Source organism: Brachyhypopomus gauderio, chromosome 2 (genome assembly GCF_052324685.1).
Source record: "Brachyhypopomus gauderio isolate BG-103 chromosome 2, BGAUD_0.2, whole genome shotgun sequence".
NCBI classification, from domain to species: domain Eukaryota; kingdom Metazoa; phylum Chordata; class Actinopteri; order Gymnotiformes; family Hypopomidae; genus Brachyhypopomus; species Brachyhypopomus gauderio.
In genome coordinates this window covers 18,620,621-18,683,343 of record NC_135212.1, presented here as the reverse complement: position 1 = coordinate 18,683,343, position 62,723 = coordinate 18,620,621, and the positions used below count along the sequence as shown (strand labels likewise).

General features: G+C 40.8%; 2 protein-coding genes and 1 long non-coding RNA gene across 4 annotated transcripts; 2 read left to right on the top strand and 1 right to left on the bottom strand.

The window, feature by feature from the left end:
* The first annotated feature begins 2,213 nt into the window (after nucleotides 1-2,213).
* Nucleotides 2,214-10,460, top strand: chrna3 (cholinergic receptor, nicotinic, alpha 3). The gene is made up of 6 exons (XM_076989505.1): nucleotides 2,214-2,384; nucleotides 3,337-3,476; nucleotides 6,056-6,100; nucleotides 8,255-8,364; nucleotides 8,498-9,656; nucleotides 9,833-10,460. Exons 1-6 carry the CDS (start codon nucleotides 2,324-2,326, stop codon nucleotides 9,959-9,961), a joined length of 1,644 nt encoding a protein of 547 aa, XP_076845620.1. The 5' UTR covers nucleotides 2,214-2,323; the 3' UTR covers nucleotides 9,962-10,460.
* Nucleotides 10,461-10,493: 33 nt separating this feature from the next.
* On the top strand, nucleotides 10,494-17,744 carry LOC143490935 (uncharacterized). 2 transcript variants are annotated; one of them, XM_076989524.1, is made up of 11 exons: nucleotides 10,494-11,418; nucleotides 11,520-11,549; nucleotides 11,658-11,954; nucleotides 14,147-14,458; nucleotides 14,685-14,783; nucleotides 14,929-14,953; nucleotides 15,042-15,091; nucleotides 15,419-15,458; nucleotides 15,586-15,635; nucleotides 15,784-15,812; nucleotides 16,598-17,744. In XM_076989524.1, exons 1-11 carry the CDS (start codon nucleotides 11,394-11,396, stop codon nucleotides 16,613-16,615), a joined length of 975 nt encoding a protein of 324 aa, XP_076845639.1. In that variant the 5' UTR covers nucleotides 10,494-11,393; the 3' UTR covers nucleotides 16,616-17,744. The 2 variants fall into 2 exon arrangements, with proteins under 2 accessions (XP_076845639.1, XP_076845628.1); XM_076989513.1 differs by having other exon boundaries at nucleotides 15,784-17,744.
* Nucleotides 17,745-23,686: 5,942 nt separating this feature from the next.
* LOC143508800 (uncharacterized) lies at nucleotides 23,687-26,274 on the bottom strand. Its single transcript, XR_013129479.1, has 3 exons — nucleotides 26,226-26,274; nucleotides 25,942-26,022; nucleotides 23,687-25,685 (listed from the first exon to the last, which is right to left on the bottom strand). It is a non-coding gene; the product is annotated as an uncharacterized LOC143508800 (long non-coding RNA).
* Between the last annotated feature and the right edge of the window lie 36,449 nt (nucleotides 26,275-62,723).

Here is a 62,723-nt window from a genome sequence, read left to right as displayed (position 1 = left end):
ATGCAACCAAAGGTTGAACAGTGCTGACAGCTTTGAACAAATATTTTTTTAAACATTAAATAGAAACAATCTTGCTGTTGGTCTTCAAAGGATGGTTTTTACCCACTTATCTACTTCTTTATGTCCCATTTCACATACTAAGCTCCTCCATCTCTGTTCTGCTAGTGGTCACAAGGTTCTGTTCTGCTAAATGACCCTAGGTTCTGTTCTGGTAGTTGACCTGAGGTTCTGTTCTGGTAGCTGACCTGAGGTTCTGTTCTGCTAAATGACCCTAGGTTTTGTTCTGCTAAATGACCCTAGGTTCTGTTCTGGTAGTTGACCTGAGGTTCTGTTCTGGTAGCTGACCTGAGGTTCTGTTCTGCTAAATGACCCTAGGTTTTGTTCTGGTAGCTGACCCTAGGTTCTGTTCTGTTAGCTGAGCTGAGGTTCTGTTCTGGTAGCTGACCCGAGGTTCTGTTCTGGTAGCTGACCCTAGGTTCTGTTCTGTTAGCTGACCTGAGGTTCTGTTCTGTTAGTTGACCCTAGGTTCTGTTCTGGTAGCTGACCCTAGGTTCTGTTCTGTTAGCTGACCTGAGGTTCTGTTCTGGTAGCTGACCCGAGGTTCTGTTCTGGTAGCTGACCCTAGTTCCACTATGGGTTGTAGGGACTTTAGTGCTGCAACCTCCACCCTCTTAACTACTTCTTGTTTTGCTTTTTTTTCCCTGGAAATTGTAAAGTTAAGTTGAGTACATGAAAGGTTGCATATAAATCTATTTACAGTAGGTGTGTGTTTGTTAAGGCATCACTTCCCTGAAAATTCCCACTTTGTATTCAGGACCATGGATAGCCACCAACAAACATGTGGCTTTTAACACAAGAATCTTGATATTCTCACATGCATACAAGCTTAACATGCGACACTCCAGTCTGCAGGTCTGACATCTAGGCCACCGCCAGCCCCATGGACACACCCTGGGCACCACTCCACAGGAGATCAGAACGTTTCCATTACCATAGCATGAAGCAAGAGTCCACAAAGCCCAGCTGCAAGAAATTTATGTCAGTTGCATGAAAGTCTTAGGTCACCTTCACCTTCGGTTTCAAATATTTGAACTGTTGCAAATTTCACACTCCCAAAGAGGTAACAAATGTGACATCAAACTATTTGAAAGTGTGTTCAGGAGAGACATCAAGAAAGCGCGTCTTTCTCGTCACTGCTCCTGTTGCATACCCTGTCCTTGGTTCTGAATTGCACAAAACTCATGTACGCGTGTTACACGCAACCATTGGTCGGACTGTTTCTGAGGGTGTGTATAACTGCTTCACTGAAACGTACGGCCAGAGAGAGTACATTAAGTTTATCTTCTATGTCATCTTTCCTATGACGCTTTAAAAAGCCCCCTAAATGCCCAAACAGAGCTGATAGTGATATTCCGAGGGTTGTAGCCGTTAGTTACGATGTCCATTTTTATCCATGAACAGCCTGCATGACAACATCATTTGACAAAAATCAATCTTGTTACGATCACATCCCACCAACTACACCGATTACATTACTTTTTAGGCTTCTGAATCTAACACAACAGAAATTGAAACCATTCATATGTCTCATGAATCATGGATTTATGCGTCACAGCTCGTGTGGAATCTGCATTTTCGCATCTGAAACAGCCCGATGTTCAGGAAAGTAATTTTGTAACGGATTTTCTATGACCAAGAAATGAAATACATATAACTTACAGGAAAGGCTCAATGAACAACAATACGATAGCTGGACATCCGATGGCAGTTGTTGTTATCGTTACTGTATTGTATTGTTATTGTCTTGTAAGTAAGTCCAATAAATAAATATATTAAAAGTGGTTATATCGATTGACCACCCCTCATCCGTTCATCTTCAGGAGTGAAAATTCTCATTGATTATTGGAAGCTTAAATGATCGGATATCATATATGTAGCCTATGTATTAGTCAGGCGCTTTCCTAACATACATTAATATGTAGCCTACTTGATCAACACCAGTACCATTTGTTAGTCTTATAAATCAATGTTTGTCATATCTTTAGGGAAAAGTATTAATTTCGGTTCCCCTAAACGACTGCCAAAAGCGCTATCCCACCCCTCCACCCCTTCCCCTCTCTCTCTCTCTCTCTCTCTCTCTCTCTCTCTCTCTCTCTCTCTCTCTCTCTCTCTTTCTCTCTCTCACTCTTGTCGTTCTCGGTGTGCTACTCGTCTTTCGCGTTCAACATCCCACAGGAGTGCTTACTTTCCGTGCGCTGTAGTTATCTTCGTCTTCGAAACACGATTTATGGATTAATATCTCGAGAATTCTTCAGACTTAACAATGAATGCAACAGTTTCCCGCGCGGTCCTCGCCTGCTACAGCCTTGTTTTATTTTTTCAAGGTAAGTACCTTGAAGGAGATGAATATGGTTTTTAAAAAAGAAGCAACTGGATTTTGTGCTACTTGTTGCTGGTTATAAACATAAACAACAGCTGTTGAAGACATGATAGTCTGCTTAACCTTCACAGTCCATGTGACAACAACTGTCTTGAAAATACAGGGAATATGAAAGCTACATTTTGAATTTTGTATTGCATTTGGCTACAATAATATTCATATTTGTACGATTGAAGTGGAAAAGCTGTAGCATGTATTTTTGACACATGTTCCTCAAATATTGATTTAGATGCAGATGGTCGTTAGTTAAACCGCCGGTCTGCGTGGATGCTATAAATGAGCTCAAGCGGAAACTGATGTGTTACTTAAAGATTGCAAGTGACGGCCTGATATTTAAAATGCTAATTAAGCATGACCTTGTCTCAGCAGCGCAACTGCTGAAAGTAAATGTGATTATATGGTGCGCTACCCTGAACCTGCAAGCCTCAACGTTTGTGGATGCAAGCATGTGCTTTTATTCTCACTCTCTTCCCAACCGGGACAGTTTAACGAGAATTACTCTGATGTTCAGACGGTTTAGCTAAAGGTCACCGAATGGCACTCACGTAGCTTTGACACTAAAGGAAACTGTACTGTCATATTAAGGGAACTACTTTGAAAAACACGAGATTTTGGAGATTTTATTTTCATTGAAATTTGTATGGAATGAGTGAATAATATGTATGCAAGTGGTCATACCTGCGGATGTCAATGTTTCGGTTTTACTATCAACATATTTAATTTATGATAATTATAAATTATATGTGGTTTTCTCAAGGAGAATTCACTCTTAGCATTTTGATGCCAAAAAAATAAGAAATATAAATCAGCATCACTACCTTATGTAACATGTGAAGTTGCAAAGCTCTGCTGAAGGGTTATAAAATAATTTCTTTCATTCACCTGCACTTTTTCAGGAGGAACATGTTCTGAGGCAGAGCACAGGTTGTTTTCCACAATCTTCTTCAAATACAACCAGTACATCAGACCAGTGGAGAATGTTTCGGACCCGGTGATAGTCCAGTTTGAGGTGTCAATGTCCCAGCTGGTTAAAGTGGTAAGTGGTATAACCAACCAGCGGTGTGCTGTGGGCTACTATGGTGGCTTCGTTCACACAGTGGTGCATGTATTAAAGAGGGCTGGACTCTGCCAGGAAGACAAATCACTCAGTGAGCAGCTTGTCTGGCAGCATGCCTCCGTAAAGCTAGATGAAAACACAGTAATTAGCAATAGTGTGTGTGTGTGTGTGTGTGTGTGTGTGTATGTGTGTGTGTGTGTGTGTGTGTGTGTGTGTGTGTGTGTGTGTGTGTGTGTGTGTGTGTGTGTGTGGATGTGTGTGTTTGTAAGACAAAGTAGATATATTTTGTGCACGTTTTACGCATTTTATAACTTTGTGTGCCTCACATTCTGTGAGCTCACACACGTTTTTATCCACAGACTCAAAAAGTGAGAAAAGGGATATAGGCTCCATCTTCAGTAGCACAGCACTCTGTTCAAGCACACGCCAGCCAGTCTGAATCAGCCCTAAAGACAGTGAGCTTAGGGGGAGAGTACCTGGTCCTCTTCCTGCTTCAGATAAGACTCAGTGAATCAGTGGCCATGAATTAATGTATGACTGGCCAGAAGGAGGAAATGTATGTTTCTCATGTCTTGTTTTCGGCCTCACTGTGTCTCTTCCACGTGTAGTCTCACTGTCTCTCTTCCACATGTAGCCTCACTGTCTCTCTTCAGCATGTAGTTCCACTGTCTCACTACAGCATGTAGTCTCACTGTCTAACTTCAGCATGTAGTTCCACTGTCTCACTACAGCATGTAGTCTCACTGTCTCTCTTCAGCATGTAGTCTCACTGTCTCACTTTAGCATCTCATTGTATCTTCAGCAGTATCCATCTTGTAGTGTTGCCAATAAACCATATCACTCTCTTTACCTTCTCCATCGTTACCTGTCTATCTATCTATCTGTCTGTCTGTCTGTCTGTCACTTATTAGATGGTTTTTGGAAGATTTTTGCAGTGTATTGACTGCTCAGTAAATTATAACATACTTATCATTGAGTGTAAGATTCATTTCAGTGAGACAAAAGGCTAGAGAAGAAAAGAAGAGAGTGAACTGGTGTTTTCAAAAAGACTAAGCTCAGGGTCAAATAATGTTATTTAATGACCATAAGAAGAAAAAATTACTGTAATGTGGCAAATGAAATTACATCAATATTCATATATGGGCACAGAAGCCACAAAATCAGATTTTGTGATAGAGTTTGGTGATGTGTGTGGCCCTGCGGTAGCTTATGAACAATACTGCAGTTTTTCCATCAGCTTTAACTGCACAAGATTGTTCTAACAGACTTCAGCCGGAGACACATAGTGTTGTTGAAAACCACGCCAATGTCAGCCTGTCTAATCTTATCAAATGCCACTTTAATATGCCCTTGTCACAGCACCACAATTGCTGAAAGTGAATGTAATTACGTGGATTTATTCTGTAATTATTCTGGAACAACATCTGCAGCTGAAGGCATTAATTTGCTTCTTTCTCATGCTCCCGATCTGTCTGGTTTGGTGTTTAATGATGATTACTCTGATGCTCAATCGGCACTTTGGCCAGAGGAGTGCGGCTATACACAATGTAGCTTTGGGTGAGAATATATGCTGCTTATTGCAATCCAAGATGACTGGAAAAGGGGAACGTGACTCTCCATCAGACAGAAGCTTTGGGAGTTTTGACAGGCCCTTGTCCCAGCCCTACTACGGCAAGTAAACAGTGCTTCATCAACAGCTCTATGTGGCTTTCATTTTACACCACCCCACCGTGTGTGTCTTTGACATGTCTTGTTCTATCCTGATCTAAATGTTTGGATGTTCTCCTCCTATTCATACCTCTCTGATGTTAAAAAACTGTCGTACGGAAAGCAGTAAGCATTCTTTTACAGGCTATGAAATGTTTGTCCTCATTCAGAACTATTAAATCTATTCAGTGCATCATCTTTTAGGTCTGAGCTCTACAGCACCTTTCCTTTAAAAATGAGTCTTTGAAGACCTTTGGTCCTGCTATCTAAATCACGCACATAGGAAACCTTTGGGAGTCTGCGAATGAAGTTAGCGCGCCATCCACTAACTTACGCTGGCGCGATGGGCTTCTTGTCCATCCCTCCTCCGAGGAAGCAGGACGGGTCGATGTGAGATCGACGAGGTCAAGTGCTCGTATCAGTACCAAGCACGACTTGTGTCTGTGTATCAGTGGGAATCCTCGCGTCTTTAGACGTCCCCTCGGCGCGGACGCTCAGATCGCTCCATCTCTTCTGTCGATCTGCGGCATCCCATCAGCGGCTGGTTTAGCACGCGGTCCTGGCAGCCCAGAGGTCCTGCGGTGCAGACTGGCATCGCCTTTAGGCGCCAAGGCTCAGGTGGCCGTTCCACTCCACCGGCGCCCCAGACCTTCTGGGGGGCTGCTCAGGGACGGATCAGGGACACGGCTGCCTTCCTCGGGCCCACACCTGCAGACGGATGGCTTTTGACAGCTACTTTTTTCTGTGCTCTGAAATATTCATTTAGGGCAAGTGTTGTGGTCCCACAATGTCTACCTGTTTACCTCTCTCTACCCCCACCCTCCCCCCTCCCCCGACTCCCTTTTAAACAGGATGAGGTCAACCAGATTATGGAGACCAATCTGTGGCTGCGGCACGTAAGTTTTCATCTCTTTCACCCATGAGAGGAGTTCACAAGGTCATTGCAAGTGCCAAACCATTAGCTCCAACACTGCGGACTGTCACTGCATTATCATATTTTTGCAGAGGGAGGCCAATGGCTGAACACTGTGATGAGCTCTGAAAGAAAATTGCTGAATTAGATGAGATTAATATTTCAGACAACCAATGGTCACTCAGAATAGAAATTACCCAATGAGATTTTTTAAATGTATGTGACAAATACAAATTCAGAATTAATTATTTTGAAAATTTACATATGATTCTCTCTTTGGTGTGCTCATTCTCTCCCTCCCTCACACACCCACACACACACACACACACACACACACACACACACACACACACACACACACACAGGAATTGAATGTGCAGTTTTTACTTCCCTTCTTTAAGTTTAGTTTAAAATGCTAAATAATATATGCACCTATATGTTTAATAGTATATGCACTCTCTTCTAGATTTCAGTCTGGTCATTATCATTGTATATACTAGGTAAACCATCAGTAGGCTACCATCTGTTTAGTGTGAGAGGTCAAAAGGTTAATGCAACCAGATGCTGCCCGTTAAGGTGATTATTGTAAATGTTTTTGATTACATTCTTTTGCACTAGACATAGATATCCATATAAAGGGACTGGAAGGTGCAGAGGCGAAGGTCAATACCAGCAGATACAAACAAACAGGCAAACTGTACAGACAAGGGACAGGCAGAAGAGCAGAAACCAAGTAACCAAGCATAGATATAATATAATCCTCATAGGATTATGGGAAATGTAGTCCACTGGAGGCAGGTTGGAAGCTGCGGGCATGGCATGAAGTAGATAAAGTGGGTAATGTTTTAGTCACAAGGTTTGCGGAAAGGATACGATATGAAAAGGCTAACTTTGTTCTAATGGAGTATAATGTCTAAGGGTTTTTTATTATTATTTTGAAGCCTCTTGTATGTTTTGTGCTAGTTTGGGGTGTCCTTCACAACTGTGCTGTGCAGTACATTTCTTTAAATCATTTCACTTACACTTGCATGTGATGTTGATTTTGTTTGCCTACAAGGAATGACAGTTTACCATGTAAATTGATGGCAGTAACGGTTCCGTTTAGCACCATGAACACGTAACACGCAAAATACTGCAAATACAACTAAACAGATTTATTTGATATTTGATATTTTGTGAAGATGAAGCGGATGAAGCGGAAATGTCTTAAAAAGACACGGAGTTGTTTTATAGACAAACATAGACGTGATTGTGGATGGGCAGTATTAGTAAGTCAGTATAACTGGACTCGTGATATAATTTTGAAGATGCTTCACTACTCGGTCTGTTTAACATATCCATATCATCTATGAAATCTTTTTTTCATTACACTGAGTCGGCTAAAGCCATTATATCCTGTCACGTGTATCTGCTTTGTGTCCTGCTTTGTGAGGCCCTGGGAAATTGGTCCCTGGTCTATCCAAAATGACACGATTCAGCCTACTAATAAAGCAAGTCATCAAGCAAAATGAGACAAGATGAAAAAGGGCATAGATCCAAATGATGCTTTTAAACTGCAGAACGTGTTCAGAGAGAGTTGGATCAAACATGCGAGCTGTCTGTCTTACACTGTCATTCGCCATTTCTGCGACCTGTTCTCTCCTTGATGACGGAGACTGTCTGTCTGCTTTCAGGGCTTTGAGAAGGAATGGTGGTCAGAGTCTTTGATATGCATCAGAATAACATCAGAAGTAAACAGCACAACGCTCTGTCTGATGTCTAAATATTAATTCGTAAATCAGACACTAATGTTGTGTTGTGCTAGCGAAACAGACTTCAGGCCTGTGCACATGTTAAAAAGAATTTCATACTACAAATGTCTAAAAGCTGTCGGGCTAAACAAGCGGGATTTCCTAAAGAAATCCAAATTGTACTTCTAGCTGCTAGAGCAGGCAGGCCAAGGATGTTTTGTCCCACCAAGGTCATGGGTTTGATTCCCAGCAAACGCACCTTCTGTTATACTTATGAATATGCACAAGAAGAGTGTCTGTCAGATGTAAATGAAAGGCCGTGCACACTGAGTGTTGGTTTTATTGCTGTGTAGTTTAGCTATTGAATGTTAATTAGCATTCATATGTAATATTTCCATTTTCCATAGATATGGAATGACTATAAACTCAGATGGGATCCCAAGGCTTATGGAGGGGTGGAATTTATCCGTGTACCTTCCAACAGGATTTGGAAGCCAGACATTGTGCTGTACAACAAGTAATGCAATAAACAACAACTTTTCGTGAATCTTACTGACTCATTTAATGATGCCTAGAATAACTGCTCACAGTGCTCATATATAATGCCTCGTGTCCTTCATTCCTAACCCTTGTTTAATTCTGAACTACAGTGCAGTGGGAGACTTCCAGGTGGATGATAAAACCAAAGCACTTCTTCGCTACAATGGAGATGTGACATGGATCCCACCAGCCATCTTCAAAAGCTCCTGCAAGATCGATGTCACCTACTTTCCCTTCGACTACCAGAACTGCACCATGAAGTTTGGGTCGTGGACTTATGACAAGGCCAAGATTGATCTGGTACTGATCGGTACCACAATCAACCTTAAGGACTTCTGGGAAAGTGGGGAGTGGATGATAATCGATGCTCCAGGTTACAAGCATGACATCAAGTACAACTGCTGTGAGGAGATCTACACCGACATCACCTACTCTCTCTATATCCGTCGCCTGCCTCTGTTCTACACCATCAACATGATCATCCCCTGCCTCCTCATCTCATTCTTGACGGTCTTGGTCTTCTACCTGCCGTCGGACTGCGGCGAGAAAGTGACCCTCTGCATCTCCGTCCTCCTCTCCCTCACCGTCTTCCTCCTGGTCATCACCGAGACCATCCCGTCCACCTCCCTCGTCATCCCTCTGATCGGCGAGTACCTCCTCTTCACCATGATCTTCGTCACCCTCTCCATCGTCATCACGGTCTTCGTGCTCAATGTGCATTACCGGACGCCTAAGACGCACACCATGCCGTGCTGGGTGCGTAGCGTGTTCCTGGGCTTCCTCCCCAGGGTCATGTTCATGACCAGGCCGGAGCGAGACCCAGAGAGGCAACCTGCCTCCGGAGGCCCAGTTCGGGCATGCGCCCTGCACGCTCCTACTTACCTCCCCCAGAATCTCATCAAACAGCAGAGCCTCCCAGGGGGGCTGCCACCACGTTCCCCGTTCTTCCTCAGCACGGAGCTCAACACCCTGGGCGACGGTGCCAAGACAGGCTCGGGGTTTCTGTGCCGAGAGGGGAGGTGTAACTGCTGCTCGAGGCAATGCTCCTACAAACTGCCCACAGATGGATGTGCAGGCGGTTCAGGGGCAGGGGTGGGGAGTCTGGGGGCAGTTGGAGGGACAGGGGGGAAAAACAGCCCTTGTTCAAGCTCGGAGTCTTTGGATGGAGGACTTTTGACACTCTCTGTGCTCTCACCAGAGATCCGGGACGCTATAGAGAGTGTTAAGTATATTGCAGAGAATATGAAGCTACAGAATGAAGCCAAAGAGGTAAGAGAGTTTTTAACAAGTGACAATGTCACCGAATGTAAAATATTTCCTATGGGTAATTTGTTTATGTCAGTGGTGTTCCCGTACTTTTTAAGTGAACTTATTGAGTGACAATACTTTCAACCTGGTGACTTTTTTATACAAACCATGGCACTATTTTGCTTTACCTGTTCAAGGTCCAGGATGATTGGAAATACGTTGCCATGGTGATCGACAGAATCTTTCTGTGGGTTTTTATTCTGGTGTGCATCCTGGGTACAGCTGGGCTCTTCCTGCAGCCCCTCCTTCTGGGGGAGGACATGTGACGCTCACACACACGCAGATACTGTGACTGCTCCACCCACTTTGAACAGCCAGACACACAATGTCTGCACAAATTTTAAGGCAGCAAAAGGAGAATGCTACATGCTCAGAAGTCCATGTCCTTTCTTAAGAAGACTCCAGTGCAACCCACAGTCTTTCAGATGGTGTGTATTATTCAGATTTCCTCCAAATTTCCTAAAGAAACAAAAGTTATTTAAATGTGTCATGCTTATAAAGTTCTTTAAGAATAGCTATAAAGTGACTCATCACTACTGAAATGTCATAGCGTTTTATAGAATTTTGATGTAGTTCCTGAAGATCTGTTATTAAATGCAATGTATGGGTGACCATTTTTTAAAACAAATAAAAACAGCTTCAAGTTTACCAGTCAATCAACTTTTGTCACAACAAAGGTTTATGCGACCCTACATTAAATATTATATAATTGTTTCACTAAATATAATATATAATTTATATATATATTTTTGCCGGAACTTTGAGGACAATGCCCTCCAGTGGATAGAGTAAGCAAGTACCATCCATTTATTCTTTTCACAGTTTCATAATGTACTGTGCTATTATTAGTTGTGTGCCGTGAAAATGACATGGCACTTACAGGACGTGGTTTTTGATCGTCGGTTACAGATCTAACAGTAAAACGGTCGTCTAGCATTTAAACGCATGTTCCCATGTGCATGGTTTGATGCGCACCTTGTTGTAAAAGTAACCACGGACAAGAAGAACAGCATTAGCCTGTCTTGTGGTACACCATGCTGGATCAGAATAAACTCAAGTGCTCGCTTTTACTAGTTGAATAATTAGCAGAGCATAAAAAAGTCTTACCTTTTGGTTTCAGACCTAAGACTGAGAAATTATATTTGAGTATTGAACCGTTTATGAGGTAAAATAATTGTTTAGATCATTTCATTTTATCACTTGAATGGCAACTGAGTGATTACCAGAGGACAAGCAAATCTTGTACTTACAAATTTAATAAGCATACAACACCAATCCATTAGACAAATTAGGTCACTCCTGAAAGAGTGTTTGATGCACTGTGTAGTTCCAAACAAGCAAACTAACACAATAAGAAAATAACAGAGGTATGAAGTAGGCCTATGTGTATATACAACTCAGTAAATGTAAAAATGAACAAATAAAATACAACTACTGTTATGATGAATTTGATGGTATGTAAATGTGGTAATATACAATAAAATTATAAAATGTTTTTAAAGGGACAGTTGGAAAAATATACACATTTAGGAAGATTCTAAACATGTAAAATTGTCACTCATAATGTGACATTTTTACACTGCATGCCTGCGGATGGTAACGGGATGACGAGTTAGCTTTGTGCTAACAGCCTTGTGAGTTCTTTCAGACTTCAGGACAAAGACGAAGACAGCAGACGTCTTTAGTTCAACCTCGAAGATGCTTTGCTTCATGCTTATCTTATGTAAGTGACACTTACATGTCTACATGACGTAAAAATACATGAATGATTGAGCTTGATTAGGAATTCAGAGTGATTGTATGATGTCTGGTTTCATTTAACAGCAATTTGGGTCTGGATAACTCAGGGTCAAGGTAGGGATGAATGAATGGGGTATTAAGGTGCATTTGTATTACAATAAAAGTAAGAAATCACATTACCTGTCTGGAGTCACTGTGGCATTATTATGTTTCCCATCACAGGTGAAAACATGCATCCAGCAAAGATTTATGCTAATAACAACTTCAAAGAAGGAGGCAGGCTGACAATCAAATGTAGCCTTTTTGGTTTAAAGGAACAATCAGGAAAAGCATATTTCTACCTGTGCAAGGACGGCCAAGTCATGCTCATCCAAGAGTCAACCTGTCTAGACGTTATGTTTCATATCGACAGCATCACAAAGAATTACTCAGGCCATTACAGTTGTGTCTACTCAGAACAGAAGTACAATGCCAAAGACGTGAAGGGTCATTCTGCTAATGTTCTTATTACTGTGGACGGTAAGCAGTGTAGCACTTCTTTAAACTAATTGCTCATTTATTTGTTTTTAATTCGCTTTACCAGATCACATAAATTAGGCTAAGCGAGCATTCTAAAATGCAATATAAGATGGCGGATTATACTCTACCAAAGATATTTGGGAAAGTGTTTTAATGACATTCAGGTACCGTTCTTTATAGCATGGTGATTATATTATACAGTATCCACAATGCATTAGAAGTGCAATAATATTGATTCATAAGATGTTTATCATCTATGCTATATTTCACATGTTCAGAACATTATGAATGACTTATCCACTGTTTCAAGTGTTTCTCCAAAGTCCATTTGTAAATTTCTTTGGGCAGTCTGAATGCTGAATATGTCTGAATGCTGAATACCTAATATATTTGTAACTACTGTTTGAAGCTTTTTGCTGTCACCACCATTATAGTAGTATACTTTGTGACAAAAACATCTCGCAGGCCTTTATTTGCTAGTAATATTCTGCGATCATCGTACTATTAATGTTAAAACATATTCTGATTAATCAATATATTGGCATTATTTTATTAGAATCCATTTAAATGTTTTGTTGTTGAAAAGTATATAGGACATATATACAGACTTTGGTGTACAGCTGATCACTTCACAAGGTCTGTAATGACCTTTATATATATATATATATATATATATATATATATATATATATATATATATATATATATATATATATATATATATATATATATATTAGGGGTGGGACGCGATCAAAAAAATTAATCGAATTAATCGGAAGCTTTGTAATTAATTAATCGAAATTAATCGCATTTTAATCGCATTTCAGTATTTAACATGAGAAATATTAATTTAAGTTTGAATGATGAATGAATCAATGAACATAATCATAAACTTCAACATCTTGTTTATTTTTCCACCAGTCTACTACATAGACCAATAGATGAGTGCAAAAAACAGTTCAGAACACTGGAAATTCTGACCAAAAATGTTGTTTAATTTTGGAAGTTTTGCTCAGGATATTGGAAGAATTGAAGTTAATCAGAAGATGTTTTTTAATACCATTTTAGATGGTATATTTTTCTTTAATTTTCCAGGCCTCTGCCACAGGGATCTCCATAGTGCCTATAAGTGGTCTTCTGCATGCTCAAAGCAAATGGTGATCGACAGAATCTTTCTGTGGGTTTTTATTCTGGTGTGCATCCTGGGTACAGCTGGGCTCTTCCTGCAGCCCCTCCTTCTGGGGGAGGACATGTGACGCTCACACACACGCAGATACTGTGACTGCTCCACCCACTTTGAACAGCCAGACACACAATGTCTGCACAAATTTTAAGGCAGCAAAAGGAGAATGCTACATGCTCAGAAGTCCATGTCCTTTCTTAAGAAGACTCCAGTGCAACCCACAGTCTTTCAGATGGTGTGTATTATTCAGATTTCCTCCAAATTTCCTAAAGAAACAAAAGTTATAAACTCACCCCAGGACATTTCCTCACTTAAAAAAAACCCGCGACGCCCGGGACAGGATGTGAAATACGGACATGTCCCGGAAAATACGGACGTTTGTTCACCATATCGTACTAGGAATACAATTAGCAGCTAAGTGGCTAAGTGATCATTACTGACCTGCGCGTTAGCCCCAACATGTTTTGCGTTGGTGTGGTAACGAAGGGTGGAAGTGCTCCCGTGATAAGCGAACTCCTTCCTACATAAAATTTAAATTTCCCATCCACCAGCGTAGCCTCTTCAGTCATCTGCATCATGCTCATCTTATTGTGCGTCCATATACTCTGTATGTCTGGAACTCGTGCACGGGGAAACATTCCACGGTGCAAAAGTGTCTCATGCGTTAAAATGCGTTAATATTTTTAGTGCGTTAATTTTCCTGTAATTAATTAATCGAAATTAACGCGTTAAAGTCCCACCACTAATATATATATATATATAAAATGAGCTTGCAGCACTGTTATAGGATATTTCCACCCAGTGAAAATAAAACACAACATAGCAAGGAGCTGACAGCAGGTGGTAAGGAACCATACAGCAAATCTATAGACATTTGCTATAAACATAAGTATTGGTATTGTCTATAATCGTGCAAAATTGTTTGAGTATGATAAAATGTTATTAAATGTATTATAAGTGCTTAAGGAGACATTAAAAGTGTTGCATGAATGTTTTCACACATGCACAGATTCTTCCGTTCCTGCAAACATATCCTGGCCTAAGGCGAGCATGATGGAGGGAGGTGATGTTGAACTCAGGTGTACATCTTCACTTGTCCTGGACAGCTGGCAGGACATGAGGAATATTTATGCCTATCTATGCAAGAATGGAACTGTTATTCAGGTGAACATTTGGGATACAGAGAAGAAGGAGGCCATTTTTACCCTAAAAAAAGTCAAGATGCATGATGCTGGAACATATATCTGTTTCCTGTCATCTGATATATGGCCTATTCCTGACATGATGCAGGGGAATAATGAAGCTCACCTCCATGTTATTGGTAAGAGCTGGGTCAACACAAAAATGCACAGAGTACGGTACACAGAAATGTGGGCTTTCTGATTTTCGTGAGAGTGTATCATGAGAATCAAACCGAAATACTTTAATCAAACTGACTGTTAGATAATAGCTATCAACAAAGTAAAAGCTAAGATGTTACTTCTTATAGTTTAACAGTAGTGTGGTGTTGCATGAGGTATTAAGGGTATCACTGCTTCAATTGACAGAAGGCTCAAGTGACACAATAAGAATTGTGTTGGTGACCTCTGCTTTGCTGCCGTGTCTCATTTTGTTTCTGGGAATTTGGGCCGTGATTAAAGGTCAAGGTAAGTAAACGTAGACACACACACACACATGATGTAGTGCTAGTATAGTTTTTAATAGTAGCTTTGGGTGTTGGTCATACATTTTACATCTTTAACAATTATTAAAATGTTTGTTTCATTTTATTTTATTGTTTTTCTTCAACAGTCTGCTACAGATGCACAATTGAAAGGTTAGATTTTGTTTGTTTTTGTGTGGTTTGTGATAACCCTTTTTTATTTTTGTGTTTTAAATGGTGCTGACTTGTTTCTCTAAACCAGATCATTGCAACCTGGGAGTGAATCAAGAGGATTTGATATTCAGCATGAAGGTGATGATTGCTTATCTTTGTAGTTACTTATGTTTCGATATATTGCACCTTGAAATGAATAAAAATTAGAGGTGTCAATTCCAGGTTCCGCGATTAAAAGTCCTCACCAGGATTTGGCTCAGGCTTCCTGGATTGTGTTGATTCCACTAATTTTACCTGGATTGCTAATTAGGAAATCTAGCAAGCTTGAGCAAAATCCTGGTGATGACTTAATCGCGGAACCTGGAATTGACACCACTAATAAAAATCTTTTTTTTAAAGTGCAACTGTGTTACTCTAATAGACTTGAGTAATGACTTCAATCTTTTTTTCTAATGATCTTTTTAGAAGAACTTTCCCCTACAGATGAAGTGCAAAATGTGCCAAGGTAAGCTATATTGTAGTGAATCCCCTTGACACAGTTAACCAGCTTTCCAAAGTTAATTAAATTGTAAAAAATACAATTGTCAAATTACAATGTTACATTCTTATTTAATCCAAATTATTATCTGAAGTCTGAACAGTTGCTTAGAGTGGGAAGATTCCTCTGACAGTTATGACGAAAGTAAGTCTGCACTTTTTTCAGAATAACTTTCAATTTAAAAGGCTTTTCTCACAAAATATGTGGCATTGAATTTTGCCTTGAACTCATGTGCAGAGCTACAACTCCCAGTGGCTTTACACATGATATTTTATTGATTTTTTTCTCACAGCTTGTAACTTACAAGATGTTGTTTATCAGGTAAGAAATTATCATTTTATACATCAGGTCAGAAATTATATGAGATAAAAATCATAATATTTTGAGAATAAAATTGTAGCTTTTTAAGTAAGATCTAAATTTTTGAGAAAAGAAAAGGAACCAAAATTTCAACAATAAGATAGCAAACTGCACACGTTCAAATGAAGGACGTTGAGGATTCCACAAAACCCCCAACTCCTGGTACCTTTGCTCCAGACTCTTTAATGTTACAATACTGCACTTATTCAGAATCAAATCTTACTGAAGTACAAATCTCAATCCCTTTCAAAAAGGACTTGTAGTTTCACAGGAGACAGAGTGATAATCTGCGTCTGTCACGTTGAGGACCCCGGCCCCTCCCTTTTGGGCGTGTGTCTACATCGTCTACGTCCTCTAGTCTGCGTCTGTGGATCTCCGTGGGTGCTGTTATGTCTTGCGATAATCTGTCTCACCTGTGGCTCGTCTCGTAATCATGTGGGGCTTATGTGGTTTGTCGTTCGCGCAGTGTCCTGTGCTCGTCGTTGTCTGAGTCTACACGTTGCCGTGTCCGTTAAATGTTACTCGTGCGCTATTGCACAATATCTGTGTACTAAATAAAAGAAGTGACCGTGTGTAAACCAGCGGATCTGTGTCTCGTCCGTCTGCCGCCTCCCACGTCACAATTATGATATACAAAAATAGTAAAACCGTGTTAATATTTAAGTGCACCGTACCTTAATTTTTAAAATATTGCTTATATATTTAAGTAAATTTGCTTGTTTTAACAATGTACCCTTCCTTCACAGGTATGCGAAGATCCATAAAAATGTCTACTACAATAGATATACCGGTATATGCAACGGTTCATAAGAACCTCAAATCATGAGACATATTTATGTTGTCATATTTCATGCCAAAAAAGCCCAATACTTTTTAAATATTACAGCAATGGGTAATTATACCAACAAAAAAAGAAGACTTAAATAGCATGCATTTATAATAGCATGTATAATAAATATAAACATTATACATAAACACACACACACACGGTAGCAAAGTCTTCAAATAGACATCATGACCACTGTTATATAACAAATGCAATGCAGTTCTTAAATATAGCTGTGTCAAAAATAAGACATACCATTCAGCCAGTTCAGGAAACAAAAGACTTTTTGTCTGGGTGATGGCACAAAGTAACTAAAACACAACACGGTATTTATTCCTCTGCAATTATGCTGCCATTGAAATCCTAGTATCTAAGTGTGAAACAGGGCAACTCATTTAGAGGTGATGCTACTAGTTTGGAAAATATAGAAGGAATGTTCAAATTACTTTAGAATTGATCATCAATTGTTTACTTGATTTACAGCTACTATATCACCTTGTGTATTATTTTGATAGAATTGTCAACAAGACACACTCCATACCCTGAATTCTGCATTGTAGCAAATTGACTGGATGCTCACACTGGACAACTTATACCTTATCAGCATTGAATGTTTATTCAGCAAAGCAGTAGGACAGGTGCTCAGGTGCTAAGAGTGTTCATCAATGATGTGTGGGTGGTGCTCCGTGGACAAAAGAGTCAGCAATGAAAACAGTGGTAACAGGCAACACACCCAGAGTGAAAAGGTAGAGTAAAAGGTCCTTTATTGAAAAATGGACCTGCCGTATCAATGCCTACCGGTTTCGGTGACCAATTCACCTTCAACAGGGCAGTAAAGTCATGGCAAGTAACACAATTCACACAGCTTTTAAAGCACAAACAAGATGATGATGTCATCTGTGATGTCCAATCCGAGGGCACCTTCCTCCCGGGACTGAATGTTTATTATCTTCAAAAACCAAAGTAAATATTTGACCTATTTTTTGTGTACTAGTCTATGTAGATTCCATTTTGCACAGTTTACATGACAAAATTAGATTACAATTAATTCTGATAACTGGGTAAAAAAAAAATTTGCATTCATTGACTGACCATTTATTTTGGAATTTTGTTGTTTTTTCTGCTGATTTGTGTTTCAGTGTCTATTGTCATTTAATATTTACATTTATATGTATTCATTTGGCATACACTTTTATCCAAGACAAAAAATAAAAAGGTATAACATAATTTTGTTCAAGATTTTGGAAATTTTTTTTTTTCGTAAACTCGCAATAAGAGAATCGGTATATCATTTTACATTGCTGCAATGAACTTTAAAATATGACATTGTGAAAATTACTAGACCAATAATGTTTGAAAACCATAACAGTCTTATTTCTGCTAGCAGTTCTTTATGAGTGTCACAGTGCACCAGGCACAAAGTTATGACCGACTTTAAATTTTTTCGCGCGGTGCGCAGAGGAGCAGTGGCAGCACAGTGGAATGTTGTGGAGTATTGTGTACAATAAGCTGAGGCAGCGCAGCCTCCACCGCAGCTATCTCGGCAATCGCTCTTTCTCACGCTGTATGCGTGCACAAGAGCATTGTTAGTTTTTTTTATATACTGTATTTATGATCAAAGTGTATCTAAATCTAGGGTCACGCTTAACGACGAAAACTTGGTGGTCTTTTCAGTCTCTAACCCCATCGTTAAGCGGGGACTCGCTGTAATAATAAAAATAGCAATATCACATACAGTTAAAAAAATTATACAAGATATGACACTAATAAAGGAAGTACATGTTTCATAAAGTGAAAATGATACAATAACATCATTAAATGTAAAATACAGCTCTGAGATAACCATTGCCAGGAATTCATATGGCCTAATATACAGTATATATGACATTTTTTCAAATACATTTTTTTCTTTTAAATAATCAGGTTGTAAGGTGTTAGGAATAACACCTGATCTTCCCTTAACCAGCCTCACCTGTCACTCATCACCACGCTCCCTCTCAGTCATACTTATACACCCTCCTACCACTTCCTAGTCGCGAAGTATTGCCAACACATGTCGCATACTGAGCGTTTCTATTGCCTGTTTGATCTCCCGTGTTCTGACCCTAGCTTGCTCCCCAGACCTCGTCTCCTGCCTAGCCCTTCTGTACCTTCTGGACTATGCTTTTCTGTTATGACCCTGGACCGACCCAACTACCCCAAGAAGACACTATTGATACAGACCTTGATATTAGTTGTCTATCGGTCGTATTTTGTGCATGTGATTTGTTTGAATAAAAGCGATATACCTCCACAGTTGGATGCCTCTCCGTCTGATCAATTCGTTACATAACTGATGAGGGAGCGAGAGGGGTGGTGTTTGTTATGAAGTATTTTTTCTCCATGCAAAATGTAAAACACAAACACTGTCACGACCTGAGCAGAACAGCAGTAAGAACAGCAGAAAGAGCTTCTCAAACATCACTGCAGGACAGGCATCTGCAGGACCAGCAGGTCTTAAATGGTGAGGTATGAGAGGGGAAATCAGTGAATAACAGGTGCTAGGGGTTAACTAAGAGAAGTGTGTGTGTCTGTGTGTGTGTGTGTGTGTGTGTGGCAGTGGGAGTGTCCCTTAGTGGCTGGACCAAGACACCGTGACAGTTGGTAACAGTGTGATGAAACATGTTATGATATATATATATATACAGTGCATCTGGAGTCTCCCTGATCCCAGAGCACTGAACCCCCCCATAACGAGGGCCGGAGACGTCCTGGAGTGCTCAGTTGACATCTCCCGATGTTAAACTCCACCAAGACCAGAACTGGGGCTGGTGTCCCCATAGAAACCCCTCTGACCTCCCTCCTTCCTTGTTGCCTACTGTAGAGGGAGGAATCACACCGGGGTCATTGGCATGACCAAGGGTGCTGGGAAGAGCTTGTACTGTGACAGTATGGGGTCTTATAGACAGGTGTGCGCCTTTCTAAATTAAGTCCAATCCACTGGATTTTCCACATATGGACTCCAGTCAAGATGAAAAAAACAACTGAAGGAGTTTCCTGCTACTGCTGAAATGTAAGGAGAGGTCACAAGTGTTACACTAGGTTAATACCTGCAGGCTTTTTCCTGGTGGTGTGGTGTTGTAAAAATTGTGCTAGGTGCTGCACCCAAAAAAAGGATTTCTTGTGCACACAGATGTACAGCACAGCCAGGACAGTGGGGGGTGGGGGAATGGACCGGGGGATGGGCTTGATGCTGTAAAGCAGTGTGTTGACCAGACAGGGCATCAGGCTGAGGAGCCACAATTCTAAACAGGTATTCAGTGGCATATTAACATCAGGCATGCTATGACATTTATACAAACATACCCAGTACCCCATTAAAGTCAAAGTATGCTTCATTCTATATGAAAGATCTAAAACACTGGGGGGGGTGGGGGGTATTATAGGCATAGTTATGTATTGGAAAGTAATTTCACACACATGCACAACACATTATGGCAATTCAGACATACACTGATATTAGAATTAGACAAATACAAGGATTGTGTAGCAGTGTAGGCTACATAGTCATTCAACTTTTCCCAACATCTGTGTGTGTGTATGTGTGTTGGGGGATGGGATGCATTTGCATACACTACCTACTGTGTGGTGGGGGGTGAGGGTGATACCCAGACCCTCCAGAAAGTCGCGATGTTGCGATTTGCAACTGCAACGCAACTTCAAGCAAACCCCGCGAATTCAGGGCGGTGTTGCAACTTCAGCCAATCACCGCAACTTTCCCGCAAATTTGACCAATCACTGATGTCGTCTTGATGTGACGTCGACAAACTCCCGCCTTACTTCCGTATATACGTTCAAGAGGAGCAGACTGAAAGCAGCATGAGCGACGAAAATAACGGCAAAAAGATCGGGAAAAGCAGTATCCCGGTACACTACATGAAAGCGGGGATAAACTGTCCAGATCCGACCCGCGAATTGATTATATATGGCCCGCTGGATGATATTTAATTACTATTAGAACCGGCCCGCAGGCCACAGCCGCCCAATGGTGTTTTGCACGCACAAACACTACATTCTCCACAATGCAACGGTAGCCCGCGAAGTCACTGCAGCTCACGCAAGCGGCGAGGGTCTGAGATAAAGTTTATAAGTTTAAACTTTAAACTGAGATAAAGTTTAAAGTCAGAGATAAAGTTTATTTATCTCTGATCCATATCTACGAGTTACTAGTTCTCTCTGGCGCCAACCACTGGCGATCGATCTCGATATAATACTTAATTTGTGTCCATTTTACAGGCCGCCCGGTAACAACTTACGTTCGCTACCCCCCCCCCCCCCCCCCCTCAACAATTAATGTTCGCCACCCCCTCCAGGTTCAAATCTCACTTCAAGCGATCTTGAAAAGTTGGCAACCCTGAATAAATAGGTAAATAGATCATTAAAATGGACTACTAAATAGAGGAAACCATACAACATTTACTCCCTATTGTAATGTACTCACAAAAAAGCAAAAACACACCGCAAATTCCATCGTAATTTTTTTGAAAAACACCCGCAACATCAAACATTTTAGCCCGCAACAATCACAAAAAAGGCCCGCGCAATCCTGGTGGGACTGGATACCCAGTCTTACCTGCAGTTAAAGTCTGTGTTTTTGTCAAAGCTTCTTTTTGGCATCTGATGACAAATTTGCAGCCTTTCTTGCAAATTATGCAGATGGCAGGAAGAACGGGGCCAGAGCTTGAGATGGACAGGCTTGATCTGGACCGAAGTTTCCAGGTCGGAGTAGTCCCAATCAGAGTTGCCAGGTTCGTGGTTTTCACGCCAAATTGGGCTTGTTTGAAAATCCAGCCGTGGGTAAAAATTCTGGGTTTGCGGGGTGCGGTTTTTTTGGGCTAATTTTGAGTTGGTCTACCGCGGGAGTCACAAGTCAATACTAAGAATCGATCGCGATATAATATCAATAGTTGAAACAGGGATAGCCTGGCTAGTTTGGGGGTACTGTTGGTCATCTCCCCTCTCTGTTTCTCGCACGAGATGCCATTTAGTTCTTTCAATCTCTCGCTTGTCAATAAACCTCCGGTAGCATGTGGGATGAAAAGCCGCATCATCGGGAATTTCTACAAAATCCAATTCAAGACAGTGTTTGAAACTTTCTGCTACGTCTCTGCACTCGCCCCTCAACTCTAGCCACTGCCAAAGACTATTTCGATAAGTATTCCACCTTGTGCTGGTGAAATTCTGTATTTCCTCATGCTTAACAGACGATATATGCATGTAACAAACCTTAAGTTTCGAAGATTTCTTTTTTTTTTTTACACTTTCGGACAAGATTTCCTCTTCTTCGGTACTGCTGGACGAATGCGCTGCTACTACGATGGCTGCTTCTGTTTACTAGCTCAGCTGACATACCAGCTATCCGATTCATCCATTCTGATGACATGTCAACTGTGGCACCTCTCGCGAGCCAAAGTCAGGGTTCCCACACCTCGGTTAACATCAAATTCAAGGACCTTTCAATGACTTTCCAGGACCAACTTCCTCAAATTCAAGGACTGCACCTGGCACCATTTACCTACTGTTACCCCTGAATATGTTGTCAAAAAACAATGTTAATTCAATGCAAATTCAAAAGACGGAATGCCATTTCAAGCCATGCATCCTGAAATGTTCTGTGCACAGTGATGGCTTTATTGATAACGCAACCCTGGTGCGCGCAGGCCCCACCCCCCCAGTGTCACTTAAGGGGCCAGACTCCTTGAGTGGCCAAGTGTCCGTTAGTGAATTCACCGTGAGCAGTAGTAGTCGCTACAGTATCTCCTGACATTACGTTTGTGTAGCTGCGCAGTATTATTTGTACATTTATTTGTAAACGTAATACAAGTGAACTGTTCAGTCAGACAGCTACTTGTGAAACGAAATACCATTACAATTTCAAGCAATTTAAAGTAGGCTACATTAGTCAAAATTCCAGCACTTTTCAAACGTGGAACACAGTGCAACATTAAAATTCGTCAGGTAAATGTTCCTTCCCCTGTTTTTGAGGGGTGTTTCTTTACACTACCACATATCGTTACGGGAGGACACTGCAAAAAATGACTAGTAAAACGTGCTCGCGCTCTCACAGGGTGCAGGTCAGACGCAAAAGTAGAACTGAGCCAAGAAGAAAGCAAATATATATATTTTTACTAGGGAAAATAAAAACAGTAACACAGTTAGGTGGATAAGTAACTTTAATCTGATTACTGCACTGGAAAAAGTAGCGCGTTATATTACTCGTTACCGAAAAAAGTGGTCAGATTAGTTACTTACATTACTAAGTAACGCGTTACTGACATCACTGTCTGTGCATGACGTTAAGCACTGATTAAACGAAAACTTAATTCACACACAACATGTCTGGCAATTAAGCAGTGTACCTGTGAGAAGGTGACATTCACGTAAAGCGGCTACACATACGTTAACTACATACAGGAAACACTAGCTTTCGGTGCTGAAAAAACAAACAAATTTCTCTACAGGAGAATGACCAAACTTTTGCAAAGTAAGTCAGCATAGGCCCTGTAGAATCAATATCATTTTAAATGAACTTGTGCTGACACGTTGACAGTAGACAAATAATAATAACAATAATACACATATGCATATACACATACAGTACATACATAAAACAGAGGAGCAAAGCCATATGAGATTAGATTAGAGAAATTTGGTGTGAGATGATTCTTGCATTTTCCAAGTTTTTTAATCTACTTAATGATTCTTAATTAATTCGATCATAAAGAGAAAAGAAGGCTTTTAACCATTCCACTTACTGTAGTGCAGTGGTTCCCAAACTTTTTCTGCCGTGCCCCCCTTTAGTAGATGAGAATATTTTTGCGCCCCCCCTACACCCCCCCCCCCCCCCCCCCCCCCCCCCCCCCCCCCCCCCCCATATTGACTAGGGATGTGTTGAAAACTTACAAAAACAATAGGTTCACAACTTTGGTCAAACATGAAAAAAATTAACTGCAAGAAACATTTTAAATGGTTCAAGAATTCTAAATGTAATTTAAAATAAATAAGGAGATGAAATAAGAGAAACAGCAATACATATGCGGCTAGTTTGCAAGCGCAGACATCACGCAGAGCACAAAGCATGTAACGGCCAGAAATATGTGTACTGTCTCTTTAAGGGAGCGAGTTGAGCGTGCGTATGGAATATTGTTTTTTTAGCTTTCCGCCGTAGACCGAGTCAGACCACTGCTCTTTAATTTATTTCTGTAAGTAACGCATTAAATGAGCTTTGGACAACTCACCAGTTCATGTATGAACAGTGAAGTATTGCTGGAGCCCAGGTTTATTTTGGTCAACCAGCAAATAAACGGACTAAGTGGAATACCACCAGCGCGAGTATTAGGGTTGAACTAACTCCGAAAAGCAAGCAATACAAGCATATAATTAGAGTGAATAGATCTGTTTTTATGGATCGGTCACATTGTCCCCGATACCCGATCTAGAATTTTTTCAGATATTAATATCGGAATCGGTGCATCCCTAATATTGACACATGTGCACGTTTTACTTTCAAGCTCCGCGCCCCCCCTGCAATAGCTCCGCGCCCCACCTAGGGGGCGCGCCCCCCACTTTGGGAACCACTGCTGTAGTGAATGTGATATTTTGCTAAAAGTACGACTACATTTATGGCATCAGAGAAATCCGAACTTAAGTTTTCCGCATAAAGTAAAATAGTATCAAAAGAAAGAATGTTAAGTTTGAGATTAATTGAGTTTCTAGTGTCCATGCAAAAACTTTGTGAATATTGACATGAAAAAACTAATGCTCCTGGAATTCATCTGACTTACAAAAGGCACATGAATCCACATCAAGTTTAAATCTTCTTTCAAGAAACATGGCTACAGGATATATCTTATTTATTATTTTGAAATGAGTCTCTTTTACTTTAGAAGATATGGGCCATTTGACAAGCCATTGTGGTTTTATAATTTGTATTAGGATGTTTCTTTAAAGAATCTCATTCATTCAACTCTGAATATAAAATTACATTTTTGATTAATTGAATTAATGCTAAAGGAATCACTTTGCAGACTTTCTTAAAATCTTTATAATAACTATCATATCAGATCATATTTTTCAACAAAGGATGAGAAATTTAAAACATTATGACAATCTTTTTCATAGCAATCTTTTGTAAATATTGACTTCCTACCAACTTTGCCCTATTATTCCTTGAGTGCGGTCTTCATCCATATGAAATTTCAAACCCCTCAAAATATTCAAGGACCTTCAAGGACGGCTGTCTTTTATGCCTGTTTTCAAAAACTTTCCAGGGCCTTGAACTTATTTTTTCAAATTCACAAACTTTAAAGGATTTCAAGGACCCGTGGGAAGCCTGCAAAGTGTTATTACGCCTGCCGAATATGTACATACACCTTGCCAGGCACTAGTCCTTCCATTAAACGCTGCGAACAAAAAAGTACAGTATTTTGAGCTGCGAAACTTTTTTTTAAACCTCAACATAACTCATTCTTTTTATGAGCTGAAGCGTGTTTGGTACGGAGAGCGCGGAGCGGAATTTCTTTTCTGAAGGACTTTTCGATGTTCACCTTATGGTCTATAGGGCTGTTTCAGTACTGTGGTGGGGCCTAAATCCAGATTGAAGCTTTTTCTATGATCTTGGATATAAATTATATGTTCGAAATGGGTCTATAATTAGATAGTACAATTGAATCAAGATTTGGTTTCTTGATCAGAGGTTTATTGACCGATATCAATGTACATGGTCAAATCCATTCACATTTTTCTAGTAAAAAAGTGAGGTTTGTAGACTCAGGTATTCTCAGGTAGACCTGTGTACACATGTGTGTACACAACTGATGATGATATGAGGTTAATGACAGAAATGTATGGTAAATGTGTAGCAGACATTAACCGGACGATGGGCTCCGGGCAGGCGAAGAAGTCACACAACACACTGGGATACGGTACTCTGCATTGTTTATTCGATTCAGTGTCCACGATGCTTCTCTCTGAGTGAGACATGGGGCAGAATCAGCACGCGCACGCGCACACACAGGCTCTGCTTCTCCCTCACTCTCTTTCCCGCCAGTTCAGCATTCACAATGCTACTGGCGTTTTTCTTTTTTAATACATATACAGCCGAAAGGAGAAAAGGCCAAATATATAACTTACTAATATAAACCAGCAGTGCTAATACACAGTCACAATACAAACATATTGTAAAAAGTTCCAAATTTTTCAATTTTTCTCAACAGGAAAACATACCTGAGTGAGACATGGGGCAGAATCAGCACGCGCGCGCACACACACACACAGGCTCTGCTTCTCCCTCGCTCTCTCTCCCGCCTGCACGAGGCATAAAACAATGGATGACTCGACTCCAATGTTAAAAGCATCGTCTAACTCGGTTTAACTTAAGAGTTTAGAAAGAGAGGCAACTAGCGATATAACTTCTCACAGCGTAGTTTATCTCTTAAACTTACTCAAAAGATACGTTTCTACACCTTTAAATTTTGAAATTTACGGGAGAGCGCAAAACACCTGCTTACCAGTTCAGCATTCACAATGCTACTGGCGATTTTGCCGCGAAAGCACCGGATAGTTCAGACGTGTGTCGCACTAATTGCCGCCCCACATAAAACAAACAAGGGGGGAACCCCCAAAAGGAACCATATACAAAAACCTTTTTTTCTTTTAAAGTTTTAACTTAACATTGAGATTGTAAAACAAAGCTTGGTGAAGTTCATAAAAAAAATAGACATTCAGATACTCAAAAATATTCCTACGGCTACAAATGCACACATAGCAGTTTTACCATAATTTTCATTATATTAAGTGACTAATGCAACTGGCTTTCCAACAATGGCATATACATTTCTCTAGACTACAATGTTCAGTTGGAGCAGGTGACATAGCCAATTGCCAAACCCCTCCCTTCGGGCATATGTATGTTTAATCTGCACCCGTTTATGTCCATATATGTATTTCCTTTGGACATTGTTCTATGTGCATATGTTTATCCGTCTCTGTCATTAGTCTCATTAAAGTTTGCAGTTGGTTGTGCTTGTTGCTCGTCTTTGTTTGAGTCAATCCTTGTTGTCTTGTGTTTGCACAAAAAAGCAATGCCTCAATTTTGGCATTCTCAAAAACCAGTCGTTACAGTTGTAGAACATTACACCAGTTTGCTGATACTGACTGAAGTTATATATGAAATATAATCAATAATATTTAGTGATTTTAGCTGAGGGTGTTCATGAGATTCCAGTTGGACATGGATCAGGATATCTGCAATGTGATAAATACCATTAACTTGTAAAAATGTCATGACACAAAAGCAAATTTAAACTGTTAGTGCAATGAATGCATCATTCTCATCTGGGGTTGTGACCAAAATACACATGAAGAGAAATGTATGCTCTGTCAGTTTCTGAGCTGACTGACTGAAATAGAAATACAGCCAACAGAGAGCAGTACAAAACATGCTTATGTGAAATTAATTGTCCAGTTGTCCAGAAAGGTGTAAAACGGTCTGAAAGGATGAAAGGGTTAGTGTTTATTTGCATGTTAAAACTGTATATCGTCATAAATATACATATAACTAATCACCAATTCAAAACTGGCAAAGGCAAATAATCATTAATATAATGAAGTAGCAAGCATTATTTTGTGGTTTCCAAGCAGTTTCTGACATCTTGTGAGACAACAATAGTAAGTCTCTCCTTACAAGCTTTAGACTTGCATATTTCATCACGTGACATCAGACACTCTGAAGCATCATCAGGACAGGTGGGACAGGTATAGAAGTGGCTGAGTGGGGACCCAGCTTCACCAGAACTGGGCTCAGTAACTGGGAACGAGAGTCTGGAATCACTGGTGGGTCCTGGCATTGCACAGGTTTAAACATTATTTTCATACAGTATTGTATATGCAGTTTAAGATTTTTTTACTTGTTTTCACATGCAACTGAAAACCATAAAAAACATGCATGAAACATATAAATGAAAACCAAGACTTGTGAGTCTTTTTATGAGGCTTATTTTGGTTGAGTATAGGTTCTTGACATTGCTAGTAATCTATGGCTTGTTGTTCGAAAAAGCAATATACAATTTTTTGTGGGAAAAGTAGCCTCCACAAAGAAGTTTAAGTAGTCTGTTACACAGTTTGTCTGCCCTAAATGTTCTCCCCTTTTGACTCCAGCAACACACTCCAGTCCGTTGTCTCAAAGCAGTCCTTGAAAGCTTCTTCTGCCCCAGTAGACCACACTCTGAATGAGTGTGTTGTGGGAGGTTGCCTCAGTACTAGTGGTTTGTACTGGCGCTGTAGGAGAACCAGATTATGGTCTGATTTCCCCACTGCAGGTTGTGAGATTCCCCTGTAAGCAAGAACGTAGGAGCGGGTTTGACATTGGGGGGGGGGGGGGGGGGGGGGGGCGTTTGCTATGAAATTAAAGCCCACCCTATCCTCTAAAATATTACTATAAACTGATTCCACTGTAGGTAAGGTAGTTAATCACTGTATGTATGGTGACGTAGAACATTTGTGGAATTACGGTAAATTGCAAATAAATAAACAAAATGCAACATTTTCTGTACTTATGTTTATTTTTTAGATAAATCCAAATTAAAGGACACTTTATAAACTAAACAATATACTCAATAATACATGATACTGTTGTCCACAAACTTTAAATAAATTATGCATGCAATATATGGATTATATTCACATATAGCCAAAAAAAAGTTTGTATCCTTTCTGTAGGAGCTGAGCTTTAAGCATTTAGACCCATGGTCTATGATAGAGAACCAAAATATTTTTTTTTCTTATCATTCACAGCTACAAATTCCTTGCAGATTGTCTTTTTATCCAACAAATCAAGCTTATTCTGATGGACATGACAGATAGTGACATGGTTATGTCTGTTTTGAGTCATTGTAGAGTGGAGCCACCAAATAATCCATGTACCTCTGAAGGCAAAGCATGAATGATATCTGCAGCTTCTGCACTGATACTGTACACTCTTTGTACCAGTACTCTCCTAATAGGGTGATGCATAATATTAAAAATAATATAACAGGTTTGAGTATTATTATTATTATTATGTCTAAACTCTGTTGTATACTTACACTATCTCCACTCTTTTTTAAAAAACTCAGGAGCGTTGTGTCCTGTGGTTTAATTTTTTTCCTTTGGTGGCATGCTGAAATGAAATTACAAAAAATGTATGTTAAGGTTTCCTGACTAGACAAGACTAACATTAATGTTAGTGTGACGCTCGTAGGAAGGAGGCACGACGAGCGTCGCAAGGTGCAACATAGAACGTTTATTGGACGTAACAGACGTGTAAGCTCTGAGCGTAGAGCGAGCACAACACACACACTCACACTGGCACGGAACTTTAGACAAAGACGAGCACAAGACATTGCGCGAACGCACATTATATAGGTGATTAACACATACCCTCGTGATCTCGAGACAAGGCACAGGTGCGACTACGAACACGCTCACAAACGACCCACACCCACGGAACTACAAATATGGACATAACGACACGCAGACAACGTAGCGGCACGCCCACAGGGAAGGGTCCGGAGCTGTGACCGTGACAGAACCCTCCACCAGGGGCTCGCTACTCTCGGAGCGTCCCACGCAGCTGGAAAGCCCCGAACCAACACCAACGGGCAGGTCCGGAGCCGCCGGGTTCACGAGCCTCCGAGAGCCGTCTCCCCCGATGGTGGGAACCGCCGCAAACAGCTCTAGAACACCCTCCCTGGGAAGACGGGAAAATACATTAAACATGGGCACGTGGACGAACATACATACAGGAACATGAAACACAAGGGGCACAAGAGGGAAAAGGAAATTAGGGATAAACAACGGGACTGACAAACACACAGGCACGGGCAACCAGGAGATCGCGCTCCCTGTTTGCAAGAGCGCGGCCAGCGGCGCAAATCCTCCCAGGGCTGCAAGCGGAACCAGAGGCGGGATCCCTCCGTTCTGCGGGACCGGTCCTCCCGTGCGCGCGCAGCGCTGCTTGGCGCTCCAGGCAACCGCGCGCCCGCTGGCTTTGCTTTGGGTGCTTCAGGCTTCTTCCTGGGTGCTGGCGGGGGTTTTGCCTGACGCCGTTCACTGGCCGGGGTACGAGGTTCCTCTGGGGGCAATCCGAAACACACCCTCGGCCTCGGGTCTCTTGCGCTCGCCGGGGTAGCACCTCCTCGCCCCCTGACGTTTCCATCCCCTCTTCTTCCTCCTCCGAGGCTCCTGGGCTCCGCGACATCGCCTCTTCCATGGAGACGTAAGGCGAGTAGTCCACCCGGCTCGCCTCAGAGCCCGAACGCACCTCGCCCTCCGGTCTCTCCCCCTTCTCTGTACGCACGGTCATTTCTGACCACACAGAGGGGGAAGAGCTAGCCACCTTTTGGCGCACACACGGACGGCGGAAGGCTGGCGTCTGGTTCTCCCTCGCTGTCATCTCTGGTGGACTCCGAGGGTCATCTCCTCCGTAATACACGGTGGGCACCGAGTAAACGGAGGGAGGGGGACTGACATCTTCACCCTCGCCCTCTCCATAGTGCGTGCCTGATTCGGCGCTTACAGAGGGAAGAGGGCTGGCCTCCTCGGTCACGAGGGGAGCGGAGTGCTTGAACGGAGCAGAGCTGGCACCTCTCTCCGTCTCCTCCTCGTAGTCTTCGGAAGGTAGAGGACTCTCCTCCTCCTCGGACTCCCCGCTCCCAAACTCGACCTCGGGGGGGCGAATGCCCACGCAGCTGTGCTCACAAAAAACGGCACAGTCTCCTCCTCCTACCATCTACTCCTCTCGGGCATGTGCAGGGTGAGATGAATGGCGACGCTTGCTTTTCTTCTTTCCCTTCTTTGCCCGAGAAGCATATCCCGGCATCTTGTAGGCTCATCTTTCTGTGACGCTTGTAGGAAGGAGGCACGACGAGCATAGCAAGGTGCAACATAAAACGTTTATTGGACGTAACAGATGTGTAAGCTCCGAGCGTAGAGTGAGCACAACACACACACTCACACTGGCACGGAACTTAAGACAAAGACGAGCACAAGACATTGCGCGAACGCACATTATATAGGTGATTAACACATACCCTCGTGATCTCGAGACAAGGCACAAGTGCGACTACGAACACGCTCACAAACGACACACAACGTAAGGCTGTGTCCCAAACAGCACACTCTGGAACATTACATACTGCACTACTGAAAGCACTTCAAATGACGGTGTCCTTTTATTTATTTGTTTGTTTATTTGTTATATTTTATTTTTTAGACATTCAGTGTCTGCAGTTTGGGACGTGGCCCGAGAGTAATGTAACTTTACATTTCAGAGAGCTTTCTGACAAGCATTAATATAAACGTTAGCTAACCCAAACCCTCCTAGTCTGTTACCATAACAGCACATTACAATAAAGCTGTTTTATTGTCATATATATGGTGGACGAGCGAGGCGAGAGCTCAGGTCAGTGAAGCTATGAGTGCGGGATATTTCTGAACAGGCATCTCAACACAAGCCTTAAGAAAATGAAAGACCCAGAGACCACCTGACAAGTTGCTAATGTAACCCCTCCGTCTTGGTCCCTCAATAAAGTGACTGCACCACAGGGTTGGTTCTGAGCTTTTTTACTGGAGTCACTGGTTTCATAAAACGGACAGAAAACAGCAGCTTATCAGTATGCTTCTCCGCTCCTAACAGCATTCTCTTCAGCTCCCGAAACTAGACTGACTTCCACAATACAAATACAACATAATTCGTTCGGATTATAGACTCAGTATTCTCAGTGCAAAAATAGCTCAGGATTTTTCAGCAAAGCATTAACAAATAAAGGTTTACAACAATTAAAAATATTAAACGAAAATAAGGAAATACAATAGGCGTACCTGGTTTCATAAAACGGACAGAAAACAGCAGCTTATCAGTATGTTTCTCCGCTCCTAACAGCTATAAAGCACGAATGAATAAAATTAGCTTCTACATTAAACCCACATGAAAAGCTGTGCTATTTTAGTTTACTGTAGCTAAGAATGTATTCAATCCACAGGGTAAAAGAATGCCAAATTAGCTAGCTGTAGCTAGAAGGCGAATACCTTGTGACCGCATGGTTGAGTGCTAAACTAGTTGAACCTCGAAATTAAACAGCTCACAGTACTTGACGTTTTTATGGAAAACCCAAACCTGTGCTTATTTATGAAGTAAAAGTACATACAGTGTCACTTCAGTGCAGGGTTATTACTCAAAAGTACCTCAGAACACTTAAACATCCTGGAGAGTAATACTGAACCTACCATTCTCTTCAGCTCCCGAAACTAGACTGAACTGGAAAATGGAGGCTAGCTGTTTTCTAGCAGAATTATACTGTCGCTGACCAGTAGATGGTGTTGTACGCCCACAAACATGTAGCTGTATTTTCTTTTCAAACTTATTTTGGCGAATTCAAAAAATAAAAATTTCAGAATTTATAAACAGAGCTTTTTTCCTCTGCTACACTAACAACAAACACAGCGCGTGAATTGCGAACACTGCCAAACCGTGCTTTTACAATAAAAGTTTTTAAACAGTTTCCGCTTTTTCTTTGGTTAAATTTTTGGGTGGGACAAATCTACCCGTTTAGGATATTGGGTGGGACACGTTCCCCCATCCCCCCGGTTCCTACGCCAATGCCTGTAAGCATCCCTGATGTTTGCATACAAGAGGTCAATGGTTCTATTTTTCCTGGTGGGATATGTAGGAAAGACCAAACCAAATCAAATCAAATATATTTGTATAGCGCTTTTCACAACACAAGTTGTCACAAAGCGCTTTACAGGATTTACAAGGTTAACAATACTATGGGTCCAAAACCCTAAAGAGCAAGCCAAAGGCGACAGTGGCAAGGAAAAACTCCCTAGATGGTGGGGAATAGGAAGAAACCTTGGGAGGACCAAGACTCAAGAGGGAACCCATCCTCCATTGGGCGGCCCGTTAACACACAAATAACACAAAAACAAATTATACAGACTAATACACAAGTTACAAATAAATCACACAATCAGGCTAAGTATAAGGTAACTAGAATGAAAGTTCTGGGTGTTGATATTGTCAATGTAAATGTCTTATGATGAACGCCAGGTTTTCATTCCGTGTCAGAGCGATGATACTGGAATTGTAGGCTCCAACTACAGTGTTACTCCCCAAGTGAACCTCGGAGAAGAAAGATATGTGATGTGGTAAATATGTAACAGATTATTCAAAGGCCAAACTAAACAGATAAGTCTTTAGTTGAGTTTTAAACATTGAGACTGTGTCTGAGTCCCGAATAAAGGCAGGAAGATTATTCCACAGTTGTGGAGCTTTAAAAGAAAAGGCTCTTCCACCTGCTGTGATCTTCACGGGACTAATGTGATCAAATTTTTTAGTTTTCGTTAAAACTCGCGCTGCTGCATTCTGAACAAGCTGGAGTTTGTTTATCGATTTACCAGAACATCCAGCTAGAAGACTATTGCAATAATCTAGGCGAGAGGATATGAATGCATGGATTAGCTTTTCCGCATCACTAGTATTTAATATATTTCTAATTTTAGCAATGTTGCGTAAGTGAAAGCTACCCTAGTTATATTATTAATGTGTGAATCGAACGAGAGATCTGGGTCTATAGTGACACCTAAGTTCTTTACCTCTGCGCTGGGGGTTATAGTAAAGGAATGTAGATTCAATGCTACATTACGTATCTTGTCTCTCGCTGCCCTAGACCCAACTATTAGCTCTGTTTTATCTGGATTTAGTGCTAGAAAGTTACACGCCATCGAATGTTTTATCTCTTCTACACACTTCTCGATTTTACTGTTTACACCTAAATCATCGGGTTTAGCCGATAAATATAGTTGGGTGTCGTCTGCGTAGGAGTGGAAACCGATGTCGTGCTTATGTATAATCTCGCCTAAAGGTAACATGTAAAGTGTAAATAGAAGTGGTCCTAGGACTGTCCCTTGTGGGACACCATATTTAACCTGAACAGATTTAGATGTTTTATTATTAACACTTACATGGTTGGTCAGATATGATCTAAACCAGGAGAGTGCAACTCCTTTAATACCTACCATGTTTTCTAGTCGATCCAGCAAAATGTTGTGGTCTACAGTATCAAAAGCTGCGCTAAGATCTAAGATAAGATAAGGAACGAGATGAGCCCATTCAATTCAATTCCATTCTTTATTTACCTCAGACACAAGGTACATGGTCCATATCAAGAAAGAAAACAAAACAAAACAAGATAAAGTAAGAAAATAAAAATAATAAACAAGACAGGTACACACCCCTCAGACATATAGACACTCTCTCCATTATCTGACGATATCAGTAAATCATTCACTACCCTGAGTAAAGCTATTTCAGTGCTGTGGTTCGGTCTAAATCCTGATTGGAACTTTTCATGGATACTATTTGATTGGAGATAATGGTTTAACTGATTGTAAACTTCTTTTTCTAGAATTTTAGAGATAAATGGGAGATTAGAAATTGGTGTATAGTTGGCTAGAATCTGCGGATCTAGATTCTGTTTTTTAATGAAGGGTCTAATTACGGCGCATTTTAATTGTTTGGGCACATATCCTAGGTTAAGGGAACTGTTAATCATATTAAGTAAGGGCCCTGTAATAGTTGGGAGTAGGTCTTTGAATAGACGGGTTGGAACTGGGTCGAATATACATGATGTAGGCTTAGATGAATGAATTAGTGTTGTGAGCTCTTTTTGCAATATAGGATCGAAGCCATTTAGCTCAGTAATATTTTCGGATGCGTAGTTACTAATACCTATACTACTGGGGTTGGATAGGAGGTTAGGCTGTGATGTATTATGACTCTGTAGTCGGATAATATCTATTTTATTACTAAAAAAGTTTAAAAATTCATCACTAGTGTGTGTAGAGTTGTGATCAAATTTATTCAACCCCCAATGCTGCGAAGGGTTTTATGGAATTCAGTGCACATTTGTAATTGTGTTCATAATGAAATCTTACAAGGACTTGTTAAAGAACTAAATGCAACTAAGATAGCATCAATTTTTTTTGTCATAAAGTATTAAATGGCCTTTTTGTGATTTCTTCATTGACACAATTATTCAACCCCTTTATGACTACCACTCCTAAGAACAGAGGTTCATTCCAGTGTTTTCCATCAGGTATTGAAAACATCTGTGGATGTCAACGAGCAGCAATCAAGCATGATAAGCACCAATTAGGCAGATTTAAAAGGACTGTGATACTCAGCTCCTTCTAGACATCTACTGGTGTGTTTCCAAGCATGGTGAAGGCAAGAGAATGGTCCCAGAAGACAAGAGAAGAGGTTATTGCTCTTCACAAGAATGGCAATGGATATAAAAAGATTGCGAAGTTGTTAAATATTCCAAGAGACACTATCGGAAGTATCATTCGCAAGTTCAAGTTAAAGGGCACAGTGGAAACGTTACCTGGTCGTGGCAGAAAGAAGATCCTGACCGCGACTGCTGTGCGCTACCTGAAGCGTAATGTGGAGAAAAATCCCCGCGTGACTGCTAAGGAACTGAAAAAAGACCTGTCAGATGTGGGCACTGAAGTTTCAGCTCAGACAATAAGGCGCGCACTGCATAACGAAGACCTCCATGCCAGAACGCCCAGACGCACCCCCTTGCTGACTCCAAAGAACAAGAAAAGTCGACTGCAGTATGCCAAAAGTCATGTGGACAAGCCACAAAGGTTTTGGGACAGTGTACTGTGGTCAGATGAAACTAAATTAGAACTGTTTGGGACAATGGACCAGCGCTATGTTTGGAGAAGGAAGAACCAGGCTTATGAACAAAAGAACACCTTGCCTACTGTGAAGCATGGCGGGGGTCAATTATGCTTTGGGGCTGTTTTGCTTCTAATGGTACAGGAAAGCTTCAACGTGTGCAGGGTACCATGAATTCCCTTCAGTACCAGGAGATCTTGGAGGAAAATGTGATGGAGTCAGTCACAAACCTGCGGCTTGGGAGACGTTGGACCTTCCAACAGGACAATGATCCGAAGCACACATCCAAATCCACTAGAGCATGGTTGAACATGAAAGGCTGGAACATTCTAGAGTGGCCATCGCAATCACCAGACTTAAATCCAATTGAGAACCTCTGGTGGGACCTAAAGAAGGCAGTTGCAGTGCGCAAGCCTAAGAATGTGACTGAACTGGAGGCTTTTGCCCATGAAGAATGGGCTAAGATACCCATAGGTCGCTGCAAGACACTTGTGTCAAGCGATGCTTCACGCTTGAAAGCTGTCATGACTGGAAAAGGATGTTGTACTAAGTACTAAAAAATAATGTCACTAGGGGGTTGAATAAAACTGATAATGATGTGAGCACAGTAAAGACATTTGTGGTTATTCCATCATAAATATTATGTTATGTTTGTCTAATTTATAAGTGCCTCTTTGATATAATTGTAAATAAGATGACTGAAATGATCAAAATCAATGTCAAACTGGCCAAAACACTTTATTTCAGTGGGGGTTGAATAAATTTGATCACAACTGTAAGTGCCATATTAGAACTAGTGTCATTGATATTTCTTGTTAGTTTTGATACTTGTTAGTCGCAAAGAGAAATCTAGGGTTATTTTTGTTGTTTTCTATTAGTGTCGAATAATATGAGGCTCTAGCTTTTGTTAGGGCATGTTTATATTTGACTACGGCGTCTTTCCATGTAATTCTAAACACTTCTAGTGAGGTGGATCTCCATTTGCGCTCCGCTGCTCGAGCTGCCTGTTTTAGAAGACAAGTGTGGTCGTCATACCATGGAGAAAGCTTTTTCTCCCTAATTAATTTTGTTTTAACTGGAGCTACACTGTCTAAGGTATTGCTGAGTGTGGAATAAAACTGTTGTGTTGCCTGTTCTAATTCATTGGGCTGCAGTGGCATAGTGCTCGGTAGCTCTGGTAGTATGTTAATAAATGTTGCTGCGGTGTCGGATGTGATAGTGTGTGTGGTTTTTGTATGGCGCATCTGATGTACATCATATAAAGCTATTTCATATATTAGTAGGGAATGATCTGAAATGGCGTCATTTTGGGGGATAATTGCCAAATGTTCTATGTTTAACCCATAAGTAAATATTAAGTCTAAGGTGTGTTTACAGCGGTGAGTAAGTCCTGTCACATTTTGGGCTATACCTACTGAGTCTAAAGACGTGTGTGTGAGAAAGATGTATGTGTGTTTGTGTCTGTGTCGGTGTGAGTGAGTATGGGAGAGAGATGTACAGTATGTATGTGTGTGTCTGTGTGGAGTAGGTATGAGAGAGATGTATGCATGTGCGCATACAAAAATAACATTCAAAAATAACTGACACTCTCACTGCCTCTCTGAGTGGAGAATCCTTGTTTAAGTGTGATTTGGACCATCCAAACAAACGGTCGTAATTCGGGACCCATTTAACTTATCGCTTAACCGAAGAGCTTGTGTGAGAGAGGACCCCTTGCTGATGATTCTGATGTATTTTTGTGTGGTTCGACCCAATAGTGTCTGATTTATGACAAGTTAAACACAGAGGCAAATTGTGAAAAATCCTATTCTGATTCTGAGAAATTAACATGGGAGCTAATGGGGCAGTTTTCTGTGTCTAGTGCCACACAAATGCTCATAACTCTAAAACGAATTGATCAAATGATTAGATATCTTGGCGTGCCAGAAGGGACAAGTTTCTCTCCCATTTAAAATTTGGATGGGGCTTCTAGGTAAAGGTGTAAGGATTTTACAGCAGTTTATCCAGGAGAGTTTTGATCATTTTTCATGCCAGCACACTCTAATTGGCAGTTAAAATTTGAAATTCTGAACATTCCACCTTTCATTTTAATGGAGCTTTAAAAAATTTTTTAACTCAATTTTATTAAAATCTTCAACTATAATCGACTCCAAAAACAGATTGCACACCTGTGAAAGCCGAGACCTTCGAAACGCAGTTCAAACGAAGTGTACGTTAAGCAGTCCGGGCTGAATTAATTGCAGAAATGTGGAGAAGAAGAATAATAATAAGAAGTACAAGGAATAACAATATAGTGCTTTTCAAGCACTATAAATACATAACATTAATAGTTAAAATTATATTTTTAACCATAAACTCTGAACCGCCAGAACACATATTTCAACGCTACGGTTATAGTTAAACTATGATCGGACAGGAATGTCAGACACATGTTCTTATATGAACCGATAAGAATATATTAGTGTTAACTAAACATGCACTGAAAGCTGACAACGTTGTAAATACTAATTTGAAGAAACACTGATTTCAAAACTCATACATTTGGGGTGCAGCGCGGTGATAACGAAAGGTTCTTCAAACACTATGTACAACCAGAACAACAGGAAAGTGGCACTGGACTGGACGGTTGAGGCAGAGCGGGATTTCATAACTTTGAAACAAGCACTTGCTAGCGCCACTGAATTAGCTGCACCAGATTACACTAAAACAATTCACCTTAATGTTTCTTTAAGAGACAATTTTGTTCATGATTGTCTCTTCCAGAAAAGGGGAGGGAGGGGGGGGGGGGGGGGGGCTGGGTAGGGGCTGGGAAGGAAGCAGGAAAATTATATTTTTTCATAGTTCAAACCAGGATCAACCAGCGATAGGAACAGGACCACGCACAACGTACATGGCAGGACTCACCGCCATACCTGTCAAGTGTTCCGTTTTGGCCGGGACGGTCCCGTATTTTACCGCTCTGTCCCGGCGTTGTCCCGTATTTTTATTTTTCCGTATTTGTCCCGTATTTTCAGTTTTCAATTTTTATTTTTTTTAAGTGTTCATGTGCCGCTAGTGCCGTCACTAGCCTCGCGAGAACTGCCACCCAGACTACTGCAGATGACAGTTCTCGTGAGGCTAGTGACAGAATTCTGTTTGGAGCGACACATGAATGCTTTAAAAAAAAAAAAATTAAACCCGCGGGTTTAGTGTCGACAGTGGGAGCAAACCTGGAACAACAAATCAGAGATGGATTTGACGAGAGAAGGCAGTCCTGCCAAAAAAGCTAAGCGTGCGTGTGAGTACCTTGACGAATGGGACAGGGAATTTATTTTCCTAAAGTGGAGCATGAAGGGGCATAGCTACTCATTCTGTAAGATATGCAGCTGTGATTTTAGTGCCTCTCATGGGGGAAGGAACGATGTCCGTCAGCACGAACAATCTGCCAAGCACAAACGCGGGCTAAAGGCACAGAAATATGCCCAAGAGATGTCCCCATTTGTAGCTAGAAATACCACTAGAAAATTAATTTTTTTATTTGTAGTTCAAAACATATTTGGGGTGTTTTTTCTTCACTTTTTAACACTCCAAAGATGTTTTCGTTTCTCCTACAGCCTCGATTGCAGCTACGCAAATAACTGATTATGCAAATTAGGCGATGACGTCATATACGGGAAATATCCTGTATTTTTTAATACAAAACTTGACAGGTATGCTCACCGCGGCAATAGAAAAAACCGCACACTTAGTAATGTGTCATCCCCTAGTAATCAGCACCAACCACGGAGTAATGGCGTTCATAAATTCACAAACCTTTTCCTTATCAAGAGCACGACAGAACAAAGACTGGGTTTAACCCACAAGTTTGGCACTGTTTACCACCCCCAGTCGCAGGGGTTGGTAGAAAGAGCCAACCAGACCATTAAGACCAAGATAGCATGTGCAAATGGGGACATGGACTGAGTACAGGCACAGAGCCGTATAGAGAGAGAGTCGCGACAACGGAAGTTTAAAACGCTTGATGGTCACGTGATTCACGGAGGCTTCAGATAGTTCCAGGAAGATCAATTTGAGCGCATAAACACACAGACAGAACTGCGATTTGAGAATTATTGTGAACATATAGCGACCAACTTTAGGCTAATTTTAGAGCACATTGCTGTTTAATGCTTTAATTGTTTTATAATTGTTATATATTACGTTCATTTATATATTTAGAGGGACAGGAAGGGGTTAGAAATTCAGATTAGATTAATTTTCTAACATTAACATATCTTTAAATCATGGTGATTTCTGTAATCCCATGGTATTGGGGACCTAAGTAATCTAAATGACTAATGTACATTTTCTGACAGAAGGAAATTTTTCTTTGACTTCATTGTGCAGAAATATGCTTTAAAAGGGTACATTTAAACACATTACATTTACATCCAGACAGTATATGACATATTAAAATACATTGATAAATTATATATATATCTTGTCTTTTTAATACACACTTATTTACAGCAATTAATTCATTAAATAAATCTCTAATCATCTCAAATATGAATATCATGTCAAGCAGTTTTTCTGTGTCTTTTCCTCCGTGTTGTTTGTGTAGTGTGCACCATGGTTTGCTGTGTTGCATGGGGATGCTCCAATAGAGCAAAAGGAGAGGAGAGAAGAAAAATGGTTTTCTCAACTAAGCAGTAGCAATCTTACCCTCACTACAGATTACAACAGCAAATATATATGTGAGGTAATCATCAAACACTGCATTTGCACTTTTCACAATAAACACACTATTGGAAAGCTTAATGCATCATTTATTAAAATACAGAATAGTGAACAAAAAAAATCAAAGACTCCAGACAGACTCGGGTGCAGGGTGAGGGTGCTATCTAGTTGCAGGCTCCATTGAATCCCCTATGGTTCTTTGGCTTAAAGAGAGAGAGGAGAAAAAGACAGGAGAAAATGATTATTATGAGTATTGATGTGATATGAATTTGAACTTGTTGCACATCCTTGGTTGTTTTAGTGTATACGTATCCAGTAAGTGTTCTCTAATACTGTGTATTCACCCACTATGGGATATGTATATGGGTAGACAAAACTGAGTTGTCATGTGTGAGGAGTAAACTCACATCAATCTGCAGGCACATTTTGAGGCAGACCAGTTCATCAGAACCAAACAGGGCAAGACTAGGCTGAGAGCAGATGCTGTTCCCACCATTTTTGTGCATCGCCCCGCACTCAGAAAGAGGAAGCCCCCTGCACTACGATGCACCACTGGACCTGTAAAGACAGGGCCCATAGCTGCTGATCACAGCTATAGGGTTGACACAGGTATAATAGGTATGAACTCCTAATAATTATATTATTTCTTTAAGTGATAGAATATTTAAAACTTAATCACACTAAATAGTATACATCTCTATATCCAGCAGTTTCAAAAACTGAGGGAATACGTTAATAAAATAAAATAAAAATAAATAAAACGAAATAAAAAGGAAAATAAAATAAATAAAAGGATAAATAAATAAAATGAAATAAAATGTTAGCTGGTACTCCAAAATGGATATCCTCATTTCCAGAGGTGGAAAAAATTGTAATTGAGTAAAAGTATCATTGCTTTGCCTAAAATCTACTCAGAGTAAAAGTAAAATTACCCATCTCAAAATTTACTCGAGTAAAAGTACAAAATTACTTCATTTAAAATGTAATCTGAGTAAAAGTTACTTAGTTACTTTCAGTTATTTAATGCATGGATGAATCATGAACCAAATTCAACACAAGTTGTTTTAATTGATTTCAAAGTGTATTTAAGTGCACATCCACGCTTGCAAAAAGGTCAGCTGGGCTCAGGAACATACTTCCTCACAGCACAAGGACAGTCACAACCTGTACCATAAAGTGCAAACAATTTTCAGTCCTATTGTCCAATGGACAACACTATGATAAGAATAAAGAAATTTAAATTACAAATTATTCAAAAAACAAAATGCACACAAAATGAAGTGCCCACAAGATGCCACAAATCAAATTAAAATGCAACAGATTTCCACTACTCACAATAAAATGCCCACAGGATCCCACATCAAAAATAAAAAAATGCTCATAGGATCCCACAATTTAAAAGTAAGTGCTCACAGGATCCAACTATTCAAAATACAGTGCACACCGGATCCCACTATTCACAATAAAATGCCCACAGGTTGCCACAACTCCAAATAAAATATAAAATGACCACAGGATCCCACATCTCAAAATAAAACAAAATGCGCACAGGATCCAACTATTCAAAATACAGTGACCACAGGATTCCACTTTTCACAATAAAATGTCCACAGGATCCCACAGAACCTGATAGATAGAAGATTTAAAGATAGAACATCATGTCATCCTTTTGGAAAAAAAGTGCACCAGATTACGACCTGATTATGAGACAATGGAAAGGGTGCGCGCAAGGCAAGGCCATGCAATTGGCCTTCAGTTCTGGGACTCGAAGTTTAAATTTCTGCCCGCATAAAATTTTTCACCATCAATATTTTTTTACTCAGTAATTTGAGGCCGTTCAAATGTAGTGAAGTAAAACTACTTGGGTCAAAATGTACTCAAGTAAAAGTAAAAATTACATATTTCAAAAACTACTCAGAAAATTACAAATTACTCATAAAAAGTACTCAATTACAGTAATTTGAGTAAATGTAATTAGTTACTTTCCACCCCTGCTCTTTTTACCTCCTCGACCCAACACACTCTACAATCACACTCAAATGTTATATTTAACCAATACTTAGCTACCCCGCAAAAACATAGTTTTAGGTTGAAATGGCATTAAGAGTGGAATTTACTATTAATAGGCTGTCGGTCGTTAATGTGAAATCTCGCTAACCGTATTCACGTCGTCTTAGCATAGATTTAGTTCCCTAAATCTGCGTATTAAGAGGTGTATAATTCACTAAAATGCATTAATTCACATTTTAATGCACATGTTAATTTGATTCTGACGTCAATCAGATTTTTTAAGCGTACTAACCTGTAAAAGTGTATCACAGATGGCCCACTGCTCCAGTTTGACTGCGCTGCTCGTATTTGCTGCTAACTTCCGGGATCTATTGACAGGCTCCACGATCCGCCATTGCTGTAAAAAAAACTGGTCCATTGGAGTGAATGGAGTTGACGCGACTCTCTATATGGCTCTGGGAAAACCATAAAGACAGACGAGCAGGGCGGGATCAACGGGCAAGGAACACAGACACGAGGGAACCCGGAGTGACAGCTAGGAGAGGGGGCGTAGCCCTACGTGACACTACCAAATATAAATGCAGGATTATCCCACATAGGTGTAATAAATGTTAATGCTGTTGGAGAACATGTGATGAATTTTAGAAATAAATAATAACCAATATTGTGTACTATTAACATATTAATGTAACAAGATTTGCCATACTATCTAATAATTATTTAACATCACTTTTTTCAACAGCAGCAGTGCTTATATTCCAATATCTAGGGCTAGGTTGGATTAAGCATGCTGAAGTCTGCTGAATACTGTCACGTAGGGCAACGCCCCCTCTCGTAGCTGTCACTCTGGGTTCCCTCATGTCTGTGTTCCCTGCCTGTTTGTCCCGCCCTGCTCGTTTATTTTGATGATTCCTCATCTGTTACCACGCCCCTGTGTCATTGTCATCACCTGTCCCTAGTTTGGTTCTATGTATATAAGTCCCGTCATTCCCCAGTCGTGTCATCCGTGATTTTGTCTATCAGTTGGTTTGTTCATCCCGTCGGTACGTGCATTCGTGAGTTTACGCTGTGTTTCTGTTTTCCGTGTTTGTTCTGCCTGCTCCGTGTCTCCCGTCGTGTTTAAGTTCCCTGTCCCATTATGCCCGTGTACCTTACCTGTTCTGGCTGCCCTCCCGATTTGACCCACGCCTGTCCGTTTAACTCTGATTTTGGTATTCCCTTTAATAAATCTCGCTCATCTCAGCGATTGTGTCCGTCTCCTCGCTCCGTGGCGCAAGCCACGTTACAAATACATTAGAAGTAGCATGATCTTCATAAAACTAATCATCTCTGGGAGGATGGGCATGTACTGGTTTTGTCATTAGTCTTTCAGCAGGAAATAAAAACCAGCTTGTTTAGTTTAGATTATGACCATTTTCAAAGTGCAAATGAAAAGCATAAGCTGTTTCTGTTTCATCTGAGTATGGCAGATTAAAATAGAGCCTCAGCTAACACAGAAAGGCCAACACAGGTTTTCAGTGTGGTTAGCGTGGTTAGTTCAACAATAATAGATTGAAGGGCTGAATTTCCAGAGTGGGCTGCTGAAAGATGTTCTGTTGTTCTAGTCTCCAGTAGAACAATAATCAGACTGGTTACAGTGCGGTTGAAGATTAAGACAAGTTGAAGTAACGGTGTGCGGCGATGGCCATGTGGTGCATCACAGTATGTAAGTAACTTCTGTCATATTAACATTTTAAATCTTTAAATGTTTTCTTAGAATTTGAAAGTACTCACTTTCTAAATGACTATGAAATTAAGTAGAACGATATTTATATCATTTATTGTCTTAGCTTGCAAAAAACATATTTTGCATTTTCTATTAAAATATAGTGCATGTTTTTTTTTCTTTTGTCTTTTTTGAAAGATATGTTATTAATGACGGCCATATCAGTATCTCAATCAAAAGGTATTTTTTCACATACTAATTATATCATTTTTTAATTTATATCATGCTAATTTAGCTAACAATAATGATAAAAATAAGTTTGTAATCTCATTATACTATATCACTTTTAAAGCTGTTTTTTAACCCTTTATTAAAAGCTTTATTCTAAAAAAGTGCTTGCTAATGTGTTAATATTGTTTTTTCAATAGATGATTTCCAGCCAGCAGAAATATATGGAAACTCCACTGTGAAAGCTGGGGAAGATTTAGAGCTGAAGTGTAGCATCTTTAACAAAAGGGAATCAAGTGACCAGATTCACATGTATTTGTGCAAAAATGGTATTGGGATGAAAATGGAACTACTTGGAAAAAAAGTCAATCATACTTTCATTTTGAGAAATATTTCATCCCTGGACTCTGGAAATTACAGTTGTGTGTACTCACTTCACAAATGTCCTCCAAATGAAGTGATGGCATCAGGACATACAGCAATCTACGTCCAGGTCAATGGTAAGATATTTGAATTTCCCCTCATTTTAATGTACAACAGCATGAAATTCAGTGAATTTTTTTGAAGAGTCTCGACACTACAGTTACAAACAACCTTTTATCAAAAAAATAAGGTGAAGCAAACTCAGTCAGGAACAGGCAGGCAGTCGAGGAATTAGGAAAGAAACGATCAGTGGAGTGATACACAGAGACAGGACACAGAAACACACACACTTTTTCAATTCATCATATACTAAAATTTTATAATAAGTTTAATCAAGCAACTGAATGTAATGGAAACATGACATAAAACAATCCAAGTCTATGTGATAAGAAAATCATGCATGCATCCTTCAACATGCAGTTCAATGAGTTTTCAAAAGATTTCAAAAGATTCTTCCAAAATGTACTACAGCAAACTAAATTCAAACTAAAAACACCGTCATCAACATCAAAACACTGACATCAAAAATATATCTCAAAAGGTAATGCACATGGTTTATGCTAAACAGGTGTGCAATCATTGAATAGAAGTTTCAAATTTAAGCATTTTTTCATATGCATACTAGAGAAGTGTTATATACTCAGTCCAATATTCATAAATTCTATTGCTCCAGTTATCTTCCAGTTTTTTCTCTGACATAATCAATGACCATTTTCTGTAAATAAGCTGCTGAAGCCACATTAATATGGTTTTTCCCGTGGAACTTTATTTTGTATTTTTTATAATATTGTATTTTTTGTGTATTTGGTGCAGTGAATGGGACTTACAATTGTTATTATTATACTATAATAATGTTTTTGTCGTAACTATTCTGATTTAATTTACGAATCTCAGTTAATAACGTAATGCTATATTTCTTGTCAATAGATGATTACTGGCCTGCAGAAATATATGGAAACTCCACTGTGAAAGCTGGGGAAGATTTAATGTTCAGGTGTAGCATCTTTAACAAAAGGGAATCAAGTGACCAGATTTACATGTACTTGTGCAAAAATGGTGTTGGGCTGAAAACAGAACAACTTGGAAAAAAAGATGAACATACTTTCATTTTGAGAAACATTTCATCACTGGACTCTGGTAATTACAGTTGTGTGTACTCACTTTACAAACGTCGTCTAAATGAAGTGATGGCATCAGGAAATTCAGCAATCTACATCCAGGTCTATGGTAAGAGATTTGAATCTTCCCTCATTTTAATGTACAACAGCAGGAAGTTTTATTAATTTCCCAAAGAATCTCAGTACCACAGCTGCAGTCTTTAATCAAACAAAAGAGTGAAGCAAACCCAGAGTCAGGAACAGGCAGACAGTCGAAGCTCAAACAGTAAAGTCATGGAGTGCGATGATGATGATGAATAAAACATTCATGCATGTCAACTTTAATACAATTTAAAGTATAAGATTGTTTATAATTATTTGTTTATCTATTTATCTAACTAATTTGAAAACTGATCCATGTTTATTCCTGTGTTGACAGAACTTAGCTCAAAAACACAATTTGAACATTTACGGATAAGAAAGTGAAAGCAAGTACTTTCCAAGTACTGGTAATATAATGTAAGATTTTAAGTAAAGATTACTAATGATTACTGAATTGTTTTAGTAAAGATAACATTGGGGTTTACAGTGTAGTGGAATTGACTTCTCTAGTCAAGCCAAAAATAAGGGGGCAGTACTCATAAAGGAGAGGGCTAAGACTGGTAGAGGTTAGGGTTAATGTCAAATGTCCACAAGTGCCCTTACTGTTGAGGAGGAGAAGGCACTGGGGATACTGGGCCCCACAGCTAATGAAGGGATACCAGGGGGTATAAATCTGTCTCTGGGTGAGTTTCCATCTACTACGCCTGAACCTACCCAGGACAACCTTCACATAGCAGCAGACCTAAGGCATCACCAGGGCCTCCTTGTGCTCAGGCCAGAGAGAGAGAGAGCTTCACCTGAAACACTTACACCACAAAATACCTGTTTGATAGCTTCGGAGTGGATACCCACCACCAGCTATTGCATGTCCACCATCAAATGAACCGTTCCAAGCCATCTGACACACTCCAGAATTGGCCCAGATGAAGGAGTCATGAGTACTCCCAGGCCAGTTGGCCACAGTGTCTGTAAAGAGGCCTTGCTGGTTGCATATTACTGGGATTAATGTCCAGGATCAGGACCAGAGGGGTGTCCACTGCACCGACAACTCCAGGAATGTTTACAATTGCATGAAAACCAATTTTGGTTTCATGTAATGCATCCTTAGTCCTTGGAAATTCTATATATGTTTCTGCATGGCGAATAAATGCTTTAGTAACAGCATGCACACATTTAGATATGGCAGCTTTGCTTAGTCCGTGGGCATCACCAACAGTCTGCAGAAACCCACCTGTGGCATAAAATTGCAGGGCTGGCAGTAACTGCATCGTGGGGCTAAGAGCAAAATTTCTCCTCGTTCCTCTAGTCAGCACCTCCTACACATGTTCAATCTAGGGTTTTTTTTATTTAAACGCTGTTCTGTATTCAGGCGAACTACATGGCTTCATGGATTACGTCGTCTTCTTAAATTATGTTTTCTATTCAAAGCCAATACTCTTTGAAGAGCTGCCATGTTCATCACACAAGCACAATTGCTAACCTTAATCAAGTTACTTATATGTGCTACTGATTAATCAATCAATTTGATTGGTTAAGTTAAAACAAGCTTAATAGGCCATCTTGTATCCATTTCTTTGCAAAGAATACATAAATTGTGAAAGTCTGAAACGCTATTAAATGCACGATGATGAATGGAGAGATTTAATTAAATATTGGGAACATCAGCTAATGCTAAATAATTCAAAGTAGTTTGATTTTTGTTAACATTTAATGTTGTATATGTGATGTAATTACTTCAAAAGAAAATACTAGGCTAATTATACACATAAACGCAAATGTTGTAATGCCATGCTAAAAACCGTGCGAGTAAAATTAGTGATCTCTGTCCTTTTTGAGGTAGAACTGCACGTGAGCTTCGAGTTAAGAAGTACAGTGTTTGAATATTTTAAAGTTACAAAAGACTAAGTACGACATAAGTTATGAAGAATACATTTAAGAATACTCTAAGTACGAGGTAACGAAGTGCTTAGAGTTACGAATGTTTTGGGAAACACACCCCAGAACACTGACAAGAGAAACGTTGTTGGAAAAAAGAAATTTAAAGGTGAATAACTTAATGTTTAAACTTAATGTTTTCCTGAAAGACTGTGGAAGAGCAGATGTGAGAAGGCCTCAATGGCCTTGAGGAGAATAGAATGGGCCTATTCAGTGTAAGCTGCAAAACAAGCAGTTTGAGATAAGGAGATGGACGGCTAGTGAAGAGCAGGGGGGGCTCTAAGGAAGAGTAGCAAAGGTGGGGGCAGATATCGAAACTTAGAGATGAGGTATGAAAGGGAGGACATCGCCCAGCACGAGGACTTTTTGCTTGGACGCTGCTGAGATCCACTTGGGTTAGGTAGAGTTCTAGGCAACTAGCACCAGTGCACTGGAGAGTTTATACCACGTATACTTTGACTATATTGTATTCAATTATATTCCATATAAATTAATCTAAAAGAACTTTTGGTGTTAAGACTTTGCTTGGGTAATTCAGTCAAAACCAATCGGTTCATCGGGGCAGTGTTGGGGCCTATCTGGGTCAAGAAAAAAATATCCCAACAACGTACACAAGGAGAAATGCTCAGACTCATAACTACACAATTGGCAAAGGGGAATCGAAACATGTAGCAGGGGCATGACTGGTCATCAGGATCAGGGAAACTTGGTGAGGGAGTGTGGAAGGTGTCGAGGCAGAGAGTGTGATGATAATGATGAATAAAATGAATTAATGAATGTATACTTTAATGCAATTTAAATTCCAAGATTTTTATAAATCAAAATTATCTATTTATCTGATTTGAAAACTGATCTATGTTCCTGTGTTGACAGATACTTCAACTTCAGTTACACCTGCTACCAACCCTGTAGGTGAGAAATATTTGAACACAGATTCACACCCACAGACATGAAAACCAGGGCTGTAAGACAGACAAGCAACATGATTGCAAAAAGCATTCATTAACACGGAATAATATACTATAACAAACAAGGAACACCTGTGACTAATAACGAGAGGCGGGGTTACAAATCACAAAGAGGACAAGGAATGACAGCAAGCACATGGTAAAATAAGCAAAGCCACCCTTGAAAGGTAGGGTGGGTCTAAACGTGAAAATCAGAACACTGACAAGAGAATTAACACAAAGTGTTCAGACTGAAGCCGGGTTTCCATCCAAACCTTTCGAAAAAATAATGCGCAATTTCCAAGTTTCGGCAGAAAAAAATGCGAATTAAGCCTTGTTTCCATTCATTACAGTTATGCGAATAAACTTTAAGATAAGATAAGATAAGATAAGATAAGCCTTTATTAGTCCCGCAATGGGGAAATTCACAATTCCCAGCAGCAAAGTGACAGTGGTACAAAGTGACAAAGTGACAGTAGTACAGAGGACAAGACTCCAAACTTACATTGATACATATATACATAGAATATAAGCGAAAAGAACTATAGGCAAAAAGTGTATTGCTAACGAGAGCAGTGCTGATTGTACAGTCTAACTGCAGCAGGGGTGAAGGATCTCCGGTAACGCTCTGTAACACACCTTGGGTGACGCAGTCGGTCACAGAAGGTGCTGCCCAGAGCTGATAAAGTCTCAAACATGGGGTGGGATTCATTGACTATAAGAGTTGCCAGTTTTTTTAGCATTCTCCTTTCTCCCACCACCTGTACCGTGTCCAAGGGTTCTCCCAGAACAGAACTGGCCTTTCTAATCAGTTTGTCCAGTCTGTTCCTGTCTGCATTAGTGATGCTGCTGCCCCAGCACACTACTCCATAAAAAAGGGCTGATGCCACCACAGTGTCAAAAAAGGTCTTGAGGAGTGGCCCCCGCACTCCAAATGACCTTAGTTTTCTTAATAAATAGAGTCTGCTTTGAACCTTTTTGTAAAGTGCAGCAGTGTTGTCCGACCAGTCCAGTTTTGTGTTTAGGTGAACACCCAGGTACTTGTACGAGTTCACCATGTCGATGTCCGTTCCCTGGATGTTCACCGGTGTTGGGTGAGGGTGACTGCGCTTTCGGAAGTCCACCACCAGCTCCTTAGTTTTCCCAGGATTTATCTGGAGGCGGTTAGCTTGGCACCAATCCACAAAGTTCTGAATAACCAGTCTGTATTCTCGATCGTCCTCATTACTGATGAGACCGATAACAGCTGAGTCGTCTGAGAACTTTTGGAGGTGACAGTTCTGTGTGCTATACCTAAAGTCTGCAGTGTACAGGGTGAAAAGGAACGGTGCTAAGACAGTTCCTTGTGGGGCCCCTGTATTACATACCACCTCTCACGTTTAGATCACGTGAGAGGACGCCAAACAATAGTGGTTTTACGTCCATCTGGCAGTTACGCATTTTTGCACGTTGAGGTTTTGAAACATTTTTTTCTTTTTCTTTTCTATACATGGAGAAGTTAAATTCAATTTTTGCTCTCTCCAGAACTGTTTTTGTATGCATTTGCCATTTTTACTTCGCGATCGTGTACAGAACCACATGACTTGAGGCATGATACGTCATCGTTTATGCGAAAAACCCTTTTCCATCCAGTTTTTCCGAATTTTGGCGATGCGATAGTCTAACTTTTCCACCTCCTCCTAGCGTAAAAATCTTTTTGCGATATTTGGGGCTTTTTTCGAATTTTGGTCTTTTTCCATCCAGTTTTTTTCATGCGCATTTTCAAAATGCGCAAAAACTCGGTGGATGGAAAACCCTCTTGAGAAATGCTCAGGAGACTTTGTAATTAGCCAGTGGGAATGGGAACTTTCATTTCAGGGGCACACTCAGGACCCTGGGGGAGAGAATGTGGAAAATGTGAGCTCTGCCTTAATCATAACAAATTTTGACAGTATGAAAGAACCAAACATTAGCAACGTCAGATAAATAGGCCATTTCGCTAGGTCAGTTAGCTATGTAATTTAGCTAGGTAAGTTAGCTTGGTATTTTAGTTAGGTAATTTAGCCAAGTCAGTTAGCTAGGTCATTTTTTTTATCTCCGCTAATATCATGTTTTGTCATTCCTGCCTTTCATTGTTTTTACCTACCTAATTTCCCATTATGTGTCCTCTCATGCTAACAAGCGTCTTGCTTTGCCTCGCACCCATTAAGTAGTTATTGTCCTAATTTCACATTTTGCATTTACTGATTGGAGACATCATGAACTGCTGTTACTAAAAGCCAAACTGTATTCCTTTTTTTCAGATCCACAGCTGCGGACAAATTTTATTAGATTACTATGTTCAGCTGTAGTTGTCGCTTTTGCATGTTTGATAATAATTTTTGATGTCTACTCAGAAACGCTCAAATGTTGCATAGCCCTGCATTAAAAAAAGGCTTCCACCACACTGATAATGTAATATACACACATACAATACTAGGGGTGACCTGCAATAGTCGCTGATTCGACTATAGTCGACTATACCCCCTAGTCGACTATAAATAGTCGAATGTACCATTCTAACTGCATGGGTGTGCCCAAGGATGATGCTAAGCATTAGTTGTTACATGAAATGTCTTTGTTTTCATTATATATAGCCTTTAGTCAAATAAAATCATCCTAATTTCTGTTAATAAATATTTTTAAATGGTGTGCGCATTAACAATAGGCATCTTCCTTACTACACATTAATAAATCACACCCTGCAGTTGCACAATCCAAATGAGCGAAGCTGAACACGCTACAGAATACGCGCAGCATCTGCCGAGATTATAACGGCTACTAAAAAACTTAAAGTATTTTGAAAAAGATAAAGATGAATCAAACAAAGTAAAGTGCAAGTTATGTCATCAACGTCTTTCATTTCACACGACAACAACCAACATGGCATACCATTTAAAACGCGTAAGGCGAAAAAAACAGTTCAGCCGTTTGTCGTCACGGTGCGTCTCGGCTAGTAGGCCTATAATCATTTTTTGTTGTTTGCTTTTTAAACCACGTTACTTGAACCTTTCCTTATATTTTTTTGCTGTTGTGTGGCATTTTTAAAAATATTTTCAGGCAGGCATATTTTATTTGACAGTTCGATATGCGCAATGCGCTCTGACGGTTAATGTTGTCTAACATTTCATTGAAAAATAAATAAGTAAATAAATAAAAGCTGAATAAAGCCAACCTACCATGTTTATTCATTTATCTGAGTGTTTTAGGTTTTTACTTTGAAGAGGAAAAAAGTCCTGAATGAGAACGGGATCCCGTTTAAGGTGCTCTAAATAAATTTTTTTTAACACTAGAAGTCCCTGAAATTTCAACCACCCCCCTGAAGTCCCTAAAGAGGGTCCAAAGAACCTTAGTCCAAACTGACACCTCTGGTGGCTCCAATTAACATCCATTCATTTGCAAAAGTGCCCATTGCCTGAGGAATCAGCAGGGGGGAGAAGAGCTGAACTTGCCTCCAGTGTTATGTAAATGAGGCGTGTGTCAGGTATGGGTGGTTGCTGCTGAAAGCTTGCACCTCCTTGGCTGCCATATGAGACTGTGCAAGATCTCTTGCAAGAAGTCTCCTCATCTACAGAACCATATGTTTGAGATTTGATTTGTGAAAGGTTGAAATAATGTGAAATTGACACAAACATAATATTTGAATTATAATGGCATATAGGTGGCATATTGATTAGTCAAAATGGCTCTGATATTTTTAACCTTATTTTAAGTAGTTTTGTCTTTTGAAAAACAGACAAACTTGATAAGTTAAAAGCAATTTTAACTTATCAAGATCAAGATTTTGCAGTGTGTCTCTTCCAAATGCAGCCATAACCAGCAAACAAAAATAGGAAATTTAGGAAATCTTACCAAAAGAGATATCACTACTACAGATTTTCACTACTCTCTGAAAACTAACAATGTGTTGTGTGTGACGTTTGTGACCCTAGGTTTGAAAATTGCTTCATATGGGCTTTTCAAACTTTTTTTTTTTGGCCCACCTCCACCCTTTCACCTTTGGAGGACAACTTTGTTTTCATGTAAGGATCAAAAGAAAACAATTCTGTATAATACAGTACAATAGTGATAAAAACAATTGGGGTTAGGTTAACCATACAGGACAGGAGAGAAAAGAGGGGGAGAGAAAGTAAAAAGGGAAAAGACAGAAGAGCAGAAAAAACAGCTCAAATGATTCACCAACTGCTGCTACTAAATGAAGAGCAGAAAGTAAGACATACAGCACAAATGACTGATGTATGTGTGTGTGAGTGTGTTTATGTAAGTGCAACATAGGATAAATGTACAGAATGTACTTATTAGCAAGGCCCCAGAGGCCAGAGGCAGGCAGAGAAAGACCAGGGAACCCCACCCGCCCACGGCCCCTCCAGGATCATGTCCAAAGCCTGCTGTGTACTGGAAACCTTTGCTATCCTTGCTTCTCAGTCAACAGAGTAAGTGAAATGTGTGGTGACATGAATTTTCATCCACATGTAGGTGGCTACAGTCATCTTTCTCTTTATTATAAAACTGACAGACATTATTTGAACTATAATTCCAAAACATCTCAAGTCTGCCTCCTTTGTACTAATTTTGGATTTTTTTCTCACTGCAAAAGGTGACATGATTATTGGTCAAAATAGCTAAAGTTCAGATTTCTCTGAAAGGGTCTTTTCTTCTCCGTCTGAATCAATGGATCAACATAGCTCACACTATCACCCATCCCCCCGTCTACCTAGAAGTGGCTGCATGACAAAGGATGGCCTCATGATCCAAAATACCTCAGCACTGGCTTTTGGCAGGCTCAGGTAGAAATGTAGTAATGTTAGTAATGTTTTTCTTCTAAAAAAGATAAGTGGGTTCAAAATAACAATTTTTGAAAAAAATTACCCAATTAATTGTGTTGATCCACCTCAAAAAAGGTCATGCAAAAGTGTGTAAGCTGGTCCTGAGTGTGTCTGCCCATCCCCCAGCTGCATTGTTGTGCAGGGGATATGCATAAGGTGAGAGAGGCAGTCAGAGGGCCTGGCTGAGAGCAGAAGCTACAGAGGACATGATGTAAGTTTAGAAATATATACAATGAAGTTGAAATGTTCTCAACAGAGCACTCACATACAATTATCCACTCAGTCTGCCACTCCCTCATTTGGGGAGAAAGCTACACTATTGTGGCTATTCCCCACTTTAGACAATTTAGACAATTTTTAATCATGGAGGGGTCTGAAATTTTCGTCTTAGGTGCATGTCCTCACTGTATTGGAATATTTTATTGTCTGAGTGAAAGAGAAACAAAATGGGGTCACTAAAGTGGGAATAGCCACAGTACTGTAGCTTTCTCCCCAAATGAGGGACTGGCAGACTGGGTAGATAGTTGTATGTGAATGCTCTGATGAGAACACTCATGAACAATTGTGCAAATGTGAGATGTGTCGACTGCTACAGATACACGTGTGGCAAATGTACCAGGGAGATACCCTGGCAGTGCCAGGCATGTTCTGACAGACTGCTGAGTGACTGCTGAAGTGCTAGTCACACAAGAAGGACATGCCACTCACACACACACACACACACACACACACACACAGCCCTGCACTGCAGCCTATTGTAAATATGTAAATACCCTTCTCTGGGACTTCTAGTGTTAAATCAGATTCGACTATGAAAATCCTTAGTTGAATACACCCCTATACAATACAATCACATACTCTTGTAAACATTGCATTTTTCTCATAATAAAGAATGACAGGACAATGACAAACCTTGATTGTCAAGCTCTTCCTTTCCCTATGTGTATGAGGCTACAAAATGAAGCTGTGAAGCCAGATGGGGCAGTAAGCACTAAGCAGTCCTGGACTGTTTCACATAAAGATCTCAATCTGCGTAGTTTATGAAATATTACTGCCTTCATGATAAAAGTACAATAATGCATTTATTTGTTGAACACTTATTATCATCACTCCGACACGGAATGAAAACCTGGCGTTCATCACAAGACATTTACATTGACAATATCAACACCCAGAAATTTCATTCTAGTTACCTTATACTTAGCCTGATTGTGTGATTTGTTTGTGACTTGTGTATTCGTCTGTATAATTTGTTTTTGTGTAATTTGTGTGTTAACGGGCCGCCCAATGGAGGATGGGTTCTGTAAGAAAAAAGAAAATTAAAGGCTAATAACTTGATGTGTCAATTTAGTGTTTTTCAGGGAGACTGTGGGAAAGCAGGAGTAAGGAGGCCTCAGTGGCCTTGAGGAGAACAGAAGGGGCCTATTCAGTGCATGATGTGTAGCAAGCAGTTTTTAGATAACCAGGCACGCAGGCTGGGAGAAGAGGAGCAGGTGAATTTCCATGGAGAGCAGCCAGGATTGGGGAGTTATCAAAACTTAACAAATCGAAACTTATGGACAGAGAGTATGAAAGAAAGGACATCGCCCAAGACGAGAGGCTTTTCGCTTGGACACTGCTGAGATCCACTTAGGTTAGGTAGATTTCTAGGCAACTAGCACCAGTGCACTGAAGAGTTTGTACCACGTATACTTCTATTATATTGCATTCAATTATATTCTATATAAATCATTTTAAAAAGAACTTTTGTTGTCAAGACTTTGCTTGGACCACTCAGTCAAAAACCAGTCGGTTCATCGGGGCGGTGTTGGGGCCCGTCTGGGTCCAAAGAAGAAAATTCCCAACAGTTCCCTTTTGAGTCTTGGTCCTCCCAAGGTTTCTTCCTATTCCCCACCATCTAGGGAGTTATTCCTTGCCACTGTCGCCTTTGGCTTGCTCATTAGGGATTTGGAACCATAGTATTGTTAACCTTGTAAATCCTGTAAAGCGCTTTGTGACAACATGTGTTGTGAAAGGCGCTATACAAATATATTTGATTTGATTTTGATTTATTCTAATCCATTTTATATCAGTACAAGTGCAAAAAGCATGTATGAACATACAAATGTTACTAAGGTTTAATAACTTAGTGTAGCAAAGTGGAACATTAAGGGGCGGTTTCCCAGACAGGGTTTAACTTAAGCCAGGACCAGGCCTTAATCTGGAGTAGTTAATCATGTCTTTAAAAAGGGCTTTCTGAAACACAGATTAACTACTGATTACTAACATCTGGACTATGGAGTCCTGAATTAAAGTAAACAAGCTTGATTTAAAACCACCTGTGATAGTCTAAATTAGCTGGAGCAAAGTTACCTATAAAACATGGAATGTACCTAGAAATTAGAGGTGTGCCAAAAAATCGATTCATATATCAAAAATCGATTCTCATTTACTACAATTCAGAATCGATTTTAAATGTCCCAAAATCGATTCTAAGTCTCGCGTTACGTAATTACAAAATTACGCGAGACTTTACGCAGCATGTTCTGGGACACACTCATGCGCGGAAAAGGTTCAATACACATGGAGGAAAGAGATATTCAACCTGTCCGGTCTTCATTTAAGGCAAAAATATGGGTTCATTTTGGTTTTTACCGAATGCCGTGGAAGACCGAACTGAACACAATGTAGCTCGTTTGCAAGGCTTGTGTAACGCGGTGAGCACGGGAGCGTTAATATAGAGAAGGGTGGACCCAAGTGCCGGCTCGCAAGATCAAGACGTTTAACACTCGTCAAATGTATTAGCGAGAGGGAAACGCGCACAGCGACCCAGAACGAACAAACAAAACAACACGGAAGACTCAACGCGCAAGTGAATAGAAAGCAAAACCGTGAGGGCACGGAGTAAATAGAAACAAAAAACCAATGCAGAAAATACAACGCGTGAAAAATAACACTCAACCGTAGTGAGACGGGAGGAAGAAACAAAACAACAACAGTAACTAAAAAACAGCGTGGATAAATGCAACGCGAAAACGAAACCAAGGACACAAGCAGAAGTAACTGGCAAAAAACGCTGCAGCAAAATAAAACCCTTCCCAAAAATAAAGGCAAAACGGATAGGAAGACATACAGGATTGGGAAAACTTGAGATGGGTCAGGAAGCGACGCATGAGATACTTGAATAAGTAAAGAGAAAGCATAACAGAGAGAGGTGGCGAGACACCATTAAACGATAAGCAATCACAGAGAAAGCAGAGACTGGCTGAGAACGTACGGTTACGCCGGTTTAGTCTGGGACTGACTCTGGTGCCCCTAGCGACGGCTGGGGGAACTGCATCCGAGCCAGCCCTGACAGCTCGCAAAATGAAGCTCAAGAATTTTGGTAACAACAAAAATCATTTTATTTTACCAAAGCACTTAATTTTTGTTAATTAAATGTGAAAGACACTTAATTTTCTGTATTTGTCGTTCTGTCTTGCAAAGCAGACTGTAGTAGATCATGCAGATTTTATAGACTGAAGCAGGCATTTTTATAAATCAAATCGTTTTTTGAAATGAAAATCGTTTTGAATCGAAAATCGATTTTTGAATTGAATTGTGGCCCCCAAAATCGGAATCGAATCGAATCGTGAGATAGTAAACGATTCCCACCCCTACTAGAAATGTGTAAAATAGCATTGAACTGGAGAGTCAGATACAAGTAAAACCATGGCTGCAGAGAAGAGACTCCGATCAAAAAACTTTACTGAGCATGAGAAAACTCTGTTAAAGCAAATAGTTTCAAGACACCCGGTTATTGAAGATAAACAACACACATCAGCTGCGGAATCAAAGAAAAGGAATGCCTGGAAATCTATTTGCAATGAATTTAATGCAAATGAACACACATCTACAAGAACATTACAACAACTCCAAGTAAGAATAATTGGCTTTATTAGGTTTCTCTTTTGTGAAATGAGTGAGTTGACATAAGTTACTTTATACAGGTTTTGTGGAAGAATATAAAAATAAGCCTCAAAAAGACTGCTGCTGAAGCCCGAAGAGAGATGTTTAAGACTGGTGGGGGGGCTGCACATAAAGATCCTGACCAGGTGGATGAGTTACTGACAGGAATAATGGAGAGTCAGCAACCTTTGGAGAACATACCAGATGATGACCATTTAGACAGTTCAGATGATGGATCTCAGGCACCTACTTTGGGGAAATTAATTGAGTTCATCTTGTCTTTTATTTCTAACATTTAAAACTGTATTTGTGTCAGTGTCATGTCATCTGCATTTATCTGAACTGTTCTGGTTTCAAGGAGAAGGTCACATGGACAGAACTGAAGTGGAGTTGCAAAGTAGTTTAACCTCCACATCCTCAACAACATGTGTGGCAGCGTCTGCCAGTAGGCCTACTGGTCAGTACAACAAAAGACTCACTATCCATGAACGGCTGGCAAATGAATTTCATGAACATAAGTTAAATTATCTTAAGGAAGAGCATGAAATGAAAATGAAGATCCTACAAGTAGAACTGGAAATGAAGATGAAGGAGAGAGACATGCAAGTGTCTCAAATGCCACAGTAGTACATAAATCTATAAAATAAATGATATGTTGGATGTAATGGTTATTTCTGTAATGCACCAAACTAAATGTACACATTTACTTTGAAATAAAAATGTATTAACTCATTACATGTGAAATGTATATAATTTGAGCAGAAGTTAAAAAAAAGGATAATGTTGAGAATATCTACTTAAAGTGGCACAGTGCAAATGCATCTCTGTTTGCAAGTCCTTCTCTGGCGTCTGCTGGAAATGGTGGTACATCTGGATTGTCATCCTCTTCAATTGGAGGATCAGGGCATCCACGCTGTTTCAGGTAGTGTAGAACAGCTGTTGCAATGATGACAATGCAGCATCTTCTTGGCTTGAACCTGAGTGTTTTTCGAAGGCACTGAAAACGACTTCCAAATTCCAAACATGTGCTCTATTAGACCCCTAGTGCACATGTGAGCCTGGTTGTAGCACCACTGCTCAGTTGTTGCTGGATGCAAGTATGGCGTAAACAAAAAATTCTTCTGGGCGTACCCACTGTCACCAAGCAATATTCCATTGTGTACTCCTCTTTCAAATTGAGCATACAGAGATGAGTTAAGAAAAATACGGGAATCATGAGTAGCACCTTTCCAACGTGCAACAATGTTTGAAAACAGTAATTGGGGAGTGCATACACCTTGGACATTTATGGAAAACCAATTCTTGCGGTTCCTGTATTCCTCAGCATCTGGAGTAGATGGGCATTTTATGGGAATATGGGTTCCATCTATGCAGCCTATGACTCCTGGAAAGTGCCCATATTCATAGAAATGTACTTTGTGGTTTACCTGGGTTGTAGCATCAGGGAAATTTATGTACTGTCCTCTTAGGTCACAAATGGCTCTGCATACTCTGTGAATGACTTTACATACTGTTGGTTCACTAACACCAACTAAATCCCCAGTTTCTCGATGAAAGGTGCCACATGCCAAGAACCTTAAAGTCAAGAGCACTTGGAGACGAACAGGTAAAGGCCGTCCTCGCTGAGTCACAGATGAAAGCTTGTGTTCCAACAATGAGATAATCTCCATGGCATCTATTTTATACATTCTAAAACGATCTCTGAAACTAATGTCATCAAAATTTTGAAATGGGTCACTTCTGTCAGCAAGAACATATCTAGCTGGTGGTACTCTTTGGTCTTCATTGACATAGTCCAAGTAATCCATGTGTCTTCTTTGACAAACAACATTAATCTGAAGTTAAACATGCCTCCTGTCAGGTTTAATTTAAACCTCAATTTAGTCCTGCATTAGCACTAATCTTCCTTCAAGAAATGAGATTACATAATTCAGAATTAGACTAAATGTAGGACTATTTTGAGCCATGACTGAGAAAGCATATTTCTGTTACTCTGAGTTAAAAGGCCAATTTAGTCTAGGACTAGGCTTAATCTCTGTCTGGGAAACCGCCCCTAAATGCAGATACATAAATAGACCAACATGTACAGCAGTTATGCAGCATTTGTGACTGGCAGAGAGTGCAAAATAAAATGGAAGCGATCATGTCAAGTCTCAGGGAAAAAGGAGGTTTTAATGAATAAAGTGAGCAAACCAAAACCCGTGACAAGTTCCAAATCAATGATACAATGACTGGTACAAAGACAAGACATATATAGACAAACAAACGACCCTCAGGTGAGGCGTATCATATGCCCCGCCCACCTGAGGGACGAACACAACGTAACAACAAGACAACTGCTGCAATGGATGGGGACCAGCAGGGGGCCCATTGTACCGTGACAGCATTAACTTTGTTTTCCTTTGATTTCATAATGGTCACTTCACATTCCAGCCAGGGTCTACAGCTGGTCATGGCAGTGTAGCCACGATATCTGATATGAGCTTAAGTGACATCCCATTCCTAATCCATAGAGTTCAATATGACATGGTCCACCCTTTGCTTTCAGCTCTTCTGAGAAGGCTGTCCACAAGGTTTAGGAGTGTGTTTACAGGGATGTTTGACCATTCTTCCAGAAGCACATTTGTGAGGTCATATACTGATGTTGAATGAGAAGGCCCGGCTCTCAGTCTCCAGTCTAATTCATCCAAAAGGTGTTATATCAGGACACAAGACTGTGTCATCCATGTTTTTATGGACCTTGTTTTGTGCACTGGTGCACAGTCATGTTGGAAGAGGAAGGGGCCAGCTCCAAACTGTTCCCACAAAGTTGGGAGCATGAAATTGTACAAAATGTCTTGATATGCTGAAGAGTTCCTTTCACTGGAACTAAGGGGCCAAGCCCAGCTCCTGAAAAACAACCCCACACCATAATCCCCTTCCACCAAACTTTACACTTGGCACAATGCTGTCAGACAAGTACTGTTCTCCTGGCAACAGCCAGACTCATCCATCAGATTGCTACACGGAGAAGCGTGATTTGTCACTCCAGAGAATGTGTCTCCAGTGCTCTAGAGTCCAGTGGTGGTGTGCTTTACACCACTGCATCTGATGCTATGCCTCCAATGTCCCCCGAACAACAAGATGCCGGGTCCTTCGGAGGTTTGTAGCTGTGCCTAAGCCATCCTGTCGACCTCCTCTATCCTCTGCACACAAGCAGAAACGGCTCCAGTGGGCCAAACAATACATGAAGACTGACTTCAAAACTGTTTTGTTCACCGATGAGTGCCGTGCAATGCTCGATGGTCCAGATGGATGGAGTGGAGGATGGCTGGTTGGTGTACACCCCATGTACACCCCCGTGACAGCTAGGAGAGGGGGCGTAGCCCTACATGACAGAACCCCCCTTCAAAGCGTGCCACTCCGGGGCACGCAAGGGCAGACAGAACCAAAGGGTGGAGTAGGGAGTACAGTAAGTCCATGCCCATACGTGGGCAGCACAGTCTCCTGGGGAACAGGCGTGGCCAGCGGGAACAGGCATGGCCGGCTGACGGGCAGCGGGAACAGGCGGGGCCAGCTGACGGGCAGCGGGAACAGGCGGGGCCGGCTGACGGGCAGCGGGAACAGGCGGGGCCGGCTGACGGGCAGCGGGAACAGGCGGGGCCGGCTGACGGGCAGCGGGAACAGGCGGGGCCGGCTGACGGGCAGCGGGAACAGGCGGGGCCGGTTGATGGGCAGCGGGCACAGGCGGGGCCGGTTGATGGGCAGCAGGCACAGGTGGGGCCGGCTGACAGGTAGCAGGCACAGGAACCGGCGAGGATGACCCCTCGCGGGAATAAGCCGCTGAGGCGAGGAGATGCACTTGGGGGGCGGAGCCACCAAGCCAACGTCCTCGGGGGGCGGGGCTACCATACTGACGTCATCGGGGGTGGGACCTCCAAGCCGACGTCATTGGGGAGCGGGACCGTCAAGCCGACGTCATCGGGGGGCGGAGCCGCCAAGCCGACGTGGCCAGAGGTGGCCGGCGGGATCAGAGGTGGTAGGTCATCTTCCATGGGGTCTTGGGTGAGCCTGGAAGAATACACAGACACACAAGCCTCTCGGTTGCTCTCTCTGCGACGGCTCCGCCTCCCTTGAGGCGTCGGGAGCTCGCAGAAGCCATTGAGGGACAACCGAGGGTTAAGCCAACGCTCGTCTGTGCACTCGTTCCATCTGCCCGTGACTTGCACTACAGGTTGCTCCTCCCTGTAGTGTTCACCAAGCCGGGCAGACACATAGCGCTCAACAGGAGTCTCGTCACAAAAGCCAGTCGAAACTAAAAGTGACTACGCTTTCTTCTGAGTGCGACGAGACTTGGCGTGTTCCCACAGCGCCAGGGGAATTCTTGTCTCTGATTCGTTCGCGCTGTGATATCGGAGAGTTGAACTGAACTGAGCCAGCCAACATCTCATCACAGCGATTAAACTCACCAGAGTCTTGCTCCCTCGTTGTGTCCTTGTAAGATCGGTCATTATGTAACGTTCTGCGCGGGCAGAACAGGGAGGTGGACACAAATGCTGAGGAGAGCGAGATTTATTCAAGGAAATTCCAAAGGCAGAGTCGTAAAAGCAGGCAGGGGTCATAACGGGAGGGCAAAATGGACATGAAATGTACACAGGCATACTAACAGACAAGGAAAACAACAAGGCAGGCTAACTAAGGAAGGACAGGCAAAACACATGGATGATGGGTAACACAAAAGCGCTAACTTACAAACGGCAGTAATCACGATGAACAGGCATGAACAAAGTAAACAAAATGGCCGATACTGACATGGGTGACACAGGGACTGATATACATGGAACTAGACAAGGACCAGGTGACAACACTGATGACATGGGCGTGGAAGACAATGGGAAACCATAGAGACAGACGAGCAGGGCGGGATCAATGGGCAAGGAACACAGACACGAGGGAACCCAGAGTGACAGCTAGGAGAGGGGGCGTAGCCCTACGTGACACCACCAAATATAAATGCAGGATTATCCCACATAGGTGTAATAAATGTTAATGCTGTTGGAGAACATGTGATGAATTTTAGAAATAAATAATAACCAATATTGTGTACAATTAGCATATTATTGAAACAAGATTTGCCATACTATCTAATAATTATTTAACATCACTTTTTTCAACAGCAGCAGTGCTTATATTCCAATATCTAGGGCTAGGTTGGATTAAGCATGCTGAAGTCTGCTGAATACATTAGAAGTAGCATGATCTTCATAAAACTAATCATCTCTGGGAGGATGGGCATGTACTGGTTTTGTCATTAGTCTTTCAGCAGGAAATAAAAACCATCTTGTTTAGTTTAGATTATGATCATTTTCAAAGTGCAAATGAAAAGCATAA

Bases quoted from the DNA above. Each gene is read 5' to 3' on its own strand.
- chrna3 (XM_076989505.1), top strand. From the start codon at position 2,324: ATGAATGCAACAGTTTCCCGCGCGGTCCTCGCCTGCTACAGCCTTGTT. The intron at 2,385-3,336 runs GTAAGTACCTTG...GCACTTTTTCAG, and splicing joins CCTTGTTTTATTTTTTCAAG to GAGGAACATGTTCTGAGGCA. The intron at 3,477-6,055 runs GTAAGTGGTATA...CCTTTTAAACAG, and splicing joins TGTCCCAGCTGGTTAAAGTG to GATGAGGTCAACCAGATTAT.
- LOC143490935 (XM_076989513.1), top strand. From the start codon at position 11,394: ATGCTTTGCTTCATGCTTATCTTAT. The intron at 11,419-11,519 runs GTAAGTGACACT...TTCATTTAACAG, and splicing joins TTGCTTCATGCTTATCTTAT to CAATTTGGGTCTGGATAACT. The intron at 14,784-14,928 runs GTAAGTAAACGT...TTTCTTCAACAG, and splicing joins GGCCGTGATTAAAGGTCAAG to TCTGCTACAGATGCACAATT.